General features: G+C 46.1%; 7 protein-coding genes and 1 pseudogene across 12 annotated transcripts; 2 read left to right on the top strand and 6 right to left on the bottom strand.

Moving 5' to 3' along the window:
* Positions 1-724: 724 nt before the first annotated feature.
* Positions 725-9,146, bottom strand: LOC100821939 (transcription factor bHLH95). Of its 4 annotated transcripts, none has more exons than XM_003572551.4 (5): positions 5,775-9,146; positions 5,463-5,683; positions 4,761-5,118; positions 4,232-4,657; positions 725-1,128 (listed from the first exon to the last, which is right to left on the bottom strand). In XM_003572551.4, the coding sequence occupies exons 3-5, from the start codon at positions 5,100-5,102 to the stop codon at positions 1,027-1,029; spliced, it is 870 nt and encodes a 289-aa protein (XP_003572599.1). In that variant the 5' UTR covers positions 5,103-5,118; positions 5,463-5,683; positions 5,775-9,146; the 3' UTR covers positions 725-1,026. The 4 variants fall into 4 exon arrangements, with proteins under 4 accessions (XP_003572599.1, XP_010235516.1, XP_010235517.1 ...); XM_010237214.3 differs by having other exon boundaries at positions 4,761-5,683; positions 5,775-8,675; positions 8,790-9,146; XM_010237215.3 differs by having other exon boundaries at positions 4,761-5,683; positions 5,775-8,668; positions 8,790-9,146.
* A 750-nt stretch (positions 9,147-9,896) lies between these two features.
* LOC100829217 (nicotianamine synthase-like 5 protein) lies at positions 9,897-11,247 on the bottom strand. Its single transcript, XM_003575056.4, has one exon. It carries the CDS (start codon positions 11,185-11,187, stop codon positions 10,132-10,134), a length of 1,056 nt encoding a protein of 351 aa, XP_003575104.1. The 5' UTR covers positions 11,188-11,247; the 3' UTR covers positions 9,897-10,131.
* Positions 11,248-14,930: 3,683 nt separating this feature from the next.
* Positions 14,931-18,689, bottom strand: LOC100828919 (WD repeat domain-containing protein 83). The gene is made up of 8 exons (XM_003575055.4): positions 18,391-18,689; positions 18,160-18,262; positions 17,322-17,429; positions 17,103-17,212; positions 16,813-16,920; positions 15,678-15,723; positions 15,446-15,577; positions 14,931-15,311 (listed from the first exon to the last, which is right to left on the bottom strand). Exons 1-8 carry the CDS (start codon positions 18,615-18,617, stop codon positions 15,231-15,233), a joined length of 915 nt encoding a protein of 304 aa, XP_003575103.1. The 5' UTR covers positions 18,618-18,689; the 3' UTR covers positions 14,931-15,230.
* Positions 18,690-20,832: 2,143 nt separating this feature from the next.
* On the bottom strand, positions 20,833-36,715 carry LOC100821319 (annotated as a pseudogene).
* Positions 36,716-39,732: 3,017 nt separating this feature from the next.
* On the top strand, positions 39,733-43,642 carry LOC100821018. 3 transcript variants are annotated; one of them, XM_024462274.1, is made up of 4 exons: positions 39,733-40,135; positions 40,847-41,436; positions 41,514-41,707; positions 42,942-43,642. In XM_024462274.1, the coding sequence occupies exons 1-4, from the start codon at positions 39,801-39,803 to the stop codon at positions 43,335-43,337; spliced, it is 1,515 nt and encodes a 504-aa protein (XP_024318042.1). In that variant the 5' UTR covers positions 39,733-39,800; the 3' UTR covers positions 43,338-43,642. The 3 variants fall into 3 exon arrangements, with proteins under 3 accessions (XP_024318042.1, XP_003572596.2, XP_024318043.1); XM_003572548.4 differs by having other exon boundaries at positions 39,735-40,135; positions 41,042-41,436; XM_024462275.1 differs by lacking the exon at positions 39,733-40,135 and adding an exon at positions 40,148-40,252.
* A 9,493-nt stretch (positions 43,643-53,135) lies between these two features.
* On the top strand, positions 53,136-54,833 carry LOC100846827. Its single transcript, XM_024460524.1, has 3 exons — positions 53,136-53,595; positions 53,714-54,121; positions 54,307-54,833. Exons 1-3 carry the CDS (start codon positions 53,293-53,295, stop codon positions 54,394-54,396), a joined length of 801 nt encoding a protein of 266 aa, XP_024316292.1. The 5' UTR covers positions 53,136-53,292; the 3' UTR covers positions 54,397-54,833.
* Positions 54,834-57,341: 2,508 nt separating this feature from the next.
* LOC106866573 lies at positions 57,342-59,339 on the bottom strand. The gene is made up of 2 exons (XM_014901675.2): positions 58,104-59,339; positions 57,342-57,824 (listed from the first exon to the last, which is right to left on the bottom strand). Exons 1-2 carry the CDS (start codon positions 58,266-58,268, stop codon positions 57,531-57,533), a joined length of 459 nt encoding a protein of 152 aa, XP_014757161.1. The 5' UTR covers positions 58,269-59,339; the 3' UTR covers positions 57,342-57,530.
* A 179-nt stretch (positions 59,340-59,518) lies between these two features.
* On the bottom strand, positions 59,519-61,741 carry LOC100828617. The gene is made up of 2 exons (XM_014901674.2): positions 61,299-61,741; positions 59,519-61,142 (listed from the first exon to the last, which is right to left on the bottom strand). Exon 2 carries the CDS (start codon positions 60,934-60,936, stop codon positions 59,734-59,736), a length of 1,203 nt encoding a protein of 400 aa, XP_014757160.1. The 5' UTR covers positions 60,937-61,142; positions 61,299-61,741; the 3' UTR covers positions 59,519-59,733.
* Positions 61,742-69,223: the final 7,482 nt, after the last annotated feature.

The following is a 69,223-nucleotide window of genomic DNA, read 5'->3' as shown; positions in this document are numbered from 1 at the left end:
CTGTCTTCATAAAAAATATAGTAGTATTGCAAACAAAATCGCTTTTATGCAAAGAAATCATATAGCCTTCCTTTGAAACCAACATGTAGTTATCAGTGTTTACAGAGCGAGCACGCTGAGTACGTAATGTAATTCGTACTCTGCTTCGCTAGGCTGCTAGTGTATCCTTCGAGTACATGAAGACTCAGCGACAACCGACAAAGTGATCTGCAGTTCACCATGCGCGCCTTCGGCTTTCATCCATCGCGTCAAGGTGGCAGCTCATCGGTGGCATTGTCGTCGTAGCACGGGAAGAGCCTCAGGTGGTTGTCGAGGGCGTCGGAGCAATGCGCCTCGAGCCGAGCCGACCTCAGCGTCGGAGCAGAGGCGGAACAGCTCGTCCCCCATCCTCCGGGCCTTCATGCCCAGCCAGCATGGCCTCGACGTCCACACCGATGGTGAAGAGCGCATCAACCACAGGAGACGGACATCAGCGACGGGCGACGGCAGCTTCGAGATGGCAGCGTGGAGTCTGTCCGGCGATCTTCTGCACCAGGCATTCTTTTTATGTGAAATGGGCTAAGGTCCATCTGTCAATTTGCCACACGATGGTTGCTCCCGTATCGTTTCTCTCAAAAAAAAAACTGGCTATTGGCATATGATAGTTCACCCGCGGCCCAAATTAAACAATCAAACGCTAGTTTGTACTGCAACCTTAATCAATAACACATTCTCGATAAAAATAAACGGAACCGGAATCAAGAACAACATTTTAAGATGGATCAGCAGATCCCAACAACAGCAGTCTCAACTTGGAAAGCCCAAGTTAAGATGTTTTAGCAACGTACGAAACAACAGTGTACACGACACATTATTGCACAGAATGATCCATAGTTACATTCTTTCCTTCTTTTTTGAGGCTGATCCATAGTTCCATTCTGACATGACACAAAATGCTAAATGCTCAAATGTAAATGACAAGATACCCTCAACTTCAAGAGAACAACGAAGAGGTTCCATTTTTTTAGGGAATGAAGAGGTTCCATCTTAATTCTCTCCGGAGAGCAGACTCGTTATCTTTGAAACTGCCTGCTTATAGATGTCCTCAGACGACACATTATCCCCCAACAGGTTGTTGGCTGCATGAACCTGTTTACAGAAAACAATTAAATTCAAGGGCTGCTCATGTATAAAATCTAGTACTTCCTCTGACTCATATTACTTTTCGAAATATTACATGGGTCGGAGGGAGTAGAACTTATCAAACTATCAAATGATGTTTGGTTTTGTCAACTCATTTATCGGGTCTTTTCCAAACAAAAAGAAGATAAAAACGTCATAGCAAAACAGAAGAAAAACTAACACTCACAAACGAACCGGCCTGTAATCTATTTAACTATTCCCTACTGTACATAAGCTTCAATAACCTCCCACAACTATGTTATTCTCTTTTTCTTCTGGATGTACATATCTTGTAAATATTAATCTTGTATAATAAAAGATCTAAAATGGGGAATTTCCCTACTGTTTTCCTTAATAAAAAGGTTAAAATTGTTCCCTGCAACCTGTTGATATGTTTATCCTAGATCCAACTTAAACTCTGGACATATTTCACTCCGCAGGTAAACAACGGATGGCATGGTTAGCAGATGTCATGTGTAATTCAAGAAACCAAGAAAACACAACCAAGGTATACACTTAATTTAAAATATAAAGTCATGGAGTTTCCAAAGCTATGGTGGGAAAATATATAATCAGCACCTGCATCCAGTCTTGACAAATTACCATTATAAGTTTGGGAGTTTAAATAGTTCAAAACCCTGTGTTGATCCAAAGCTAATTTGCAGATTTAGCAACCCGACCACACTGGATTTTTGTGATTAACACATAATAGCATAAATTGTGAGGGTCACCATTACTTTTCATAAGGCCATGATTCATTTTCCACATGTGAAACATAGCTTTCAAAATGTGAACCCCCTAAATTACCATCCACTCCCACCCACTATGAAATAGCCAATTTGTCTAGATAACCCAGCCCCCTTCCCCCCTGAGGAAATATAGCTTACTTAACTCTGTGATGTTTCAACACTTTTACTTAAACCCCTAATTCAGTTTTTGACCCTTGTTTTGTTGATGCTAATGGTGGGTTAGGCAACTTTTAGCCACACAGTACACAATGCATGCCAACTAAAAATAATAACAAGTCCACCTTCGATACTATGTTAGGATTTGGCCGAGTTCAGAGGGGGTGATGAGGGCAAAGGTGTGAAACAAAACCACATGGGAATATAATGAGTTGATCACTGGTGTTGGATGCAGGGAAAAGGCAAATTTTGCTACAACAGCAATGGCAATGAGTTTCTATGACTGCTGGTGACCTTATTGTTGGTGCTCATGGCACAATGAGGCCAGATTGAACGATATATATATATAACTGTGAGATGAGGTGGCCAAGAAGAATTACATCTATAGAATTCAACACGTATGAATATCCAATTATGATATGAGAAAGACTTGAATTGAGGAAGTATCAAGTATGTGGTGGATTTCGGTTTCTAGGCTACAAAAGTATTCCGATTGGCCGCATTCTGGGGGGGCGGGGTGCTTCTGATTGGCCATGTTACCTCATGTGTTGTTTTGTTGCTGTCTCTAAGTAGTGTAAAATCATCCAATTTGATTAGAGTTGTGTTTTACTTTCATTAAAAAAATTATCAGCATTTTTTTCTCGGTTTATATACCAGTAAGCAGAGCTGTCCTATGACATCCATTTGTGTACATGCCACGCTCGCTAGTAACATTTTTAAAAGGAAAGAATACATGACATACTAAAAGCTTGTCATCTTCCTCTCTACTCATTATAAGCTTGCACTCGACAGGTTGATTCAGAATCATCCATTTGCTTTGACATTTTTTTCCAATGAACCAACAAATGTGACCCAACATTACATATAGTCTAATAGCTAGCGCATCGATACAAGGAAGGATTTTAGCTAGGAAGAACTCCATTCTAGTACTAGTTGACATAAAAAAAACTGTACAAGCTGGGAGGTTATGCAACTCAGAAGGACTAACATATATGAGTATGCAAAAAGTAGTAGTCAAAAATAAATTGATAACATTCTCCCCATAGGCTTAACACCAAAACATTTGCTACAATCTGATTGGATCTTGTATGGTCGTGATCAAACACTAAGAGGCAGGAAGGGAGGAGGAAACAAGATGAGGATGAAAAATATGAGGTGAGACGGGACTCTAAACGCTGGTATATATTGATAAATTGGCAACAATAGCGCTAGGGTTCGACCCCATCAATGGATCGGTTCACTAATGCTGTCTATTCTTAGAGGGATCGTCGACGGGAGAGATGAGCTACCAGACCGGTGGTGGATTGCTACTATGTGAGGCTGATGAGGTGATCAAACAGCGTGAGTATAACACGAGATCTATAGTGATGCCGAAACAAAAGTGAATTAAGGAGAGAAGGAGGAATGAGATGGGGAGTAGGTGGATCTTTGCGACGTTGGTGGAGTCAGGACGTGTGCGACTACGCAGTGGGAACTGGTTAAGTTCAGAGGACGGCTTGGATGAGGATGTTGAAGAAGAAGACGGGTCTTTCCCCTAAGACTATGAGGGGTACAGTCAAGGGCCAGCTAATTCTACTTTCCATATTTTAATGTGATCATTGATATTGCCATTTTCTGTATGTTAACAGGATTGATGCTAGTACACAACAGTAAGAGGTGGCATATATGCGATATATGTAAGAAACGGAACACTTCCCGTGAAAAATGTGTGATTTTTACTCTTCCATTTATTCGACAATTTCGACAAATTTTTTAAGGAAAGTTCAGCGCTAGGAAACATACCTTATCACATCAGATGGATATGGACATATGGTATAGTTATATAAAGACAACATGTGATTACGTTTTCTCCCTAATGTTGAGGCAGGTGCTTTGTGGATTCTATTTTTAAGAAGGGCAAGTAAGCCCCAAGATGCCCAAATTCAACGGTTTTCACGACCTGATGTTTTAAAACCACGTGTTCCTTCAGTTACAAATAAAAGTTGAACTGCTTGTATTTTGCTGAAGTTACACATTTTCTAAGCCTGTAATTTTAGTTTTATTTATCTGCAATTTTAGGAGAGTGACGATTATAAAATATCTTGAGGCAACTGAAAACTATTAAAAGCACCTCTATAAGCCTAACCCCTAGAAGGCCAGAACCTAGAGGACAAGGGTTTACTTACGCGGTGGGTGTGGAAGGTGAACCTGTTCCTAGAGCTGTTGGAGGCGATCTCTGACGTGACCACCTCGATGCCGTACTTCTCGAGTATGGCCACCACCATCGTCAGCAAGCCCGTGCGCCGTGCCGAGCACACGTTGATGTGCGCGTCGTCTCCTGACAAGCTCAACACGACGTTCTGCCCCGACCATTTCTGGAGCTCCACTGGCACCGCAGGCACTGCTGCGCCCACCGGTGCCACAGCTGCTGCCCCCGCTGGAAAGATCCCACCAGCCGGCGGCTGATGTGCCATCATGGTAGCACGTGCTGCCGACGAGGACAAGCAGATGCCTCGTGCGAGATCCTGCTTGCGCTTCTCCAGCTCGCTCAGCGTCCCCTCCAGGGTCTTGATGTAGTGTATCGCCTCCATCACTATCGTCGACTTGTTCGTCTAAAACAAATACAAAATCAAACGCCGGTAAGAATTGAAGTGAAAGACCAGCACCTTGATGTGACTGCATCCGCAGAAGAAGAAACCCAAATAAGAGATATACCTTGTCGGGGAGGCTGGGGAGGAGGCCGTGCAGGTTGCTGAACAACTCGCTCATCTGCCTCCGCCTCTCGCGCTCTGTAGCGGCGTGCAGCGCTCTGCGGCAGCTGCCTCCTGCTGTGGCATCTGCGGGCTGCACTATGCTCATCATCTTACCCTTAGATCCACCACCCTCTTCTTGTTCTTCTGCCTTGACGATGCCCTTCCCCTTGTCAACAATACCCGCGTCGGTCAGATCGCTGTCCTTGGACCTGCTGCCACTGCCAGAACTCATGAATTTGGAGCTGTTCGCCGCCGCTAGCGCCTCGTTGTTCTTGCCGTCGGTGTTGGTGTTTTCTTGAGCCATGGTACACAGCTAGGCACTAAAAAGGGTTGTATGGAAGTTTGGTTCAGCAGAGAAGACTTGAAGTGCAATGTTTGGTTTGTGGAATAGCTGCTCTGTTCTCTTGCTTTAAAAAATGAGGCTCGGAGCTAGCTGGCTCACGCTAATATTTGGCAGATCCACTAAATTCACACCCTGCTCATTTATTTCAGTAACTAAAGACAAAATATAATAGCTGGAGTATTTTCCACATAATGACCCCATTCTAAATGCCGAGCCAACAGATATATATCACCTATACATATGCACAATTTACTACTACTCCATATAATCCATTTATACTTAGTAGCATTTTACTAACACAATGGTCTTCATAATGTGTACCTATTGATCACCATGCATGCCAACGGATACATTCTTTTTTATTTCAGCAATCTCTGAAGTTTCAATATGCCAGTCGAGTCAAAACAATTATATTGATTTATAACTGGTAAATGCATATCCTGTTATATTATTTGATTGCTTCACAGTAAACTCCATTCTTCAGCAAGCAGTGATGGAATCAAATACTTCTTCGGCACAGTAATGTCAGCAACAAACTGAAACTGCAAGAATACAAATTCAGTTCAGTCTTTATGTATAAAGAAGAGAGCAGCATTTCAAGCACACAGGCATGCATGGCATCCAGCTATTTACCTTCTATATATTCTTCCAAAACACCTGGCGTATTTGGCAGGGTAACGGCAAAAGCCTTTCTCATTTCCATTTGGCCTAATGTCACAACTTATAAAAAGTTTGATATAGCACACGCAAAGGTTATACATGAAGCGTGTTAATAGAAAACATTGAAGCTTGTCATCAAATGGTGTTAGAAAAATGTCTAGCCAGTCAACCAATTGTGTGCTTCTGGAGAAAAAGCATTTGGCATAGTGAGGTTGGCACTTGTGGGCTGTTGCTGGCGAATGCGAGAAATACAATGTGTGGATCTATGGTATGTAGCCCTTTGATTTAAGTGGTGAGGTGATCAATGACAGATATGTTCTTGTGAGCACACGGAAGCTCATTGCCTAAACGCCTATCAGCATTCCTGCCACAAATGCCTCTCGCAATCTGAATCTGACACATGGAACAAGAGTAACAAATCATGCTGCAGGTTTTGGCCGGGTTCTTCTTACTTTGGCTGAGTTCTTCGTTTTGCCAGGGTTGCTTTCAGTACATATGCATGTATGAAGATGCCTAGGAGGAACATGGTGCTACTGATTTTCAAGCAAAAAGATCTTGGTATTACTACAATTGGCCGGCTTTTAGGATTACTTTTGAACATTTGACATGCGACTCATCTGAATGTTGAGCAGAAACAGCAGGAGCGGTCACAAATGGAGTAGTCTGCAATGGAACTATGTATTTTTGCACCACTTATAGGAGTATGGTCTATAACTCAACTAGCTTTGTGCCTGTGCTTTGCTATACGGAATCGTCAAAAAAAGAAAAATTATAACTAAAAACAGCATGATAGTCAACCTATGAACCAATGCCATAAAGCTTGATGATAGGCTTTGCTGAATTTGAACTATGAACCCAAACTCATGAAGATTGAAGACGAAAGGCATCAGTACAGACTATGTAAGGGAGGTTATGACTTGATGTTTTAACTCACGGTTTTGTACAATCTACTTGTCAGAAATGACAAGAGAAGAGTTCGGAAGAAGTGAATTGACGACCAGCAACTCCAAACTTTATAAGTAGGAAAGATATTGGTTGTTAGCCTACCCACAGATAGCACAATTTGAACTATGATCAGTGTTTGAGAGAATATTTCGGTTACAAATATTAAATATTCATGTTTTGGCGTTGTCAGGGGACCAGTGCCAGAAAGCTATGTATCAAATTAAATACACACATGTGATCCAACACGCCATATATATTAGCAAAATAAATAACGTGATCAAAAAGTAAAAGTGTGTAAAAAAGAATAAACACATACAAAAAGGAAAGCGAGGGAGCAACTTGGAGGTTTCTTCTGAAAAACACAGAACATTTTATCTCGCTGCAAATACATGTAAAAGGCAGTGCAAATTCAAAAATAAATTTAAGAATGGTGTGATACAGCTTATAGACAGATAATTTTACAACAATTTTTACCTAAAAGTGGTAGAATTGCAACAGTACTAAAGAGTGTAATTTTATTTCAAAAAGGCACTCCATTTCGGACCAACAGCTAATGAATATCAAGCAATTAAATAGCAAAAATTGTGTATAAAGCTAGGATTGCAGCAGAGGAAGCATTGCAATTGAATAGATTACATAACTAAGAAAACAAAGAGAACATATATAGGAATCTAATATATGCATTTGCGGTTTGAAATAGCTGTTGTTGCAACAAGAGAAGAAGTGCAATTTGATTTGAAAGTGGGTGCATTTTAAATAGATTCCTGTAAAACAGAAAGAAGGGGCAAACATTGAGCCTATCTTGATTGTTGCGAGCATCTAGGTCAATTACTTGTAGTGGGTGCACACTCAACATATACGAAACTATATAGTTAAAAAGAGGGCATAATTGCAACAGTAGGAATGGATGCAAAATCCAATCTAAAAGAGCACAATTAAAAAAAAATTAAGGAATGGCACGGCACAGGATATAGACTGATCATTTTACAAAAATGACCAAAAAGGGGTAGAATTGCAACAGTCCAAAAGAAAAAATTATTTAAAAAGAAGCACTCCATTTTTAGATAACATAATGGCTAATGAAAATATCAAGCACTAAAATTTGTGTGTAAAGCTAGGATTGCAGTAGAGGAATCACTCCAATTATTTTTGAAAATCATTACAATTTAATAGATTCCATAATTAAAAAAACAAAGAGAAAATATATAGGAACATAACATATGCAGTTGCAGTCTGAAAATAGCTGCTGTTACAACAAGAGAAAAGGTACAATTTTATTTGATAGTGGGTGCGATTTAAATTGACATAGCTTTATTACAAAAGGGACCTATAGCAAATGTGATTTATAAGCTACAAACTGACACTTATAGTTACCAATTACACAACAAACTGACACTTATACTAGATAAACCCATAGAATCAGAAAATGGCCCTGAAATGAAAATTTGCTATATGGTTCGAAAATTACACAAGGTAATTACATTCAATGGGTAAAACCAAAGCACATCCAGGAAGTAGACCACAACACATCAAACGATAGTACATGAACTGGCCAAAAGTACGTTCAGCAGCTAAAACATAGTCTGAATCTGAATCCATACTACAATTAGCCGGCGTTCAGAAAGGGTTCAGTCTGCTCTGAATCACTACATAATAGACAGAACCACAAACCATCAAATCAACCCCCGAATCAAACACCCCACCAGCAGAAATCAAACACGACCCGGAGAATGACACCAAAAAATCTTCCCGAGTCAGACCAGGCCAGTCTCAGCCGTCTACGCGCAATGTTACCACGAAAATGAAAGCAAAACCTCTGGAGGTAACTACTGCCTTCGCATCGCCGACGATGGACTAACCAGACAGCCGCGAGCAGACCTCACCGCCGACGAGGACGAATCGAAACCACCTCCCTCTCGCCTCTGCCGTCTTCGCAGCGCCACATCCGCCAGAAAAAAAAAGGGGACAAAAAACAGCCGCAACAAATCACAAGTAATCAAATGAGTACATCCATTTGTAGAGGAACAGAACAGACAAACTCACCGGAAGGCCGACTAGACCTCGCCGTCGACGAGCACGGATCGAAACCCCCTCTTGCCACTGACATCTTCCCCTCACGACACCTGAGCCAAGGAAATAATGCAGGCAGAAAAAAATTGACCAAAACACACCTGAGGCCGGCGCCGACGATGTGGGTTCAGGATGTACGAGCTCCGGCGCGCGCGTGCGGCGGTGGAGGCGGCGCGGTTGGAGGTGGAGCGAGCCATGGCGGCGGCCGCCGGGCTCAAGTGCGGCGACCAGCTGAGCGGTGCCGTGAAGAGCTCAAGGTGCTTCGGCTGGGCACCGACGGCCTCGTGGTGTGCCAGCTCGGCTAACGACTTCCTCTAGCTGTTCCGTGGGAGGCGGCGCAGATTCTCTCACTTCGTTTGGCATAGTCAGAGGCGAACTTACCTCCCTCGGATGGCGTCCGTTACAGATCCAACGGTGACTGAATCTCTCAGCCTTCACAGCACAACAGAGCCAGGCAGCCAGCCCAGCTTAGCCCAAAAAGAGCCCAGCTCGGTCACGAGGAGGGAAAACGAGGGTCAGGCGGGGGAGTATACAGGAAGGAGCCGCGATTTGGCGGGCTTTTGGCAGTTGATGCAGGTGCGAGTCGTGGATTAATTGGCGCTCTTGGTGGCGATTGCGGCGATCATCGGGCGCTCGAGCACCGGCTGCCGGCCAGCAGCTGCTCAACTTTGCACTGCTTAGCAAAGGTATCTCCATCTTCCCCTACAATGCACATGGCCCATAGAAAAATTCCCTTTTTTCAGTTGTATTTGTTCAGAAAGCTGAAATATTCAGTGGTTTTTGTTTATCGTTTGTGCAGTATTCATTGAGTTCCTACCTTTGATTTAAGATTCAATGGAACAATCAAACAAGTAAGATAGGCTTCAATTCGAAGTTTAATTGATTTGTTTCCATCCATATGTCTAGCAACAAGGATATTATCCTTTCCTGTAGGGAGAGAACGTGAATCCTTTTTGCTTACCTCAAGTTGGTCAGAAACATGCTTGGTCATTTTGGTTGAACTATGAACGTGAATCCTTGTTGCCCTAACGACGACATCTTCAGGGTCAATGGAGAATTTCCTCAATTTTAGCACAGCGATTTTCTACCAAAACTCTTATAAGGATCTTACAAAGCAAGAGATCGCTACAGCGTACTGATGATACTACACACGAAGTTCTTTTATTTTCGACAGTTATAGTTACAAACGCCTGGAGCAGTAGCTTACTAGCTTTACTTCGTACAATACTCCCTCGGTAAGAAGACTGCCAGCGTCAATGGAAGATTCGAGTCCATCAGAGACACACCGACAGACAAAAACGACCAGGAAATTAAATCACCATGCGCGCCTCCGGATTTCGTCCATCGCGTCAAGGTGACAGCTCGTCGGCGGCGGCAGTCTCCTGCCTCTTTTCCCAGAGCACGACGCCTCCACCTCGCAGCAGCACGAGCACGTCGGGTTCGACACCACCGGCGCGAGCTCGAGGCATCCACCGTCCGCTACCTTACGTGCCACAATGACGGAGTTGACGATCATCTCGTCGTCGTCGCCCGGGTGGTGCACGGCCAGCACCTGGAACCCGCCCCGCCGGACGTCCGCGGGCTCCACCACTGGGCACAGGAACCCGCGCGCCCCGAGCGCGCTCCGCACGACGAGCGCCGCGCCGGGCGCCATGCGCGCGCCGAGGCGCGCGATCAAACGGGCCTTGTCCTCCGCGCGGCCCACGGGCGCCGCCGCCAGGAAGACCACGCCATACGCGGCGAGCTCCTGGGCCGTCAGGTCCTCGACTTGGGCCGTGCGGAACGACATGCGCGCGGCCACGCCAACGCCATCCTCATCCTTGGCGCGAGCCAGGAGCCTCCGGGCGCGGTCGTTGGCCGCGCCGCACCGGTCGTAGCTGTCGACGGCCATACCCATGTGGCGCGAGGCGAGCAGGAGCGAGCTGAGCGGCAGCGAGCCCGACCCGAGGAACGCGACCCGCGTCGCGGCGAGGCAGTGGTCCGGCGCGTGGCGGGACAGCAGCGCGTGCTCCAGCTCGCTCAGCCTGGCGTAGTTGTCGTAGTACGGGAAGAGCCTGAGGTGGTCGAGAGGGGCGTCGAGGGCGGCGAGCGCGTCGGAGCAGCGCGCCTCGAGGCAGGCCTCGGCGTCGGAGCAGAGGCGGGCCAGCTCGTCCCGCATCCTCCGGGCCTTGGGCTTCGCGCCCAGCACGGCCTGCAGGGCCGCGTCGGCGGCGGGGCCCCTCGGCGCCGCCACGCACGCGGCCACGAGGGCGGTGAAGAGCGCGTCGGCCGCGGGGGACGGGCTCAGCGACGGCAGCTTCGAGATGGCAGCGTGGATCCCCGCGATCTTCCGCACCAGAGCGGCCGCCTCCTTTTTGTTCTGGGCCTCCATCCGATCGTTTGTTCTTGCTACTGGTGTCTGGAGCTCGTCTGGAAAATGGCAAGTTATTGTGATGAGCTCTGGAATTGGCGGTAATGGAATGGTTATATATATAGCGTCAACACTTCAGTCTGCAGGTCGTGTCGCGTGCGGCCGGCGATGCATGGCTCGCTTCACGCATCCATGCCTAAGGCTCCTTTCATGCCTCTCCTGTTTCGATTGGTACGTGAAAGCTATCGTATTTTAAACCTGTGTGTACTCGTCCCGTGTGAAAACCATCTTTATGGTGCTATTTTTTTAAAAAAAAATCCACTTATCATGGAGAGTGGCTCAAGACATGAGGGATTTTTATGCAACAACTGGAACATAAAACACTACAGCATATAAAATCAACTCATCACAAGGTCTCGTCTCTGTACTCGAACATGTACTGCTTGTATGTTATTCCCATGACCGGCCTTTATCCTCTCAATCCTGCACGAGTATATACCGACTGTAGCTTCAAGTGATCAAGGCCGAAGTATCCCACGGCATTAACAAAAGCTACTGCAGCTACAAGGCCACTGATTGGACAGATTTCGACAGCGAGTTAGCGACAGCTCCCTCTGATGGCATGATAAAGAGGATAAACCGACCGTTTCAAGACTTCAAGTTGAGAAATTGCTTGGCGGTAGATGGATTCTCGAATTCTCTCAAGCCAACAAGTAAATTGTAAACTAGACAAACAGATTGATAACGGTTTCCACACACACGCACCTAGCATATAGAGCTTGCCATGACCAATCTACTACTCTGGCTTCGTAACTCGCCTTGAGACTCCCACTGTAGAACTTAAACCGTTCGCATAGGTTGCACATTCTGCATACTTCATTTAAGATGCGTTGGTATTTCTCTTTGTGTTACTTGTTATCTTACGAAAATTCCTATTAGAACATGGTACTCACGCATCATGGAATCTGGGCCATTGAATGTCCAATCCGACCGCTACCGTTGAATCAGTTTACTAGTACATGAGTACGTATATCTGGTATTCATGGGAAAGTTCTGACACCTTTCAGTGCTTTTTCAGGCTGGGCAGCGTCTTTCTGGCCCAGCATGGCAACGCGCGTTAACATATCCAGCGATGTTTTTTTTTCTAGTCGGAACAGGAAGTCGCTAGCAGGCTAAGGCCTTATTTGAATTTTGGGCCGGAACAAGATGTAGTCCGGGTAGCGCTGGGCCGGCACGGGTTGTGTATATGGTCTTGGACCATAACGAAGGAGACGGGCCAGTTCGAAATGGACCTGTACTTGGACGAAAATTCATGCAAATTTCAACCCAACAGTTTTATTTTTTAAGACTCATCATGCAAATCCCTGGCCTGTAAATTACTTCCAACAATTATTTGGTAGCTTTGTTTTATTTAATCCTACAAATAAAGATCACCCTATTTTGCCTGACATAGGTTAGCGATCCCTAATTTATTTTTTATGTCTCTCTTGCGATGTCCCCTGCCCCATGTTTTCCCTGTGTTCGTTTGAAAAAAAAAGGCTTACCCTCTCTCCCGGGAATTTAACATCTCTCGCCCGGCAAGTCCCATTGGATTAACGCTCGACCTGTCAGATACAATTCCCGGGCAGCTCTTTCCATAGGGGTCCTTTGTACTTAAATATTGCGGGCTTCTACTCATGCGACTACAGCCAACCGACTACGGGCATAGAGCTCACACCTAAAAACCATGGCTGGTAGTGGTAGGAAGCGCTTGCTGTACTGGTGGCTCGTCGGAGACGAGCCACCACTTCCCTCGTCGCGTCGCCCAAGGCATGACATTTCTAGTAGTGCTAGCCGAGGCACACGTGGCCCGTCTCCTTGCCCGTCTCCTTCATCTCGAAACAGAGCTCCGCCACCGCCACCGCGGTTGCCTGCCGCTACCCCCACGCACCCCGCCAGCTCCTGTGCCTCCTGTCGGGGGCAGCAGCTCCGTGCTCGGCAATCCGCACGCGGCGCCATATGACATGGAGGCTGCCCGTCTCGCCTCCATCGAGACCTACCTCGCCGAACTCTCAGCTCGTGAAGCAAGGGAGGAAGCCCGTCGAGCAAGCGACGAAGAACTCCACGCTTCCTTAGCGACCGCCATTGACGACTACGACGAGGAATCTTCGGACGACGACTACGAATCAGAAGACGAAGACTTCATCGTTGAAGAGAAGCAGGAGCCATGGGGGAAGGAGCCTGAAGGGATTTACATTTTTATCCGCCGCGGAGTTGGCCATACCAGGAGTTAGGGGCCCGGTACATTTCGAACTGGCCCGTCTATTTCGATATGGTCCAGGATCATATACACAACATGTGCCGGCCCAGCGCTACCCGGACTACATCTTGTTCCAGCCCAAAGTTCAAATAAGGCCTTAGCCTACTAGCGACGCTGTTAAATTCGAACGTACCCACCAGATGAGAACCTGGGCCAGCCCAGTACATGGCACTATTCAATACAAAGTAGTGGGCCGAAAAGCTGACAACACATCCTGCATGCACGGGAAAAAGGAGGCAAACTACTGGTCGGTACAACCGATACCACTGGAACCTGTGTTCCAAAAATCCCTGTCCGTTATCTTACAAGTTCTCCACTATCTACCAAGTAATTATAGCTTTTGTGAATGGCACATTTATGCTGATTGCTGACGCAGGTTACTGCTGCTGTGTAAGGTACTCTTTCTGATGTATTCTATCAAGGCCATTTCTCATGTATCCTACGTTTCTACCAAGTATACCTGGGCATGGGTGGCCCGGCCCGAAGCCCAACGTCCCGGGCCGGGCTCGGGTCTCAGTTTTCAGTCCCAAACCCGGCCTGAAAGGCCGAAATGACAAAAACGGATATTTTTTAGGAAAATAGGCATAAAAAATTATTTATTTATTCTGAAAATAATTATTTTAATGCTTAAATGGCATATTTTCGGGGTTTCGGGCCGGGCCGGGCTTAGGTTTCAGGTTTGAACGTCGGGTTTTTATGAAGCCCCGCCCGAGGTTTGCCCAGGTATACTACCAAGGCATCAAACCAGAGGCATCCCGCTGTACTCTCCTAGTACTATGTAGTATGTCCTCCTCCAACCTCAGCATCCTAGTTCTCTGGTAGCCCAAAGTATTAATGTCGATCATAGCCCATCACCGAGCAGATATTAGTTTTCTTGCATTCTCTACAAATGTTGTAATGTGCTATATCCCAATGTCTTCCATTTACAAGAACAAGATAAGAAAATGGAGAGGAAGTACGATGGCGCGCACATGTTCTTCCCATGTAGGCACACTGTCTGCTCATCTGTGCGAATACACAAAATGCTCACTACTCTGGCTAGCAATCCTAGACTCCTAGTTCTTGGTTATATATAATGCCTCTCCCACTGGCATTATATAATACCCCCATTCGCTGCGCAACCAACAAGTCTGGTTGATGCGACAAGCAACGGTGCAATAGAAACAATAAAAGTTCATGGCAGTCAATCCACTTTTCCATCAAAGAAACTGTGCCATACGAGTATAGGAATAGCAAATGACATAAATTGAAGCACATTATGAAGATACAAGTAAACACGCTTTCTCTATTCTATTTTCATTTCTGTCGATGTTTACTTTATTTTCATTTCTCCCTATAATCTCCATGATCCTCAAAACTCAAAGCTTGCACAAACAGTAGCCAGCAATCAAGGCACTGGATCCAAGTTCCTTGACCGAATATCTTGGTGCTAATCGAAAGAACGTATTGTTTCATTACCCATCCAAGATCAAAGACTAGTCATCATTGATGAATAGATAGGCATAGATAACGATTCCAGTTTTTATACTCCAACATGAACAAGTACACTGCCTTTTCCTGAGGCAACCTACTCCATATCCATGGAGTCAATGCGATATTGTAGCAATAACATTCTCAAAAAGGATGTATCTTGTACAAGCAACTGAAAGACTAGCATATATATCTTTTAAGATTTTGAATCGTTGCAACTTTCTAGATGGATGATTTGGAGAATATTGTCAGAGACATTTTGCAGAGATGATAAATACATCAGCTATTTCCATCTTCAGGTCCAAACACGAACAGTGCCATCAACAGATGATGTCAACATGCAGTTTTTTGTTGGGTGATAACTGATGCTGGTGACCTTCAAAAAGAAAAGAAAGAGTAGCATGAGAGAATTATGAAGAATACAAAATTCGAACTAGAAAGGAAATGACAGTTAACCAATAATAAGGAAACAAAGAAGCACAAGATGCAGTTCTGAAACAGGATTAATACCACAGAGCTATGTGCTCGGAAGCTCGCAACGATGGGTGCATCAACTAACTCCCAGAAGTAAACGAACCCGTCTTCGGATCCACCGACAACAAATGCATCGTCATTGGTCAGGCAACAATCCATCTTGAAGGACTGGAAATTGTGGAGATAAAAGTTTCAAAGAATGAACAAACAGTGTTCTGATTTAAAATATTGAAATCCCCAATGCAACTGAAACTTATTCAAGCGATACCTTGCATATATGCCCCTTGTACTCTTGTAACATTTCTCCAGAGGTCCTAATGAATACAATAAAGACAGTAGGTTCAATTACAAGAAAAAACTGCATCCTAAAGGCAACAGTGCAGCGAGGTCCCCCTGTTTAGAACTTTGCATCAATAAGACCCCTCCACTCCACAAAATGGTGCTGACCTTCCATTATTATTATTTATTTATTGCGAGTAGCTGACCTTCCATTATTGCATATGGTAGATGATGTGGATGAAATCTGTGCAAACATTTACTTCCTGTATATCAGAGATTTCTGATATCTCATCATTCTTAAGAGTTTTTAGGGGGAAAAAGAGTAGAAAACAAAATCTTCATATATGACCCTAAACTTGTCTGTTACCTTTTCTCTCAAAAAAAAAACATCAGCAAGTGTTGCTGATGAATAAAAGACAAAGCCAACATAATTCAAATACTAAAATCACAAGAAAATTATTCAGACCTAAAATTCAAGGTTGAAGCTACGGCTCATAAATTGTGACGTGCAAGAATTTTTATCCACAAATACGCTCTGATGCACGACAATACAGACTAGGTTCAATTAGCTTGACATCTGTTTCCAGGACCAAGGAAAAATGGCAATTTTCCAAGAAGGTAACGAGTTTCATAACCCAGGTTAATTGAAGCTTCGTCGTGAATGTTAAAGAAAAATTGAGTGTCCGAATTATGCACTGTAATTTCTTAAACTATTGCTTGAGAGATTTGAAGAGGAAACTGCAGGTTTACCGCAGCTGCCAAACTCTTTGGTTGAATAGATTTAGACAGCAAGAACTCATAGCAAGATGAAGAGGAAAACAATTAGAAAGGTTTCATGAGTTTTCTGACTCAATATGAGAAATGGTTTTACAGTTATGTCCACTGTCAAGTAAGGAGTCCACATGTGCCACAAATAACTCTGATGTGGAACTGAAAGTACATGTATAACAAAATTACCGGCCATGAAATATATCTAACGGAAACTAATAGAAGGGTCTAATTGCTTTAAATTTGAGGCTAGGGCTTAATTGCTCCAGAGCACTAAATAGAGGGGCCTCCCCTCCACTGCAACCATTGTCCATATTGAAATATAAACAGATTGGCAGCTTCTGAAGTGTACTTACTTGTCAAGAAGCCTCACAGTAGAATCTAAACAGTTAGCCAACAAGCAATTGCGGTCATTTGACAAAGATATACAGTTTACAGGATGGCCCAGGTTGTCAACAGTCTCCCTGTTAACAACAGGAGGACAAAATAAACCACTTAGAACCATTGAGGAATGGATTAGAATCTGATAAATGCATTCATTTCTTTGCTAGGAGCGTCGGGAACACCAAAACATTCATTTAGGGAAACTAAAGTGTGCTTATTGAAATTAGTTGAGATATGAGGGTGGAACAAGGCATGCACTTACCTACCCATACGGATGTCAAATGTTCGAACAGTACCATCAACACTGCCAGCAATTATTTCGGTGTTGGTTACATTGACTGACATTACACTATCTTGAAAAGTATCAATTGTCTGCACCCAGAAGATAAATTTCACATCATATCCAAACAAAACAGGAAAATAATCTTCTAATACTATAATTGATGAATCTATGTTTTTTTTCGTGACAATCGGAAATCACCTGAATTGGATCACTGTTGTGTGACCTGCAGTCAAATGCACGAGCCGTACGGTCATAACCAGCTGACACGACAACTGTGTTGTACTCATTAAACTTCACTGAATTGACCTATGGGAAGCAGAATGGTGATATTTCAGTAAAGTATCAAATGTCTGCCATAAAATATGTTCCTTGTCTGGTTTTTAGTATCTCCAACTCCAATGAGCCTAATAATAATCACACTGTCAATATACAAAACTAAATGTAGATTGAACAACAGCATTACGCCACAAGCTACCACTATGCAAGTATGGTTTCAGCACACTGATTTGGACACCAGTAGTATTAGAGTGATGTGCACTTCAACAGTAGTTGCCTTATGGCATTCACCATTACAGTTACAAACGAACAGAGGTCAAAACACCCTCCTTATAACGGCGTTGCATAAGTTGCATAAATGCGTTGGTGCTCTTATGTTCCCAGATTTTGTGCTGAATAACAACTATCTCAGTTGCATTAATCCAGTCAATTGTAATTAAAAAAAGTTTTGATACATGTATCTACCATATTGAATTGGTGCAATTACATACATTTCTTAGCAATATAGAGAATAGTTTCAACAAAGTGAACGACCGACCACCAACTTGGATCTCTATAATAAGTAAATAAATAGTGCCCGGTGTAATAGTTGTCCTGTCCAAATTGACGTAGTTCAGTTCAAGTGTTGTGAACTACTCTGTCCGATTAAATCACAAACTACTGGTTCTATATATAGCATTGGTACAGAAATAATGGTGGCCCTCAATGCAATGCTTCTGTGGCATTGTAGCTGCAAACTAGTTATCACTCTTATGCATACCTCGCTGTTGTGGCCGCGGAACTTGCGGATGACGCGGCCGGAGGCGACGTCCCAGTAGAAGATCTGCCTGTCCGCCCCGCACGACACCAGCTTCGCGTTGTCCCTGCGGACCAGCGGACCAGGAAACGGCAAGAATGACTCGTTAATCCCCACTCCTGCGCCTCCAAATCAGATGGGAAGAAAGGGGGCAAGGGGGCTAGGGGAAGGTGGCGCAGCAGCGAGGATGCGTACGAGGATGAGTTGACGTCGCGGACCTCACGGGCGTGGGACTTGTAGGTCTTGACGTGGGCGCCGGTGTGGGGGTTCCAGAGGCGGAGGGTGCGATCCTTGCCGCAGCTCAGGCAGTAGTTACCATCATTGTTAAAGCGTACGGCCAACACCGCGCCCTCGTGTCCCGATAGCGTCCGCGATTCCGACCTTGGCAGCTGATGCGCCGCCGCCGTCGCCGACGAAGACATCGCCTGTCTCCTCCCGGTGGGCTGGACGGTGATGGCGTCGGGATTTCCAGAGTGGGTTGAGGGATGAAACTGAATAGCGGCTCTATATGTCGAATGGGCTGGCCCATGGGCCATGGCAGCACATTTCGCCCGACAACTAATAATGCAAAGAGTAAACGAGAAGCAACCTGGCACTTGGGATTGGTACAACGACTTGAAAAGTGCTCGCTTGAGACTAAAAACGGAGCAAAATCTTTGCATCTGTTCTAAAAAAAAGTAGTAGTAGAAATAAAGAGAAAAAAGAATGAGTGCAGAAGGGGGTTTTGCTAAATAGAAATGCAAACGGGATTTCAATAAATGAAAATGAAAAAGGAATTTTATTTGCGAAACAGGAACACAGCAATGTTTTCTAGCAGATCACTGTCGGAAACAGTCGTATCCGAATGTGTGAAATGGTCGTATCTGAATGAGTGAAATGTTCGTTTATCTTACTCCGTACTCCTACACAAGACACTCTAATTTGGTCCAACGGAAGGTCATCATATGAAATCCACGGTGAAACTAAATAGTACTCCCTCCGTTTCATAATTCTTGTCGAAATATTACATATATCTAAATGCTTTTTAGAAATAGATACATCAATTTTTGAGCAAATTTGAGATAAGAATTATGGAACGGGAGGAGTACATCTTTTGAATCCTCTTCTACCGTATGATGCCCCTCCTCGACCCTTCCAACGCCCTATGCCCCCTTGACTTTTGTGTTTTAAGAAATATTCAACTTTCATATTCGCGTCCATATTGTATTTGCTATGTACTCATTTCTTACCTGCTTCCGTATTTGTTTCTAGGTTTCCGTATCCGTTTTAGCACTTAGTTCCATTCGTTTTCGCTCCTTCCGGCCGTACATTGGCACCTAAAATCTGGGTGTTGTGCATCTATATTCTACTCCCTCCGTTCCATAAAGATTGGCACGAATTTGAACTAGAGCTAATTCAAATCCGTGTCAATCTTTATGAAACGGAGGGAGTAGAACATACGACACACCTACTGTGGTCGTGGGGAGGGGAGAGGGGGCTGCATTGCATGATGGATAGCGCTCATCTCATCTCATATGATACATCTAATTCAATGTTTAGAAACAAACAAACCCTATTATATCTTTAAGTTATAAATAATACGTGAATTTATAGTTGACATATTCATATGTATATGTAGATTTGTTTTCAGATATTTTTGACACATTCAAATATTAAATATGGTTTTTCAGTTTTCCAAATTTCAGGTTTCATGGAGCTTTGCTCTAAAAGCACTTTTTGCCAAGATAGAAAGAATGATTTAGCTTTCATGGGCGCAAATATGCGAACCCGTAATTGTATATCAGTGTCTTCACATCCAGGATCGCACAAATGTGAGCTAAAAAGAGATTGGACCCTGCACGTATTTCTGAATTACCAATTTGGTCAACAAAATACGAGATATGTCAAACAAAGTATAACATCAAAATCGTATTGGAAAGAAGTTATTAACGATAAACTTTTGATGATACATGACTCATTATTTCGTTACCCAAATTAGTGATATAGGAATCCGCACATGTCTTATGTACCGGAACTTATAGTGGCACGAGTAAAACTGGCTGCCAGGACCGCAATTGCCCGTTGGAGAGAAACCACCTGATGCCACCTCTGGTACTCTAGTCCCCTTCTTCTTAAGTAACTAAATACTTCGTCCAATTTATAACAATTGTTTAGGATTTAGCACAAAGTCCCCGACACTTATTACGAAACGGAGGGAGTATTTTTTTCTTCAAATCGACCTGGTATTTTTCTGCCCAAAAGTTATCTTATGTGGACGAGAAACCGAAGTCAGAACAAGGAATCGCACATCATTGAAATGCGGATTGAGATCGAGGAGTCTGTTTTTGGCAAGAGCAAGCTTGAACAAGAAAAACAGAGCCACACTTTTTTCTGGCTGTACTCTCAGGCATTTCAACCTTTACGGACTAGACAGCAAACACACCACCGCCTTGCTTTGGATCAGATATGCTCCATGGTACAAAATTTTGTTGATTCCTAAATTTTCATCGACCGGTGGTCACATCATGTGGATTTCAAGCACAAAAACAAAAACAAATAAAAGGGTAGACAAAGTGGCCAAAAGTACAACAAAACTGGCCATCTACACCAAACACGTGATTTGAAGTAGTCATGATCATGCCTGCCAGAGTGCTGGATTCATACAAGTGTCCTCTGCATCCGGTTGGTGTATCCATCTTCATCAACCTACCCATGACAGATATTGAGGCAAGAGGTAAATGAAGCCGAATCAGGAATCAGGCTACATAACCTTGAAAACATTGGGATCGTTCTAAATAAGCATTGTTCATCATATGAAACCAATGTATGCATACATAATTTTTTTTAAAACTAAATTATAATACTTCCTCTGTCTCATATGAAGTGACTTTCTATTACACGTATATAAACGTTTTTAGGCATAGATACATTCATATTTGGACAAATTTGAGTCACTTAATATGAGATGGGGGAGTACCGTATAGAGTGCATGTAAGAAAACAATTAAGGGGTCATGAATTGATCAAATGAGAGAAGTAGGTGATTATTGAGGCAAAGCTATAATTTGAAATGGTGTGCTTTACCTCAGTGATAACTTTTGTTGACTTTCTTCCGATATTTAATCTGGAATGGGAACCTGGTCCCTTTTGTTTCATTGCAACTGGATGGCCCGTAAGATAATCTTCATCTATGTCACCTGCAATCATTTAGAGCATTTAAAGATGAGTTCATACAATTATCCTTTTTCAGTGAAATAAGAATAATGCATCTTAGCAGGACAAGACAAAGATTATAACAGAGAATGACGTACTGAACCCAGATAAGGAGAAGCATATTTGAAGGGCACAACATGTCCGAAACATATATTGATGTCAAAGTTAAATCAATAGAATGATGAGAAACAATTACCATCCTCACCATTAGAGAGGTTTTCAAAATCTTCCATGTCTTCCATCTCTTCGATCCCATCATCCTCAACAAATTCTATTTCAGTTTCCTGGATTAGCAAGCCAAATCACAATATGAGCCTATAAGAAAGCTTATGTACAGTCCTGCCAAATGTACTTGCCAATGCAGTACTTACATGCTCCTCGATATACTCAGGAACCATGTCAACATTGTCAAAGTCGACAAGCTTTTCGAATGGCTTGAAGGGGACATTTGGGATTTCATCATCATTATTTCTTTTTAGGCGTTCCAATAATTCACTAATAATACTCTGCATCATAACGGCTACATGTCAGAGTACGGCAACCGATAACCTACACTTGCAAACCGTTTCTGCTTTCTCCATTCTCCTGAGATCACACTGTGTCTTCTTCCTAGGCATTGTCATTATCTTCTCCCTAGAAGAACACAAATGAATATGCTCAGCATCTTCATGCACTAGTGAAGTTATTTTATAGCTTCAACTAGTCAACAAGATGATACCTTCTAATCAAATTCTTATAGAGCATAAATAGGGGAAAAATCATGACATGAGAAATTCAGGTGATCAATAAAACCAATTAAGGTCCATTCTTTATCTTGATTTGATATACTGCTGCCAAACTTCAGCAACCAGATAACTGGAGTATTTTGACACCAAGGTCCAGAGATTTTCAAAATGGAACATGGATAAATCTCAACTTTCAGCTTCAGCTATGGCAACTGGAAGTATATATATATTAATGACATGTACCTAATTAGTGGTTTTCAACATTTAGTTGCTTGTCATGGTTTACTACGGTCAAGCAATTTGACCATTCGAATAATATCCACAGCAGTGCCTTACATATGCACTCTAGCTGAGGCACTCTGTTACCACTGAACAGAACTACAGAAGCAAAAAAAAAAAACTGTACTCCCTCCGACCGGTATTACTTGTCTCAAATTTGCTCAAATACGGATGTATCTATGTGTAAAAAGCGTCTAGATACATGTAATATTTCGATAAATAATTCTGGCCGGAGGGAGTACATGGTCTCTCAGTACTTGAGAACCAAACTTATGAGCCAATCTACTCGTTGAGACTTGAAACATCATTTGTGTGGCATTGGCATTGCCAGTGGAAAATACTGCTAAAAACAGAATGACAACTTGAAACATCATTTCTCCTGCCATTGCCCGTACAAAATACTGCTGCCACTGAATAATATATTTTACGCTGGATCAACCTTGCTATAACTCTCTCCTTGAGGATTCTCCTCTGTAAGTTTGTGAGCTAAATAAATACTTTAGCCATGCTGAGCGGCATAGTTTATTGTTCTGCTGGTTGCACACTATGTCTTTCCAATAAAATATGTGTGTTAAGAAAATGTGAAAAATACTAGAGTTGATCTACTCACTTGTAGTTGGGTGTATATATCTGTTTGTTTGTTTGTTTCTAAAAATTGAACAACTCTGTCCTAAGTTCCCTTGCCTACCTCCCAGACAATTTGGAAATTTAATTAATCAACAAACTAGCTTTCACTGTATACTGCAGTGTTCAATCAGAAGATCCATGTTGTAACTCATGAACGTAAAATAATATAACCAAACAACACATGTCCCACCTCACTTTCAGTTGAAGTTTCCTCATCCGTATCCGATACAGTGTCATTTTTGTTAATCGTTGCTTGATCTTGTGCACAAGTAACTTGGGCCAGAATTCCTGCAGAACGAAACAAGCCTGTGAGCGAACTTGATTGATCTTGTGTCAACATGCATGGCATGGGAAAATATACCGAGTAGAGATTCAGACCAGATGCTTGTTAATTACTTCCATAGCCTTCTCGTAATTCTTGGGCAGTTTAACCCTCTGCCACGATTTGTTTGGCAAGTGAGCTCTCTCAGCAGTTTTCATATATAGGTAGAAAATACCTGCATGGCCATCGTACACAGTCAAGCGATGTCAATGGAGAGGAAGATCAACAGATTGAAAGGGTATAATACAAGGAGGTACTGTAGAACCATTAAGGGATATTACTAGGAAGTTACGACAGTGAAAATATTTGGTTTGGAGTGGTGAACATCCTGCCGGTGCTTTGTATTTATACAACAAGAGTTAGGGTTTACAAAGAGATTACAACGGAGTTAGGATCTCAACAGAACATGCTAACAACCCTGTTGCCGGATAAGCACTAGTAGTTAGTATCTACGGTATTTTACATTCCCCCTCAATCTCGACCAGAAGTTCCGAGGTTGAGATTGTACTTCATATTGTCAAGGATAAGCTTGGTCGCCGGTTTAGTGAATGCATCTGCAAGTTGATCGCCGGAGGAGACAAACCGGACCTCCAGAGCACCAAGTGCTACCTTCTCACGAACAAAATGGAAATCCACTTCAATGTGCTTGGTGCGGGCATAAAAAACTGGATTAGCAGTCAAGTATGAGATTATCACACCAAATGACAGGGGGTCGAGGCTGAGGAATCTGCAGTTCCTTTAGCAAAGCTTGCACCCAGGTTACTTCGGCAGCACCATTAGCAAGTGCCTTGTACTCCGCCTCTGTGCTGGAACGTGAGACAGTGGGTTGTTTGCGAGCACTCCACGATATTAAGTTCGCGCCGAAGAACACGGCGTAGCCGCTAGTAGACCGGGGGTCATCGGCGCAGCCTGCCCAATCTGCGTCGGTGAACACGCTGAGAAGATTGGAGTCTGAACGACGGATGTTGATGCCAATTTTGACAGTGCCTTTGACATAGCGCAAGATTCTCTTCACGGCGTCGCAATGTGAATCAGTCGGGGCAGCAAGGTACTGGCACACTTTGTTCACGGCGAAGGAAATATCTGGACGTGTCATGGTGAGGTACTAAAGGCCGCCAACCATGCTTCTATAGTGGAAGACATCGTCGCCCTGGAGAGGTGTGCCAATGTCACCAGCAAGAGGTTCTTGTACCGACATGGGAGTAGACACCGGCCTGCAGTTCTCCATGTGAGCTCGGTGAAGCAAGTCCATGAGCATCTTCATACTTCCATGGTGCCTTGCTGGCACGTAGCACGTTGCGGACGGGTCCGGCAACTGCTAGGCCTCGTTCCGGGACGTCCCGGCAACGAGCTTGGTTTTCGGGGTTCCGGCAGCCCCCTGCTCACAGCCAAGTATGAGGAGACAGTTCTGTGCACCTAGAGCAGGAGGCAGAAGCACTCATAAATAGCAAAGCACAGTATTCATTGAAGCAACACTTATCTCTATTCAACTTTGTGCTAGCGGATTACAATCGGGCCTTGCCCGGCTACACTAGCTTAAGGAGGCACGCTGCCGCAGCGTCACCCGTGGGTAAGCCGCCACCGTTTCACGGGTAGAACTTGCGCAGGTGCTCAATGTTCCAACTATTGGGCACCGGCAAGCCTTTTTCGGTTTCCAGCCGAACAGCCCCCGGTCTGGTCACCTACACTACCCCGAAGGGGCCTTTCAAGATTGGAGTCAACTTGTTCCCGGCCTTCGTTCCTGTATTCGGCGCAGGACGAGGTCTCCAACCTCGAGTCCCCGGGGACGGACTCTCCTGTCGTGATAACGACGGAGTCCCTGCAGGTAGCCTGCAACTCGCACAGCAGCCCGGCATCGAATCTCCTCGATGAAGGTAAGGTCATCAATCCTCTGCGCGTGTTGGCTTTTATCATCGTACGCGCATACCCGAGGTGACCCATACTTGAGCTCGAGGGGCAGCACAGCTTCTGCCCCGTAGACGAGGACAAATGGAGTTTGACCCGTCGCCCGACTTGGTGTGGTCCGCAGCGACCACAGCACGGGCTCGAGTTCTTCAACCCAGTGTTTCCCGTGGCCCTTGAGCTTGTCAAAGGTTCTCGTCTTAAGCCCCCGCAGCACCTCTGCGTTGGCCCGCTCCACTTGCCCATTGCTTCTTCGATGAGCAACAGAGGCAAAGTGAATCTTAGTGCCCATGTCCTCGCAGTAAGCTTGGAACACCACACTAGTGAATTGTGTGCCATTGTCGGTGATGATTCCGTTAGACACACCCAACCAGCACACAATACCTTTGAAAAACTTGAAGGCCGCCTGCGCCGTGACGGCTCGGAGAGGCTCCACCTCGATCCACTTCGAGAACTTGTCGATGGCCACGAGAAAGTACTCATAGCCGCCAACTACTCTTGGCAACTTGCCAACAATGTCCAGCCCCCAGACCGCAAACGGCCATGAGGACGGGATGACTTGCAGGGCTTGCACTGGCTGGTTGCTCTTCTTGGCGTGAAACTGGCACGCTTCACAGGTCTTGACTAATTGCTCAGCGTTGGCTAATGTTATTGGCCAGTAAAAGCCGTGCCGGAATGCTTTCGCAGCTAGCGCCCTGGAGGCCACATGGTGCGAGCATGTGCCTCGATGTATATCCTCCAGCAACGTGCGCCCATCTTCCTGGGGCACGCAGAGGAGCAGGACTCCGTTAGGACGCCTCCGGTAGAGTTCCCCGTCCACCAGGGCGTACATTTTGGCTTGCCGGGCTACTCGCTCTGCGGCAACGTCTTCCTCCGGGAGGGTCGCATCTCTGAGGTAATGAATAATATCCGTCCCACAGGCTGGTGGTTCCCGGCTAGTGTATGCCACAAGCTTGGTGGCATGGTCCCCCGCAGCTGCAGGGTCACCTTGAGTTGCTGGAGGGGCTTCCCCGACAACCGTCTTGGGATCGACAGAGGGCTTTCACTACCTCTGTACGAACACCCCAGGAGGCACCTTGCTGCATTCCGTTGCCCATTTGGACAGTTCATCCACAACAAAGTTGTCCTTGCGCTTCACGTGCTCAAACCGAAGTCCCTTGAACCTGGACTCCAATTTTCGCACTACGTACGCTGCCATCTGGGGACAGTCGTAGTACTTATTTACCTGGTTGATCACGAGTTGGGAGTCCCCGCGAACAACCAAGCACTTGATGTCGAGAGCGATCGCCGCACGTAGCCCGGCCAGCAGTCCCTCGTACTCTGCTGTGTTGTTGGTGGAGTTGGCGAAGTCGAGCTGTATTACGAATTTGAGATGATCTCCAGTGGGCGACTCGATCACAACTCCGGCACCGGCGCCCTGCAAGCAGAAGGCGCGGTCGAAGTACATGACCCAGTACCCTTCGTCCAATCTGCCGGGAAGGCTCGCTCCCGCTCTTCTTCCTCTATGCCCGTCGATGTCCACTCCGCGATGAAGTCGGTGAAAGCGGTGCTCTTGATGCTCTTGGTGTTTGCGAAACGTAGCCCGAACTCCGCCAGCTCCATCCTCCCCTCGGCCACCCTCCTGGTGGCTTCACGGTTGACAAGGGCCCGCTCTAAGTAGAACCCCGACACCACCGTGATGCTGTGCGCCTGAAAGTAATGGCGCAGCTTCCTTGAAGCGAGCAGGATCCCAACCAGAAGCTTCTAGACCTGGGGGTACCATACCAGGGCATCGCGTAGCACCGTGCTGACGAAGTACACGGGATGTTGCACTAGCCGCTTGCGAGGGGAAGCCTGCATGGGCTGTCCCTCGGGTCCAGGGGCAGAGGTGGGAGCCGAGGGTTCCTTCGGCTCGCCGGGAGCCCCCGGCCCTTCCGTCTCAGCCCTCGGGACTTGCTCTTCCCTCTCGGCAATGAGCACGGAGCTCACTACCTGGTCCATCGCTGCCAGGTATAGCAGCAACGGCTCGCCCCGCTTGGGGGCGACGAGGACCGGCGGCGATTTCAGGTACTGCTTCAAGTCCCGGAACGCCGCTTCCGCCTCGGGGATCCAATTGATCGGACCCTTCTTCTTCATTACATTGAAGAAAGGCAGGGCTCGCTTGCCCAGCCTTGAGATCAAACGCCCAAGCGTCGCAACGCACCCGTTGAGGCGCTGGACGTCTCTAACCTTGCAGGGTGCCTCCATCTTCTTGATCGCCTCGATCATCTGTGGGTTGGCTTCGATTCCCTTGTGTGACACCAGGAAGCCCAGCAAGTGCCCCGAGTCCACACCGAACGTGCACTTCTCGGGGTTAAGCTTTGAGCTTGATCCTGCGGAGGTTGTTAAATGTCTCCTGCAGGTCACCGACGAGCGAGTCCCTACGCCACAACTTGACGACGATATCGTCCATGTAGGCGTTGATATTCCGGCCTAGCTGGGGTCCCAGACACTCGCGCAGGGCGTGCTGGAATGTCGAGCCCGCGTTCTTCAGCCGGAAAGGCATGCACGTGTAACAGTAGCAGCCAACCGGGGTGATAAACGATGTTTTCTTCTCGTCTTCAACTGCCATCTTAATCTGATGTTAGCCGAAAAAGGCATCCAGAAAGCACAAAGACTCACAACCTGCTGTAGAATCTACTATTTGATCGATTCGGGGTACAGGGAAGGGGTCCTTAGGACATGCACGATTAAGATCAGTAAAATCTACGCAGGATTTGTTAACCAAGTAGGGTACAACACTTGCCTGATTGCCCCAGCGTTCTTGAGCTTCTCCACTTCTTGCTGGATGAAGTCCTTGCATTACTGTGCTTGCCGACGAACCTTCAGCTTGACGGGCCGCGCGTCTGGCCGCACTGCCAACCGATGCTCGATCACCTCCCTGGGGACTCCGGGAAGATCTGACGCCTCCCAAGCGAACACGTCAGAGTTCTCCCAGAGGAAGGTGACGAGGGTGCTTTCCTATTTGTCGCCGAGGCTCGCACCGATGGAGCCGGTGCGTGCCTCGTTGCCGGCATGCAGGGGTATCTTCTTGACCTTGGTGCCCTCCTCCTTCAGCTTCGTGCCCTTGCTAACGTGCAGGCTGGAGCTGGAGCTGCCCCCGGCGTCCTGTCCGGGAGCAGCTCGCGCCTTCTTTTGTGCGGGCTGTTCACGTCATAGTCGCCGGGATCCGCCACTGCGGAGGTCTTCACGACCTCACCCACGCACCAAGCAGCGTTCTTCAGGTCGCACTTGATGGAGAGTACGCCGTATGTTGACGGCATCGTCATCACGCCATAGGCGCAATGGGTTGCCGCCATGAACTTGATCAGCGCCGGCCGACCAATGATCCCGTTGTACGGCAACGGGGTGTGAGCTACATCAAAAATGATGTGCTCAGTCAGGAACGCTTCCCGGGAACAGAAGATCACCAGAAGCGTAATTCGCCCCATGGGCTGCACCACTCCGGGATTGATCCCCCGGAATGGGTCGGTGAGTTTCATCTGCTCCAGGTGCAGCTGAATCTTCTCCACTAGCTTGGCGGACAGGAGGTTGAGGCTCGCCCCGCTGTCCACCAGTAACTTGGTCACCGTCACGTTGTTTATGATCGGCGACACCACGAGGGGGAGTACCCCTGACCCCAAGGGACGGATCGGGTGATCGTCCGAGTTGAAGGTGATCGGCACATGCGACCACCTCAACGACTGTTGCGCCTCCACGCTGGGGAGGAGGGCGTAGACCTCACGCGTAAGCCGCTTCACGACAGCATGAGACATGAGAACGTATGCTCCCCCATGGATGCAGGCGACGTCGCGGGGCTCCTGGAAGCCGGGCTCGTCGGCGTCGTCGCTGCAGTCATCCTCGCGCTGTTCGGCATGAGGTTTGTCGCATCCCTAGGGAGGCTGGTGCTTGCCGCCGCAGGCTTGACCGCGACCCCCCGCGGGTTCTCCTTTGTCGCCGCTGGCTGCGCACCAGCCTGCTTCGCTGCGGGGGTTGTTCGGGCAGTCCCGGGAGAGGTGCCCGATGTCCCCTCAGTTGAAGCAAGCCCCGACAGCACGGCGCTCCTCGTGGCGCTGTTCGCGCTTCTCCTTGATGATCTGGAGAGTGCGGCAGTCCTGCGCGTCATGGGTGGCGTTGGTGTGGATGGGGCAGCGCGCGGCCACCACCGGCTTGCTACCCGATGCTTCCACCGACGCCGCCTTCTTGGTGGGCCTCTCGGGAGTCCCCGGCTCCGCGGCAAGCACTTGCTTCCCACCGCGTTTCCGGGAGCCCTTCTTCCCGAAGCCCTCGGGTGGGTTTGCCGCCGCTTTGGCGGCAAGCTCGGGCGCCAAGCGTCCTTCCTCGGCCATCGCGCACTTGTGTGCGAGAGCGTGTAGATCCCCTGTAGTCCGGATCCGGTGCGTGTTCAACTTCTCACGCATCTTCGGGTCGCAGAAGTTGATGGCGTGCGTGTTGATTATTGCGGCCGCTTCTGCCTCTAGGATGGAGTAGGAGAGGTTGGAGAACCTATTGGTGAAGTCCCGCAACATCTACCCCGGTTTCTACACTACAGTGTGCAGTTCCGCCATGGTTCCCATGCGCTTGTAGCTGCCCTGAAACGCGTTCACAAACTGCTCACGCAGGTCAGCCCAGGAGGCTATGGACCCGGCGGGCAGGTTGAGCAACCAAGTCCTCGCTGATCCTTTGAGGACCATCGGGAACCAGTTGGCCCTGACCTTGTCGTCGGCACCGATAGCGTGCATGCCCAACGTGTAGGTCAGGAGAAAGTCCTTGGGATTCATGGTCCCGTCGTACGTCCCGAGCGTCGGCGCTTGGAACTTGCGGGGCCATGTCACCCGGCGCAGCTCGCGAGTGAACGCGGCGCAGCCGTCATCGGCGCCCATGGGAGCATCTTCCTGCTCCTCTGGGCGCGAGCATTCTGCCTCGAGCCGGCGCCGGCACTGCAAGAGCTGGCGGAGGTCTTCCTACTGGCAGGCGTTCAGGATGCCTCGAGCGTCACTTGGCGTGACGGTCGGTGACGAGTCTGAGTATCCCTCGGGATCCTCGCCTCCTTGCCCTCCCGATGGGGGAGGGTGCTCACTGTGCCACGAGACGCGGGGCGCGTCTCCACGTCCCGGGTTCTGTCCCCGGCTCGAACCGACTGGGCCGCCCTCGCCTTACGGCTGTTGGGTAGCGAGCGCAAGGAGCATGTCCAGCTCCGCACTCCACACGTCATGCACCGGCGTACCTTGCGGTGGCTCGTAGCGCACCACGACACGCGCAGCCATGATAGCTTCCGTCAGGGTTTGGGAGGGAGGCTGCCGGTTCTCCGACCGACTGCCCTCCGCCCTGTCACCCGTTGCCCTCGGATGTGTGGGGCGAGACTCCGTTGGCGTCGCACGCGACGCACTGTCGTCATGGCGCAGCTGTCGCTGCGCGTCCTCAGCCCACGAGTGGACTCGCTGACTGGAGCGCGCGATGTTGAGGTCGCTCGCACGGCTGGCTCCGGCTCTAGGCGTCGCAGGCCCCCTCAGTCGGTTGTCTGCCGACGGCCAAGGAGGTGGAGGGGACCCTTGGTCCCCTTGTACTTGCGACAGGCGCGTGGCGTCGTGGGATCGAGTGCGCATGGCGAGGGTGTCGCGCAAGTCGAGGGGCTTGTCTGCCTTCTTGGGTGGCATGGCGAGCTAATCGTTGAGGATGTCGTGGATGAAGAAGCCGGTGGTGAAGACGATGACGCCGGTGGTCGCCCGAAGCTCTCTGCACGGGTCTCCGGCACCGGGGATGCCGAGCAGCCCCTTTTTGGTTCGGTGGAGGGCGAGGCGATTGCTCCGGCGATCGCCGGCGTGACGAAAGATACGAAGTGTCGACACATGAATTTACCCAAGTTCGGGCCATTCGGAGGTGTAACACCCTACGTTCTGCTTTTAGTTGTATTCAAGATTATGTATGAGGCTTACTAAAGCGACCGTCCCCGTATACGGGTTCGATCTTTGTGCTTTAGTTCTAGTCCCTGGATCGACTCACTAACACACAGAGTTTCAAGATGTAATATCATAGAACAAAGGTCTTAATATTATAACGAATCATCCAGAATTTAAAAAGGTACATACAACTCGCATAACCTCACGGGTTAGCTAGAAATAAAACAACTGTTTAGCTGCGGAAAGTGAAAGGTACAAGGGCACATCAACACCACGGTGAGAGCGTGTTGGAATGTAAGCCCGTAACCCAAACAAGTAGAACATACATCTTACTCGTCGTCGGAGCTTCCTGCATCATTAAACGATGCAGCCACTAGGGTCAATACATTGAATGTATTGGCAAGATTCACTAGGAGTTATATCAGAACCTACCAAGTATATGCAGTATTTGGCAAGGTGGAGTTCAGGCTGTTTGCGTGGAAGCAGAACATAAATTACCCTACTACAAAGGAATGTTATAATAATGTTGACTAATGGACACGGGGTAGACACACCCATGCTTCTATTAACCTAGAGTACATTGAAGTGGATTCTTCAAGTGCTCCTACCCTGTTCAAACCATTCATTTTATTTAAGAAATTGGAATGAGTGAGACTTTCCTTACAGCCCCAATATCTAGTTGCTCATGATTGTCCGTAACCGGGGACACGGCTAAGTACTTAGTTTGACACTCTCGAGAGGTTGTACACTTTACCCACAAGAAATCGACGTGTTAATCCCTTGCTGTCCTCAGGGTAGAGTAGCAACGGCATCGATTACAGGAATTTTCACACCATAATCACCCAGACCACCTGAGGGACCTACGTTCCCACCTACACGGCTACATCTGCACAATCCCTCGGATCCAGGATCATATGTCTTACATCCATCCTGGCAGAGCCCATATTACCATGTGGTTGTACTGGAAGCTACTAAACAGGAAACTAGTGCAGTCTCTGTTACCCCAGGTGGCATTCCACATTTGCAACGTAGGCGCTCCCCGAATCCACGGGAGAGACGTCCATGGACGATCCATTCCTGAATCCACAGGAACTCGACTCAGAGGGACCCATAGAAATGGACCTGACGCCGCTAATCCTCAAAATCCTCAAAGCAGCCCACCCAGGATGGTTCATTGAATTAGTTGTTTTGCCTTACATCTAACAAAACATTTCATATAGCCAAAGGCATAACCATATCATAATGTAGTTATTTCCCCCACGATACTACCATAGCCTAGCATTCAACTAAAATCGATGGCAATTTGGTGGCAAGGTAACGGCGAGTGTAAATTATACTGCCTGGGATTTATAGCTAGCATAGAGGTACGAGTAATAGTCCTATCAATGCATCTCTACCAACAACACTAATGCATAAGCATTTTAAAACAACAATAATAACGGGATATGATCAAAGTGAACTTGCCTTGTCCAAGGTTGTGGTAGTTCTCGCACTCTTCGCAACAACAATGATTACACTCCACACAATCTAAAATAAAAGGAACACACACAATAAACACAACACTCAATACAAAATCATGCCATGATGCATATGCTATGATGATGCACAACGAAGGTTACTTTTAAAGTAGAAAGTTTCGTTTCTGTTTTGAAAAGTTTTTCAAATGATTTGGACCGATTATACAACATCAAAGTGGTAATTAATATGCATAATACCTGGATAGGGTTTAAAACAAAAGATTGTGCGGTTTTTGCAACATATAGCAATATTTAAAACTTGTATGCCATGATTATACACAAAATAATTTCTTTTCTGCTCCTAATGGATAGAGAACAAGTTTAAAAAAATTTATAGCAAGCTAACATGCTCAAAATTATTTTGAAACAATTCATTTGGAATTTAAACCATATTCAATCATTCTGTAAATAGCTTCTATCTAAGTAGTTCAAAACTGGAATTAAACAGTGCCAAAATATTCTACACGTTGTGACGATTCCAGAAAGGTGTGGATCGTAAATTTTGGACAAACGGTTTAAAAGATATGAGGCTTTGAAGTTGCAGGGGCTTTTCTGCAAAAGTGCATTATCTAATTCAGCCGAATTAAAATAAAACAAATAATTAAAAAAAAAATCTCGCCACGTGGCAGCAAGCGATTGGCCGGCACCTAGGGTTTCGGCCGGCGGGCTAGCTCGCCGGCGACGGCGCGGGCAGGCGGCCGGAGGCGGAGCGGCGCGGACGGCGCGGGGCGGCGCAGCACGGCGCGCGTGGGGCAGCGGGTGGGCGCGGGCAGGCGGCGCGGGCGTGGCTTCGCGGAGGTGGCGCGCGGGCGGCGCAGGCGGGCGGCGCGGCCAGGCGGAGCGGGAGGCGGAGGCGGCGCGCGGACGGGCGGCGGCCGGCGCCGGGGAAGACGGCGGATGGAGGCGCGGAGCTCCAAATCGCGGCTGGCTCGCGTCACAGCGTGCGCAAGGAAGAGAGGAGGAAGATTAGGGGGTCGGCGCGGGCGGAGACTCATCGGAACGGCGGCGAGACGCGGAAAACGGCGGCGGCCGAGTGCAACTCCGGCGAGCAATTAAATTGCAACCGAGGCGAAATCGAGCGAGCGGTTGGGGGGAGGTGGTAGAGAAAAGCGAGGGCTTCGGGGTGACGCGCAAGGATTTCGAGGAAACGGCCCGAGCGCGGAGAAATCGGAGGTGGAGTCGTGGGCAGTTCGCGGGGCGCGCGTGGCCGGATTTCTCGGACGGAGGTTGAAGATGACGATGAGCGCGGGTCCCACCGGTCAGTGAGAGCGGGCCGGCCGGTTCGGGCCGGTTCGGTCCGGTTTAATCGGTTCGGTTTGGTTTAACCGGTTCGGTCCGGTTTTTCCTTTTCTTTTATCTAATTTCTGTTTTTGAACCTCGAAATTGATTCGAAGCTCCAAATCACTCCAAATAAAATGCAACAAAATTTGTAAAATCATATTTTCATATGATCTAACTTTTGGAACAAGAATTTTCTCAAAATGAAATATTTAAAAATACATTTGCCTATAAAATGGCCTTTAGGGCCGTTAGGCTATCGAAACAAATTATTTTTCAAAATACTTTCAAAAGCAAATTTATGGGATAGCTCTATATATGCATTAAATCCCTTTTTACCACAACACCCTCATGGGTTAAAATGCAAATACTCAAGAGCAAGATCAAAGCCCAAAATCAAATAAAGGCATCTTTGCAAAATCGTTTTCTGGGCAAATTTTAGGGTTTTGAAAGTGATCAAATGCAAGGGTGACATGATGCTTATGATATGCAATGCATATGAAGAGTTTTGAAAATTGGGATGTTACACTTACAAGGTGCCCCCGGGAGTTCCCGGGGAGCTACTTGGCTATGACTCTAAGTAGAGCTAGAACTAAGACTGATCGGAACCCTTTGACCGATTGCATTGGTACTCCTTTTATAGACAAGGGGATACCACAGGTGTCGTCTCATGCTGCGTGACACGTCTCCCGGTTCACTGTACACGGTAGAAAAAATGATTTGTAGAGTAGACGCCCTAGCCTTGCCGAGCAAGACTAGGCCTGCTGATAGGACTCCTGTCGATGCATTAAATGCACTGTGACCGTTGTCTTGTCCTGTCTTCACTGTTCTGCGGGCCTCGCCTTCATGCCCTAGCATGGGTTGCTGGGATGCCCCTTCCCGACTAGCGCACCCGGCTAGTTGCTGGGGAGGCGTTTCCTCCACTTCCTGGGACCAGGGTTCCCGGGTGCTTCTTCTATTCCAGCCCTTAGCTTTGCCTTCACCAAGGACCGTCTCCTTGAGGCAGGCTTTCCGGACCTTTCGCTTCCCGGGAGGCCTTCCTGACGGGGATTCATCACTGGCGACCCACGCGTCCCGTATCAGTGGGACCCCGTGGGCCACTGGTACGACATACACAATGACCGATATGCGAAATTTTCAAACCTGCGCCATCGGCGACCTGAACTTGATCCTTGCCGGTGTAGCGCTCGTGCATGGTCAGCCTGTCGAGATCACCCGTGAGGTGGTCGGTGGCGCCAGTGTCGGCATACCAGTTGGTATCAACATGGTAGCCGGTCGGTGAAGAGTTGGTGGCGTGGGAGCTTTCCACGGAGTAGGCGTGGTTGAAGCGATTGTGGCATCGCAGCGCGTCGTGGCCGTATTTGTGGCAGATTTGGCACGTGGACTTGGGACGTCCACGCCAGCGCCACCACCGGAGTTCTGATGGCCCCGGTTCTGCTGCTGGTAACCGGGGTTCGCCTGGCCGCGGTCACCCGATCACCGCGGTTGGAAGAGCGGGAGCGGTTATTGTTGCCGTGGCGCGTCGCGCTGTTACCGGACGACTGAAACTCCATGGTCGAGCTGAGTTGCTCAATGCGAGTTTCATGGCTCAACAAGTATGAGTAAAAATCATTGAGCGTGACAGGCTCTGCACGTGTGGTTATAGAAGATACAAGGGATTCATACTCAGGTCTGAGTCCAGCGAGCTTATATCCGATGACCTCTTCGTCGTCGAGCACCTTGCCGATCGATGCCATCGTGTCAGCGAGTGCCTTCATCTTGTGGAAGAAGTCGGCCCCTGACATGTTCTTCTTCTTCAGGTTGGACAGCTGGTAGCGGATCTGAGCCATCCGAGCTCTGTTCTGAGACGAGAACATGGCAAGGAGAGCGGCCCAGACCTCAGTGGAAGTCTTGAGCCTTGTGACTTGCACCAGGACTCCCTCCGACATTGAGGAGAGGAGGACGCTAACGACAGTTTTGTCATGCTGGAACCAGCGCATGTAGGCCGGATTGACGATGCGCCGAGCAGCATCGTTGCCCGTGCCCTTGGTGATCATGTCGGCTGGGGCGGCGATGGTGCCGTCGAGGTGGCCGAAGAGGTTCGGCCCACAAAGAGCTGCTTCAACCTGCGTGCGCCAGAGCAGGAAGTTGTCGCGGTTCAGCCGGACGCTGATGAGACCGCCGAGCGTCGACACTGACATGGTAGCACCGACAGGAAACGAGATCGTTCCGACTAGCTCAGAGCCGGAGAGCGCAGCAGACGACATGGTGTGATTGGATCAGGCTCTGATACCAAGTGAAAAGATTTGGTTTGGCGTGGGGAACATCCCTACCGATGCTTTGTATTTATACAACAAGAGTTAGGGTTTACAAAGAGATTATAAAGGAGTTAGGATCTCAACAGAACAGGCTAACAACCCTGTTGCCGGATAAGCACTGGTAGTTAGTATCTACGGTATTTTACAACGACTACAAATTAAGGTTGGCACTTGAGAATTGGTCACCGTAATACTTAGAGCGATGAGGTAGTGATTAGTCACCGTCGTGGTCTCGGATGGTGGCGTATGCCGCGTATCGGCTGTTGGCGAGTGGGCAAGAGCTCCGGTTGCATATACCCGTCACGTTGTAGGGATTCCGGCAGAAGATCCCCGTCGTGATCCTGCGCAAAAGACCACCATTGCCATCAGAAGAAGCAACAAACACGTAAACAAAAAATAAAAATATGAGGGCAAAAGCTACCGTACTTGGCCATGAAGCTGCAGTGACCGTGGCTGATGCAGTGCCATACCACGTCGTCGCTCATCTTCGACGCCGCCGATGCAACTGCCTAATCTCCTCCTGCTCGTGCTGCTTTCGAGCAACGGAGGAGAGGAGGTGTGATTGTTTTTCTAGGTTTTTGTACTACGGAGTAATATGATTTGCAACGGAGGGTTTCTTTTTTGGAGATCGCAACGCCCGCAGCGGCCTCGCTGCGTATGGATGGCCGGCGGCGCCCGCTCCCGAGCGCGTGTACCGTCGTGCGCTCTGCGGATTCCCACGAACCGGCCTGCATGCGGCCCAGTTTGTCCGTGCGGATGTGCATTCACTGGCCCACTTTCTTTTGGCCTGCGTAGCAAGCAACCAGCTTATTTCTTCTGTGCGCGTGCCGCAGCAGTTCCATAAAAAAAAAACTCAGCAACTCGGGCCTTAAGACAACAAGACTACAGAACTCGTCTATCCAACAAAAAATATCTCAAGTTTGTCAAAATTTGAATGTATCTAAACATGACTTAGTGTATAGATGCATTCAAATTTGGTCAAAATTGAAACATCCTTTATTGGACGGAGGAAGTGCTAAAACAAATGACTGCAAAACTGCTATATGAGCCAATTCGGGGAAATTGGAGCCCCACGAAGCTTTCATATCGCATCATTGCATGAAACAAACTTAGATCCCATCGGTAGAGATAGCTACGGATCCCATCATTATTTGACGATGTATACTTGTCAGGTTATTTAATATGATGTTGCTATTTTATTTGTGCACACTTATCAAGTATTTTATTTGCCTTAACCATACCATGTAACTAGTATTCGCTAGCAAAAATTTGTCTAGGGTACATTTGCCAGATTATTAACAAACTGTTGTCAGTTTATTTGTGCACATTTGCCAAGTTATTTAACTTAATCATATCACGTAACTCACAATTGCTTACAATAATGTTGGCGTGCATTTGCCAGATTATTAACTAGTGGTTGCCAGTTTATTTGTGCACACTTGTCAAGTTACTTACCTTAATTACCATATAATTAACATTCGCTCACAAAAACTTGTCACTTGTACTTGCCAGATTATGAACAAGCGGTTGCCAGGTTATTTGTATACACTTGCCAAGTTATTTACCTTTATCAACCATATAATTAACATTTGCTAGGCATACTTGTCAGATTGTTAACAAGCGGTTGCCAATTATGCATGCATATTTATCGGCTTATCCGTATCTATTTGCACGGTAAATTGTTGTTATTGCAATTGCAATTATTTGGGTGACAACTACAGGGCCTAATTGGTCAGAATAATCTTAGTGCATTTACTATAATCATAACAATGGCAAAGCTGCCATCAACCATGCGTGAGCACCTGGATTGTTCATCAACCCAACCCAACCCTCTCTCAAGTGAGAAGCTGCTACCTCTAATCCACAGCAGATACCATTTTTTGGAATTGCATGGTAACCAAGGTTTTAAATAGCACGATGTAAGATTTAGCAACGGCCCGCTGCAAATACTATACATGTTATTTCGTACTATAGCTTGCGCTATTTTATTTGTGCACACTTCTCGAGTCTTTTATTTGCCTTAACCATACCGTGTAATTAGTATTCGCTAGCAAATATTTGTCTAGGGTACATATGCCAGATTATTAACAAATTGATATCAGTTTATTGTGCACACTTGTCAAGTTTTTTTAGGAACACTTGTTAAGTTATTTACCTTAATCATATCATATAATTGACAATTTCTCAGAGTAATGTCTGGCGTACACTTACCTAATTATTAACAAGCGGTTGCCAGTTTATTTGTGCACACTTATCAAATTATTTACCTTAATCGTACCTTATAATTAATAATTAACATTCGCTCACAAAAATTGTCCCAAATAATGTCAGGCGTACACTTGCCAAATTATTGACAAGCGGTTGCCAGGTTATATGTATACACTTGCCAAGTTATTTACCTTTCTCGACCATATAATTAACATTTGCTATAAAAAAATGTCTGGGGCACACTACTTGCAGATTGTTAACAAGCGGTTGTCAATTAATGCATGCATATTTGACAGTTTATCCATATCTACTTGCCCCGGTAAATTGTTGTTATTGCAATTATTTGGATGACAACTACATGGCCTAATTAGTCACAATAATTCTTATTTGATAGAAATGAAATGAAATCCAATCTTTTATAGGATTTCATTTGGTTGAATTTGAATTCCGGGTTCAAAAATCATGTTTGTCTACCACATGGATTTGTAAAGTGGAGAGATAATTCCAGAGAAATGATGGCTTTAGAAAGTTATAGGGTGATTTCATGAAATTTGGGATTGAATTCATGTCGCCAGTTCCATGCCAACCAAACAAGTTAATTTTTGGAATTCAAATGAATTCCATAATTCTAGGCCCAAATGACGGATGCAAACAAGTTGCTAATGCATTTAGTATGATCATAACAGCAAAGCTACCATCAACTATGGGTAAGCACCTGGATTGTTCTATGCACCTCGACCAGCGATGAGCTGAGGCACCATAGGAAAAGCATTCCGTGACATCTTTTTTGGGATTGCATGATTACATCATGGTGACCCAACACGAAAAAACATTGTTCTTTTTTTCGTTGCCCAATCGTTCTGAAATTATAACCCCCTTGGGGCAAAATTTATTATCGCAGTTTTGTCTAAATACGCATGTAACGTCTTGCAAAACCAGTGTGTTAGGCCCGGTCAAAAACCAGCCTCTTACAATACGTTCGGAAACAACCGACACAAGATGCTTCGAATCGGCAAACAGAAAAAGTTTCCCCGGGTGCAATTTTCCATCTGAAGATAAAAAACGAAGAGTTTTTTTTTTTTTTGCAAATTTGAGCTCAGCAATACAGTATGTGACTAGATCAAAAGCAAAACGTACCTTCAAACCCAATGAAAAATACTTGCAACAAAAGTCCCGTGTGTTAGGCCCGGTCAAAAAAAGAAAACGAGTGTGTTAGGCAGTTCATTTTTGTGTGGCAACTGGCAACGGATGTTTTTCTCCCTACACTTGCGGTGACTAAATAGGGAGAAAATGGAATACTGATTTTCCAATCGGCTCAGCCATGTCCAGACCAGGAGGAGCTCTCCCCAGAATTCCCCGCCTATGCCGATGCCGAAGCGGCCCATCTCGCCACCGCGTCCAGCGGCTCGCCTGCGATCCCTCGCGCCGGGCGGTCTGGGTCTGGCTGCCGCGGCGTACGTTGGCACGGACTACCTCCGGCACCTCTCTCCCTCGTTGCACGGGCGGCTGCAGCCGGCACTCTGGCCGGCTCTGGCGCTGGCCACCGCCGCCCGCGCGCCCTTCTACCGCCGCTGGGAAGCCGAGCTCCGCACCGCCCCGCGGTTCCTCGCCGCCTTGACATTCATGCTCGCCGCGCTCCTCTGCGAGGCCATCTCCGTCCGATTCGTCTCCTCCGTGCTCGGCCGCCAATGGCACAGGTCTACTCCGGACGCTTTTAGTTGTCGAATTTGGGCACACCGTTCATCTTTGGTATTGTTATAGACCTGTAATATGAGGATTGCAACTTTTCTAAGAGGCAAGGCATCAGCATTTTGGTACGTGGACAGTTGTACCCCGTATCGTAAACTCCTACTAGTTGCTACTCCCTCCGATCCATAACAAGTGTCGGTGATTTAGTACAAAGTTATACTAAATTTAGTACAATTCCTTGACACTTGTTATGGATCGAAGGGAGTAAGAAATATATATCATATGTTCATCACACCTTTGGGCCACACATCAACTTATCCCAATACGAGTTAGGACAATTAGCTCAAGACATTGTGCTTTAAGTGAGGAATGTGAATAGATAGATGGTGCTTTGCATAGGAAATATAATGTTTTGTTTGATTGTGAAGCAAAAATTATAAGCTGCAATCATTGGCTGATGCGCCATCAAACATGTACATAAAAGCTCGTTCTGTTTATATACTCCCTCCATCCTGAAATAAGTGACGTGGATTTGCATAAGAATCTATACAAATCCACGTCACTTATTTTGGGACGGAGGGAGTATATATTATAACCTTTTTTATAGCTATGTTAGTCATGGTTTTGTTCCTCCTGTTCAACTTGGAATTCTTCAAGTGATTATAATTTATAAATTTGATGGAATTGAAACAACTTACCAGTTTTTCATACCGTTTTAGTTCCATTGTTTGGATATTGGGATGCCACCTCCCTGTCTTGGGAAACATCAACACCCTTGGTACACTCTTTAACAATATTAGTTTCCATTGCATTTATTTGAGTGCAAAATACTTTCATTTTGCACCTTTCGAGGCATACACGAACTCTGTAATCTTGAAAGAGCTAAACTTAGATAGCTCCGATGCTATTCACAGATCTACTGCTCCTCTTCCGGACACTGGTCAGTGGCTGCTTCTAGCACTGAATGAGAGGCTTCCTCAAACTGTGGTTGATCTACTGAGAGCTCAGATCATCACACTTCATCACTATTTGATGTTATTTATCATGTTGGGGTTCTCAGCACTTTTTGACTGCATCAAAGGTCCTGGACTTGGAATAGCCACAAGGTATATGTTCACTATGGCAGTAGGGCGTTTTCTCCGGACCATAACATTCCTTGCTACGATTCTTCCATCCCCGAGGCCTTGGTGTGCTGAAGCTCGGTATCAAATACCTTACCATTATCATCCTTGGGCACAGAAATATTATGCTCCATATGCCTCTGATCCAGCTGCAATCCGTCGGGTCATGCAGGAGGATATGCCATATGGTTAGAGCATTTTAACAAATGAAAATAGCTGCTTCTTTTATTTGAAGTAACTGTTTATTATCCTTTTCTTATTACAGCAATTGTTCAAGATTATGCTGTTGAGTATAGACCTGAGTGGGGACATATGAACTTCCTAATAGACATTTTGAGGCCAACTGCTGGAGAAGGCCCTTCATGGTATCATTTGCTGAAGAAAGCCAGTGGTGGTTGTAGTGATCTTATATATAGTGGGCATATGCTTGTTGCTGTCCTGACTGCTATGGCATGGACGGTATGTTCTCCCCCCTATTCGTCATGACATAAATTGAAATTGCTATGCATTTACCCTTCCTTATGTTCTGCTGCAAATGATATGAAATTAAACTCACCAGGGTGGCAGGGTCACCCTTTTTTCCTCTTTTTCTTTTTTGAGGAAAACTGGCAGGAGCTCTGTCATTCGTCATAGGAGAAAACGAGTAGTGCTAACCTTGGTTATTAGGGTCAAGGTTAGCAAAAAAACTTACAGCGATTTAAAACAACTACTCTCCGTCAGAGATTACAGCAACCACCCTTGGCACAGAAGCCCATTTAAACAAATGAGAGTCTTCGTGAATAAGAAGCCCAACATATCCACTCTCGTTTGCCTCATTGGAGAAAAGACGACGATTTCGCTCTTTCCACACATCCCAGATGGTATAGATGAGGGGCCCATCCATTTCGCATCACCTTTCTTTACCAAAAATCTTGCGATCTCCATTCCGCCACTCCTCGATTTTGTGTGCTTCATCTATCGTGAAAGTGAAGTTTCCTTTCCATCATCTAACATCTGCCCACACCTTATTAAGAAAAGGGCAGTCCATGCAAAACAAAGCTGTTTGACGGTCTCCTGAGCCATGGAGCAGAGGATGCAGGTCTCCTCATGATCCCACTCTCTGGTGCAAGGTTTTGTGGCTTTAAAGTTTTCACCCTATTTTCAAACATGTAATGTCACTGATACAGAAATGTGATACACTGACTCTATACAGTTTTTGTTTCTAATATGTGCTTCAGCCTTAGAGGATATCCCACAGCCTGTGTCCATACTTATATACAAGTCCTTATAAAATAAGACCATTGATCAGTTCTAGGCACTCTTCAGTAAGTTATTGCTGGTTTTATATCATTCATTGTATTTCCTGTGGTAAAAGTTCAGCAAGCCACTGTCTATCTTCTTCTCTTCAATATGAGCCTCTCTCAATTTTGGGGCAATTTGATTTTTCTTAAATCTGCGTTCATCAGTTCTAGGCTCTGTTCATTATGCTATTGCTGTTTTAGTAACATTCATTAGATTCGTCTCTGGTCGATTATTCTATTTTGGTGAAAGACTCAGCTTGCGATTGTCATCTGTTTTTCTTCAATATGAGTTTCCATCTTCATTTGGACAAACGTTGGTTTAATTTCTGTGCTCAGCTGTTAATCCCTAAATCTGTTCTCAAGAAAAATGATAGTAAAAGGAACAAATATCCATCTTAACACTTTCTATGCAGGAAGCCTATGGGGGCTGGATATCTGTTGTCATATGGTTTCTAGTCCTGCACAGTGCCCAGAGGGAGATACGGGGGCGTCATCATTACACTGTTGACTGCATTGTAGCAATCTACGTTGGAATCCTTTTGTGGAGGATGACTGGATTCATCTGGTCTGCAAGGGATTCAAATCGAGCCAGAAGGCTCACCAAGCTGGATGAGGTTCACAACAGATTATTCCGCGCTGCAAAGGATTCAGACATGAACGAAGTAAGGCGCCTGTTAAGCGAAGTTGAGCTGGTTGGAGAAGCAAGGAAGGGTTTTTCACAGGGCGTCATTTTGTCCTTCGCTGCGTTTATGATTATATTCACCCTCCTGTTTGTTCTCCTTGCATTCAAGCTAACCCGTGATGGTTGATTTCTTCACATCCTGCCATTTTCCATTCTTTTTGGCAGGATTGGATAATTTAGTCTGCTCTTGACGTTTATATTGGGGTTAAATTAACTACTCCCCCCGATTCATAACAAGTTTCGTTGATTTAGCACAATACTAAATGGAGGAGTTTAGTTTTTGGCAGGATTGGAGGCAGTAGTTTTTTAGTAGGGAACAGAAGTTGAAAGATTACCTTCAGTTGTATTTTTTTGGCATGTATGTGTGACAAGACCTGACATAATGAAAAGTACGAATATATAAGTTTCTTGCCTGACCGGGCCAGCCTGGAATAGAAGTGTTTTGTTGAAGTCCTGGCCTGGTTAAGACCCAGTTTGTTTGGGCTTTGCTTGTGCTTTAGGTGCTTCTAACCCTCAGCAGAATCTCAAACAAAAAGCAAAAAAGCCATGCAATGCTTATGGAAAGCACTTCTCCAATTTGCACTGAAAGCTCAAAAGCACGTCCTGAGGTGCTTCCCGAGCCTCTGGCTATCCCGCTTAGCGCTACCCCTCCTATTCCCCATAATTACGACCAAAATGTCACAACCTTACAAGTGAAAACCCCTTCAATTTTCCCCCCTCACCCCCCCCCCCCCCTCGCTTGCCCATGGGAAGCGGCGGCTAGGGTTGTCGTCGCTCTCCTCCCCGCCCTCCCTCGCCGGATCTGAGTCCCCTGCCCTCCACCGGCCCTCTCGCTGCAAGTCCCTTCGAACCCTGCCTCTATGGGCGCCCCCGACATAGAGCCCTTCGCCGCCGGTCACCACACTACTTCGTCGGCGTCCTCCCCGAGCTGCTCACCGTCGTACCCTGCCACCAACCTGCTACCTCTGAGGACAAGGTGAGCCCCCCCCCCCCCCCCCTCCTCCCCTCCTCTCTCTCTAATGTGGCTGCATATATGGATGCCCACTCTGCTGCATGTTTGGATGGACCTGGGATTTTGTGTACATGTATTATGTGTGGATGTATAGATGTATTTCATAGATGTATGCATGTGTGTTGTATTGATGGGGCATTCATGGATTGGGGTTCTTGTATGTATGCTATTAACAAATATGCTTGTCGTTGATGTATATAGATAGAACAAGAAAAGCAGAACCAACCAAAAGCAAATTGGGATGAAATGGTGTATCCTACTGCATGTCCCTCCTTATGCAATTGAGAAGCAAACCCGCATAAGTTGCACGCATGGCGCTTCATAACTGGATTAGAGAGAGTGCTTTATATAACGAAAAGTTCTATAAATGTGACCAAGATGAGAACTATATGCCGGGGGAGTGGGCCTTCCTGGTCTTCATCAAGGAGTCCATAATGCCAACATTGGATGTGGTTTGTGAAAGTATCGCCAATGGTTTGATAGGTGATAGGAAAGTTGTATGGTAGAGCCAGTATGTATTTTGGAGCTCATATTTTGGACTACTTGTTACTCCTCTATTCCACAATACAACGTGTATAGATTTTTTCATTTATTCCATAATACACCTCATTTTTCTCTTGTACCCGCACCCGGCCAATAACTATCATCCATTTATTCTTAACCCAATATGAGTGGTCATGCACTAGAAACGAGAGTTGTCTTGATCCAAGTGCACAAATATATATGAGGTGTATTTTGGAATGGAGGGAATATTATATTTCCTACTAGTGGCTGGTGGTAATGTATGGGCACTTCATATTTTGGACTACCGAGTTCAATCAAAACTAGATGATACCCCGCGCGTTGCTGCGGAAATTCTTGTTAAGAATGGTGTTTTACTCTATTAATCCGTTTGTATTTTTATTTTGCTAAGCCTACTGATGATCTTTGCTAAATTATTTGTTTTGCTTTTATATATATTAGATTCTGAATGGAACAACATCTTTAAAGAACAAAAAATATATTTTTTAACGCAAGTGTAAGAAATTATCAGACATCGGGTACTTGAGTGCCTGATTGGATAAGTACCTGTTTCTATTTTCATGGTTCCTACTATGTAGCTTGACTCACCAGAACACACTAATATAATAAACCTGCGCATTTGTGAAAAACTCAGAGGACTTATCAGGCTAAGAAAATCTAGGATTAGTGAAGGTGATACAAAGTGGTCACCACACTGTTCTGTTCGCCTCCCCTGTACCATCTTTTTCATAATTTGTTCTTGTAGCTAATTATGGATCTTCAAGTTTAACAATTAGCAATCAGTTTTGTATGGTGTGAGCCTCTCCTACAATTTTTATCTAATGAGCAATTAGCAATTCATTAGCTGTTGATCGAACAAACTACCAAAAGGAATTCTAGGCCTATTAAAATGTACAATTTTAGGGATCTACTCCCTCCGTTCGTAAATTCTTGCCATTGTTTTAGTTCAAATTTGTACTAAAACAGCGACAAGAATTTAGGAACGGAGGTAGTAATGAAGAAGCATATTACATACCTGAAAATAAAATACCGCCATGAAAATTGACGTGGTTCCATCATGAACCATCCCACAATCTGCATTAGAATTCCAATAACTTGAGAGAGTGAAATTCCAATTGCCAATATCCATGAGAAATTCCAATTATGAGAGAGAGAGAGAGTCCCTATGTCCAATCTTCATGAGAATTTTCAAATACTTGAGAGTCCCAATTCCCAATCTCTCTCAAACGAACTCCATAACACCGAAGTGGAATAGGAGTGGATGGATGAGGGGCTCGGCCATGATCGAGCTCGAGGCAGAGGAGAAGGGGCAAATAGACTGGCAGAGAAGTGGATCCAACATAGAGGAATTGTGGAGCAATAAAGAGAAAAACTGAAGAAGCAATCAAGCAGGAAGCTAATTGATCCAATTAAATTCCCTCTTGGTCTGTCTTCAATTGTCCCGCAGGAACCTTCTCGGCTTCACCCCTCCGAGGTGGACAGGCCCCACCACCTGGCCATCGGTGACCTCGTTGTAACATCCCAAATTTCCAAAACCTTTCATAATGCATTGCATTCCATGAGCATCATGTCACCTTTGCATTTCATCACATTTTAAACCATGAAAATTAACTCAGGAAAATCTAATAACCAAGTTTCTTTTTATTGAATCTTGCTTTTACTTCTCTTTTGCCAATTGGATTTTTGACCCATTAGGGTGATGTTAATAAAGGTGGTTTAAAGCATGATTATGCTACCCCATATTTGGTATTTGATTTTGGATTTGAAACACTACAAATTTTATTAGATATAAAGCCCTAAAGGCAATTTTATAGGCAAAAGTATTTTTATATATTTTATTTTGAGGGAATTCTTGTCCCAAAAGTTGAATCATATGAAGATATGATTTTAAAAAATTTGTTGCATTTTATTTGACTCAATTTGGAGCTTTAAATCAAAAGTTTAGTTCAAAACCAGAAAAAGAAAAAGGAAAAAAAGAAAAGAAAAAAAAGGGGAACCGGACCGACCCTTACTGGGCCGGCCCACTTACCGAACCGCACGCACAGCCCACCTCCGCGTGCGCCCGAGCCACAGCCGCTGCCAGGCGGGCCCCACCTGCCAGCTTCGCCTTCTTCCTCCAATTGGCAGCCGAATTCCACGCGCAGGCCGCGTCCTCCTCGCCCACGACCCCCATCTTCTCAACCGACCGCGTCGGTATAAAGCCTCTCACCCCCGCAGTCTTTCTCCTCTCTCACTCGACCGTTTCCACGCCGCCAAGCTGCCCAATGGCTCGCCGGAAAGTTTCGGACACCGCGACGTTTTGAAGTCGCCGCCGACTAACCGGTGATTTCTAGCCACCATCTTTTGGTGCTTCCTTCTTCTCTCTTCTTTGCGCACGCCATGACGCGCTCGCTTTTGTTTCTTGTGTACTGTAGCGCCCGGCCCGTTCCGACCGAAGCTCCATGCCGCCGCCGCCGGAACCCGAGCTTCACCGCCATCTCCGGCCACCCCGAGGAGTAACACGACCGTCAGGAGAACCGCCTCGGCACGCCGCTTCTTTCCCGCCGATTCCTGAGCCCCAAGGATCGCCAGAACACCCACGCCACCGCCGCCGCCAGAGGTAAGACAGATGCTCCCCGACCGCCCGATCTACTTTCCACGGTTGAGATTAGAACACTTAAGTGAAGGGTATTCGTAGATCTGGGCCGTCCATTTTATGTTGATCCGACAGCTGCCTTTCATTCCAATCCCGAACCGGTATCAACCAATCAGGAGTTGCCACGTGTCACCCCTTAATTAAAAGATTTTCTCCCGGCCGAATTAAAATAGAAGTGTTGCAGAAACACCCCTGGATATTCAAATGATCATAACTTTTAAACCGCTTGGCCAAAATTCATGTTCTGCACCTTTCTGGAATCAGCATGGCATGTAGATTCTTTTCACACTGTTCAATTTTGAATTTGAATAACTTTAACAGAACCAAATTATAGAATGTTTAACTATGGTTTATAATTCATATGAAATGTTTTAAAACTATTTTGAACCTGTTGTCATTTCAAAAAATGTTTAAAGTGTATTCCCGGTGCAGTAGGATCAGAGGGAGAATTATTTTTGTAAAATAATCTTGCAGTACCAAACTATTTTGTTCCATGCCTTCTAAAAACCCATTAAACTATTATTAAATCTTATTTTGATTCTTGCACAATGAGTACCTTCCTAATATGTTAAATCTGTCCAATCCTTTGAAAAAATCTTCAAAACAGAAACTAAAATTGTGAATACTAAAACCAAGCTAGGAGTGCATCATGGCATATTCTTTGTATTGAATTGCATGTTTATGTGCATTTGTGCTTGTTTATTTTAGATTGTTTGGAGTGTGAACCATGTTGTTGCAAAGAGTGCGAGAACTACCACAGCTTTGAACAAGGCAAGTCACTTTGATCATTTCCCTAATATTTTACTATGCGCTAGATGTTTTATTAGTTGCATTAGGAATATTATTTGTATCTCTATGCTAACTATGAATCCCAGGTAGTGTAGTTTTATCCGTGCCATTACCTTGCTACCAAATTGTCATCGTATGTAGTTGAGTGCTAGGCTATGGTAGTATCGTGGGAGAAATTACTACATCATGATAATATTGTGGTTATGGAGAAAAGCAGGGTTTTACTTAGAGTTTGACAAAACAACTTAATTGTTAATGAACCATCCTGGGTGGGGGGCTTTGAGATTTTGGATGTTATGCGGCGTCAGGTCCATGTCTATGGGTCCATTTGCGTCGCAAAATGTGGAATGCCACCCGGGGTAACTAGAGACTGGACTAGTTTCCTGTGTAGTAGCTTCCAGTACAACCACATGGTAATATGGGCTCTGCCAAGATTGAGTAAGCTGTTTGAACCTGGGCCCGAGGTGATCGTGATGATGTAGCCGTGTAGGTGGGAGCGGGTCCCTCGGTATGGGTCTGGGGGATTACTTATGAAAGTCTTGTAATCGATGCCGTTGCTACTCTACCCTGAGGACAGCAAGGGATTAAAACGTCGGTTTCTTGTGGGTAAAGTGTACAACCTCTCGAGAGTGTCAAACTAAGTACTTAGCCGAGTCCCCGGCCATGGACATTTATGAGCAGCTAGATTAGGGAGCTGTAAGGAAAGTCTCGCTCACTCTAATTTCTTAAATTAAATTGAATGGTTTGAACTTGGATTTAGGAGCATTGATGTGTCTACTCAATGTCCATAGTTTAATAGGAGCATTGGTGTGTCTACCCAATGCCCAATAGTGATAAAACTATTCGGTTAAAATGATAGGACTAAACAATTAAGCTTTTACGCAAATAGCCTGAACTCCACCTTTCCATAAATATGCATGTACTTGTTAGGTGCTGTTATATCAAGTTGTGATCTTGCCAATACATTGAATGTATTGACCCTAGTGGCTGCATCGTTTAATGATGCAGGAAGTTCTGATGAAGAGTGAGGGTACGTTTTGGTCTTTGGGTTACGAGCCTACATTCCAACATGCTACCACTGTGGTGTTGATGTGGCTCTTGTATCTTCGTTTTCCGCTATATGTCGTCGCACGGGGCTCCGACACCGGGGGTGCGCACCCCCTTTTAGGTTCAGCAGTGGGCTACGGGGATCGCTCCGGCGGGGCCAATGCAAAGCATAAGGATGCAATGAACACGAAGACACTTTTTACCCAGGTTCGGGCCACCCGGAGGTGTAAAACTCTACGTCCTACTTGTCTGAGCTTGTATTATCGTAAAACAAAGGGTTTACAAGTTGCCGAGGAAGGGTCCCCGGGTGCTCTCTTTTTGGCTAAGTGTTCCTTTCTATCGGGGCTACTACCAGTGGAGAACTGCTTGTTGATTGAACGAACGAACCAAACCTAGACCGAACTAACTGAAAAACGAGCCAGCTGAAAACCCGAACCCTTTGACCGCAGGCGGGGGTCCTCCTTTTATAGCCAAGGGGATATCACAGGTGCTACGATGCATGGATTACAAATGGCAAGCAAGAAGCTTGGGCAGCTCCTCCTCGGTGCGCTGGCATGCATGCATGAGCGCCAAACCCGCGGCTAGGGGTCTTAAGGCCTAAAAACTAGCCCTAGGCAGCCACTGTTTGCCTGACTAGACGGATAACCTCCCTCCTGTCGGGTCATTAAATGCGCCGTGCTCTTCACTCCTTGTCCTGACGAAACTGCACACTGGGCGCCTGCCGCGCGCCCACGTGGCGCTGCTGCTCTGTTCGCTCGGCCCCGCCCTCGCGGCGGAAAGCTGTGCCCAGGAATGCCTCCTCCCGGCAAGTGCCTTCCCGGGAGGTGCCCAAGCAGGATTATTCCCCGAAGCCCCGCTAGCCCTTTCGGACTGGTAGCTTGCTGGGCAGCCTGCACGTTGCCGCCCGGGGTGAGATCCTTCCGGGAACCCAGCGGTGCGACCCACGCGTTGTGCAGCGGGGGCGCCCCGGGTGCCACTGGTGCGACACTATAGAACTTTTCGTTTTAATTCCAGCTAACCCATGTGGTTATGCGAGTTTGTAAGTACTATTAAATTCTGGATATTGCGTTGTAATATTTGAGACCTTTGTTCTATGATATTACATCTTGAAACTGTGTGTGCTAGTGAGTCAATCCAGGAACTAGCACTTAAGCACAGAGATCGAACCCTTTTATGGGCGCAGTCGCTTAACTCGTCACGTCCTCCTCCGGCTCCCTGGCCTAACGCACACGCAAGGGGGTCCGCCTCGTAAGCGGCGCAGGCGAAGCAGCGAGCGCCGCGCCAGGGATTTCCCCCATCCCGCACAGGCCACAACACTGAGGCCGTGTTTTCCCCTTCTGGTGCTGGGCTGCGAAGGCCTAGGCGAAGCCGAGATGAAGGCGCTGCTGCGGGAAACACCGGCGTCGCGGGGACGAAACGGGACACGGAAATTAAATTTGGAAATTAGAACAGGAATTAAATGAAAATTAGAATTAGATAAAATGCGGACGTGGGTAGGCTGCATGTGCAGCTTGCTACATTTATTGTATTTAGTGGACTTCAACTTTATAGAGTTTATAGATTAGTATTCATCACATTCAGCATACAAGGGCATTTCAGACTTTCAATACCAACTACAGACCCACCAACTGTTCTGAGAAGCAGGTTGCCAAACAGTCGTCCAGCACCAGCTCCAACTGATTCTCAGGTCCTACCAGGCCTAGCTGCTTCTCCAGAATCTGCAGCCCAAACAAATAGGGCCTAAGTATGCTTTAATAAAATACTTGGACCTAAGCTTCAATATTGCGCCCAAGAAATAGAAAAGCCCAACAAAACGCCGTATGAGAACCCCATTTGTCCAAAACTTATCCATGTCCCTTATTTCCTCTTCAAATTTGGGAGAGAGTAAAGAGTGACCACTTGTTCATCTGGCTCACACCTCAAAGACCCATGAAGAGAAAAAATAGATGCTCCTAGACAACATGGTATTTTGCCCACTCTCATTTATCCAAACACCCTTCAAATGGACAAATGCTAGAACAAATGAGGACCATAAATGAGGGTTCACCTTGGAGATCTCCTCAGCCTCCTATCCGACGACACCTTGAAACATTTTGGCCCTCCCTTCACTCATCGATGGGGAGCTCTCCGCTGGTGGAGTTCGGGCGAGGCAGTTAGTTATCTAGGTCCTTGTTCTACGCGGCAGCAAAGCTCGGTGAGGCCAGAAAGAAGAGCTCCCGTGGGACGTGAGCGTGCGACGGTGGGGATTCGTCCGTGAGTAGAGGCGCAAACGGCTATCTTGAGAGTACCTTCTGACCCTACTTAGTTCAACTACATGAACTAAAATCTCAAAATCACACTAGTTCCTCCGTCCCATATTAAGTGCCGAAATATTACATGTATCTAGACATGTTTTAGTGTGTAGATACATCCATATTTAACAAATCCATGTCACTTAATATGGGACGGAGGGAGTAGTTTATTTGTTTAACTGAATCACATACATATGTTCATCACATATCATTCATACGCAATACACACATCCATATATATTCAAACTCGATCGTTTTCCATATCATCATTTTAGGTATCATAGACATTGACAATATCATTATTCCACATGTATTCACTAATCTCTTGGCCGCTAAACTAGCCAAGGCATACCGCTCTGTGAGTTCTTTGTTGACCGAAACACCCTTCGTCTTTTATTACTCCAATGGACCGAGGCAAATGGATGTCTTTTTCCAAGACCCTGAAATATCCAATGTCTTAAGACTATAGGAGTGTACTGCAATTCTATGTCCTGTTCAAAATATACATGCATCGTTTCACCAAATATAAAATAAGTTCTAGCTTGTTTGTCACCCATCATTTGGGACTAGAATTTTAAAATTCATTTTGAATTCTAGAAACTAACTTGTTTGGTTGGCATGAAATTGACTACATGAATTTAATTTGCAATTCAATGCAATCACACTACAACTAACCTCAATTCCTCTCTACAAGCAATCATTTCTCTGAAATTGTCTCTAACTCTACAAATTCATGTGGTAGACAAACATGATTTTTGAATCCGAAATTCAAATTCAACCAAATGAAATCTTACCAAAAAATAGATTTCATTTCATTTGGACCAAATGAAATGAAAGGAGAGGTGCCGAACTAGCTCTAAATTGAATCCTCCCAAAACACACTGCTAATCCGAACGGACAGTGCAGCGCCATGATTCTTTATAATTATAAGCTGATTAGTAGCAACACACACTCCCACGCATCATGGCACCATGATTGATCCCTTTCCAGCCCCAGAGCACCTTGTGCGTGTTCGCGTCTTGTTTGGACGTGTGCGATGCACGCTTCCTATACGGATCACGCTGTCACTTCAAAAAGATGATACGCGAAGAGGACGGAAGGACATATACAAGCAGTAGCATCCGCCGTGCTCTCGGGCCGGCTAATTTTGCTGCAGGGACACCGAGATGCGGTTAAAATTGGAAAGCTAGCCCCAACGTACGTGTTGGAGACCGGGATAATGGAGAGAGAGAGGGCAGTCCGGCCAAGCGGGCTGGGCTGGCCGGGTGAGTTGACGCCGGTGGGGGTGCGCGTGCCAGCCATTGATGTCACAATTATCGGGCCCGGAAAGCGCCCCCCTCGGACTCCACGCGCGCGGGCATCGGAATCATCCCGCTCGGATCCGAAACACCAAGCAAAAGGCGCGACCGAAAAGTAAACCCACCCCACCCCCACGCTGAACGGCCGAAGGCAGCAGCTGTCTGCACTGCACCCTCCAGTCCTCATCCCGCCTCCTTCTCTTTGTCACAGCTCGCGATTAGCTACAGATTAAACACCACGCCAAGGCCGACCCCGAATCCACATGTCTGTGCGCAGGGTTATCTCAAATCCACCGATTAACATAACCGTTCTTCCCATCATCACCCCTAGAAAGTCCTCAAAAAGCTAGACCTGCTTTGTTAGTTTGCAACAGGCTTTGCTTCCTTACCAGTTAGCCCTCGTGGCCGTTGGGCTTTGGGCTTTTTGCCTTTTAACCCTTGCCTGCACTGCACTGCAGGCCAGTGCTGCACCAGCCACCACCGCCACCATGTGCGGTGCGGTGCGGTGCCTCCTATTTACTCCCACCACTTGCTGTCGCGCGGCGCCACGGCTACTTGTTGCATCAAAGCTTCCAGCTCCAGCCTCCACGAACCCAAAGAATAGCAACTCGTCAGCTCGTACGAAGTTCAAGAGCAGCAGAAGCCAGAAGCCAAGAGTAGGAGAAGAACAGGGGAAGAAAGGAGAGAGAGAGATGGGAGATGCCACATTGTCCAATGTGCAATGCTACTTCTCGTTGCTCACGTCGTTGCTGCTCTGCTCCTGGTTCCTGCATCCGTCGCAAGCATTCAAGGTACGCACGTCCATCCACCTTGATTAATTAATCGATTAGCTGCTGAAGCTGAAGCTGAAGTGAATTATCGATGTGATTACCTGAATGTGACATCGTGTCGTTGTCTTGCGTTGGCCAGCTGCATGGCGCTGGCTACGGCGCCGAGGAGAAGGTGCCACTGACTTTTATAGTGCCCGAGCCCTCGCCGGGGTTGTCGCCGCTCGCCGCGCCGCCCCCGGTGACCGGCGCCGACGACGACGGCATGAGGCCGAGGCTGCCAACGGAGCGGTGGAGGCGCGGCCGGGGCGAGGAGAGGCGGGGAAAGGGTGAGGAAAGGCACGGCGCGCACGCTCCGGCTCCGGCGCTCGCGCCGTCATCGTCGCCCGGCCCCTCGCGCGCCCCCGCCCCCGCCTCGGCCGAAGCGCCGGCGCCGGACTCCGGGAGCGGCACTCCTTTCATCGAGAGCAGCCCGGCCGTGCCCGTCCCGCGCGGCGTCACGGACACGGCCACCATCCTGCCAATGTCCGCGCCCGGCGTCAAGCGCCAGGTACTCAGTCATTCTTTTCTCCTTTCTTTTCTTTTTCCTTTTCCTGCTTTCAAATACTCCACTTCAAAAGCGCTTCAAGCAGTGAAGTCTAAATCTTTCCACTTCCTTTGCTTTCATATCTCCAATCACCATACGTTTGATAGTTTTGTTCTTTATCTGACTTTTCATTTTTGTATATTTTGCAGGACGTGGGGGGAGCTGCTTTGGTTCGACCCGGTATGGTGCCAGTGGTGGTAGGGTTCATCATGATGGCGTCTTTAGGAACTTTATGCTAGATGTTCTTCTCCTTTCATCTCTAGTACGTACCGATTAGTGGCCATTTTAGCAGAGTCGATTAAGCTTTCTTTCTTCCTTTTAGTGCTCATGTTCGATCTAATCCACTGTAAACAAAGCTCGTCTGCCCTTTTATTTTGGCTACCTTCTTTTGTCTTCCTTTCTGCTGCTAGGCTTAAAGTTGCTGCTTTCGTAGACGACATACCATGCGCACGGTAAAGGACTAACCCTGGCAGAAAAAGGACGAAAGGTGGAAAAGAATAGCTGCGCGATACTACGGTGGAGTCGTATACACTGATGATCGACCCTCTGCCTCTAGACTTCGCAGTTGATCTACTCCAAATTAGCTCGAATTTTCTGGTGAACTGGTTGGTCTAAAAAATTCTACTGTACTATATACACCGTGTTACTACTTAAAGCTAAGATTTGTTGAGATCCACTGCTTCCGTTCCTAATTATATATCTTTGTATTAAGTCAAAAACATTAAAGTTTGACCAAGTTTAAAAAGAAAAGGTATGAACACGTAGAATATCAGATAAGTATACTACTCTCTCCGACTCATATTACTTGTCTCAAATTTGCTTAGATATGAATGTATCTATGTTTAAAAAGCGTCCAGATACATGTAATATTTCGACAAATAAAATGGATCGGATGGAGTATAAAAATATATGTCACGATGAATTTAATGAAACTAATTTATAGTCGTAGATGTTGATAAATTTTTCTATAAACTTGGTCGAAGTTCAATAAATTTGATTTGCAACAAAGTCATGACTTCTTATATTTAGAAACAAGAAAACTACACCCCCGATCCATATTACTTGAGCAACCATGTATTTCATTAATGGAAAAAAAGTTACATGAACAAAAAAAGTGGAAACGAAAAGACAAACCAAGAGAAAAACACTTGTCCCATTTTTTTTAGAAATAACCTAACTGATAGAAAAATACAAAACGATCCCTCAGGGTTCTTGCGCTCGCCGAAGCCAAAGGCGGCCAACCTCCATAGCCGCCTGGACGCACACCGGAAGAGACAGCGAGTCTCCACCAATGCCAAATCCAAAGAAAGCATCACCAACGAGACTTTGAGTCAATGAACAAGCTAAGTTAAGGCACATGAGTAATGTGTTTAATCTTATTTATTTTTATTTTACAATTTTGTTGTTTCTAAGTTTACTTTCATTTTTCTAAATCATAGTTGTTTTATGCGTGACTCTGTGTCGAAGACTGATGTCTGTACCGGATGACAGGATGTATTTAGAAAGTCTGACAAAATACTGTGACTTGCTGTTGTGCAAAGCTTGCTTGCACACAGGTTGAGCCGTGTTGGTGCCTCCAAGTGAGCAGATTTGCTTGCGTGCATGCATCTTCGAGAGGTCGATTTTAGCCCGACCCTGAATGGATAAAGAGAGTTCCGGTCTTTCCGGTCACTCAGTGCTAGCCGAATTTAGTCGAGAGTTGCTTGAGCCATCAGATGTTGATCGAATCTCATCCGAAGCAGAATCAATTCGCTCACGAGCGGGTTCGCAGGCGACTCGCTCGAATCGAATGCACGCGTGAATGGAGTCCCTTGCTGTTAAGTGCTGCTGGGTACACGTGAGGAGAGTTGGCACGCACACACGCACGCACGCACTTGATCAGCCAAATCGCATATTGCCCACCGCTGCCAGTTAAATTCGGGGGACGGGGACACGTGAAAACTTTCAGCCGGTCTCCACTGGATTTCGCTGATTCACCGCTCGGTTAATGGCCAGATGGCTCAGACGGGCAGGGGCAGGGGCACGGTCATCGTACCCGGACCGGACCATGTAGTAGATTAGAAGCTTTAACAATGGCAGAGAGAAACCACCTGATACTCGGACGTTAATTAATTCACTTGCCCATCCTGCTATAGAAAATAGACGTTGGCAGCAGCCGCGTGCGTCGGTCGATCGATGCAGACGCGCCAAGGACTCTTGCCTCCTTGTTTTCGGGGAAAACAAAAGCATTTGTTTGAAGGAGCGCGGTGTACATGTTTGATCTAAGGTGAACGGGTTGCTTTTCTAGCGTAAAAGACCTCTTCCGTAGTGAACGATTTTTTTTTAAATAACCATATATTTCATTAGACAATCCGTTACATAGATTACACATATGCTCACAATATGAGACAAACATACTTGTTAAGCAACTTTGCACAAAGTATCTCGTAAGAATTAAAATTACAATTTCACATTTGGAGAAACTTGTACCTCGCCGAACCGTTGTCCACCCTCATCCTCCGCCGCCACAATGGCAACGCCGAAAAAAGAGGCGGGCAGCCGCCAAACCCAAACCTGGGAGAGCTTTCTGAACCGATGAACCGGACCGCCACAAGCGACGAGACCGAGACTTTGTGGCACGTTGGCCGGGAAACTTCCCCGTGGTCACCAGAACCCGACGTCATCAACTTCATCCAACGTCGTCGAAGAAGAGGAACACCGCCGCCTGCCAGTATCCACACACCCAATTGCAGGACAACAAACACAACAACGGCAGCCGATACGACCTTCACCCGTGAGAGTGCCAATCGCCAACCAGCAGACACGAATCTCGCCGGATCCAGAGACCGGCGAGACGACCAGGCCACTTGCCCCTCGACGCCACCGGTTGAAGCGACGCCAAGATGGAGGAAGAGTAGAGACAAATTATTCTGACACGGCACATTTTTCTCCATAGAAGCAACGCCTCAAGAAACACCAAGCCAACCTAACTGACCAGAGCAGAAAAGCCAGGGTCCCCACACCCTCCCGTTGCCTGGGCGGCGGACGGAGGAGGCAGGAACCATCGGCTGGCCGGTGTAGTTGCGGCAGATGGGAGATCGCCACCGGATCCTCTCTCTCTCGCCAGGAGCGGTTCCTGGGTCTAGCGAACGATTTGAGCGTACATGATGGTTCCGAGTGTTCCCCACACTCCAGCCAATAGACATCATCAAGTAAGATGGAACTAGGAAAAGTTTGTGATACACCACCTAGTCATGCATACACATCTCAAACAAAAACACAGTCGTATCGGCATTTCAGCACGCAAATAAAACATGAATGCGATTGTGAATCTCAAAAGAACTGAACATCATTCTGCTTTCAGGGGGAACAAACATCATGTCCCATCTTTTTTTCAGGTAGATTCGTCGACGACGACCTTGCTTTCTTCAGAACTTTGAGCGTCAGCAACGACAGCAACCTGGACTGAATCAGGATCCACGCGCTTCTCTTCTTCCACCACCTGTACATGTGCATCAGGATCCTGTACGGCTTTGGGTTCCAGTTCTTCAGCCGTGTGGTCTGGGCCTTCTGGCTCGGTCATCGCAATGGATGCCTCAACCTCTGTGGCGCCAGCTTCATCAGTAGCAGCAGTTACTGCTTCGGTCTTCTTCTCTGCCGATGGAGCTTCAGCTTCACTCTCCGCATCCTGTCAAAAGGAGCAGATACAGTCAAAAGGAGTATAATGGAGATTCTTGGCACTCCACCTAACTAGATTTTCTTTTTCATTGCTAGAGCCTAGAGATTGGAACTTGAGAGACTACACATGACTGTGGTTGCATTGCACATGGGGCAAATTTAGTACTAGCAGATTTTACAATAAGATTTGGCAAGTGAGGACCTACTTTAAGCGTGCTTGCTGCCTGTACAGTAGAGGCAAAGTCAAGGTTCTGAAGTTAATAGCTGTCACACGGTCAAAGCTGTTTACCTCTTTGAGCAAGTCGCTGAGGGACCTCCGTCGACTCACATCGTCTGCGGCGGCGGCCGTGTCAGCGTCAACTCCGGCGAGCTTCTTCTCCGCAGCGTCTTCCACGACAAGTGGCGCGTCACCTTTCACCTTGAGATCACCAGGCTTGGTCGCACACGCTCCCATCGCCGGCGCTGACCAACAGCCGCTGCCGGAGGCTGAGAACGAGAAAGAGAGAGAGAGAGAGACAGGGACAGAGTAGCACAAGCTAGAGCAGCGGACACAAAGCCAGGGAGAAGCAATCTGCGCATATGTAGCCGGCGGGCTTCTTATGTGCTTTTAGTCGGTACGACGCTGCCATCGAGGCCAGCGGGTGCGGTGCAGCAGGTTGAGCATTTCCATTTGCACATATCATATGCCATGGATGATAGGGAGTGGAGTGCGTTTGGACTTTGCGACGGCCGGGTCGTTGCGCCGCTGGAGTGCCGGGCATCAGCGGGGCAAGACTCCGGAGTTTCCTGACGAACCAAAAGCCATTCGTGCATAATGATCCGTATGCCGTCCTGCCTGCCCTGGCATATAAATCATTGTGCTTGTACAACAAGCGGGCGGTTTTCTGTTGTTAATTTGGTCTCGCAATCATGCATCTGGTGGTGGTCTGGGTCAGAGAAGCCGCCCCCTGTCTGTCTGCCTGTCTTCGATGATTGCTTGTCAGGATAGATGATTCTTCTGTGGAAATGGATATTCAGAGACAGCACTGGCAATCAAAGGCATCCTCAATATATAACAGTTTGCAGCAACTCAGCTTTGCTTGCTCCTTAAGAGTTGAGACATTCAGCCACGCTATCAACAGTGAAAAGAATATACCCGTTAAGCCTACCTTCAGAAATATGTCAGGTTCCCTGGAACTATGCAAACATCATCCTTGTTTGCGGGGGCAAAAGGCAGTAGCCGGACCTGAAACACAGCAGCGCTTCAGCCAATGAGCCCTTGTCAACGCCGAACCAGGTAGGAGACTTCTATCCACCACGTCAGAGTCCACGATCATCTTATTACTCGTGCATATACTCATCAACAGAGGAAACTTTCGATACTCATCAACAACGTTCCACAATCTAAACTCAAGAGAACTCGTCAACTTTGGATACTCGTTAACTTGACAGAGCTGCACTCCGAAAGAAATGCAGAAAAACTGGGCTAATGCAAGAAAGGCAACCCACCTAAGATCATATCAACCTGGGAAACATGGTAAAGACAGCAAACTCTTCGGTAATACTGGTGTTCCATAAGCACATTGAGTCAATTCCTCAACATGTTATCGCATACTGGCAGTCCTGGGACAGACATCCGTGTAATTGCACAGAGATGTCATAAGAATGGCAACAGTAAAAACAACAAAACACAAAGAATATTGCAGAGAAATAACAGCGGACAAGTAGAATGACAACATGAGCATACAATTTGCATGTCGATAGGTCAAAAGGTACCAATTGTAAACACTAAAACAACTGGAATAGTCATTCCTTAACTAATATCAACTAGCTAAGATATAATCTAAAATTTAATCAAGGGCCACAGATAAATTTACATATAAATCTGTAAGCACCTGAAGCAAGCAAAAGGATTACCAGCAATTCTAGGCTTTCTACTCTTACCATTTCCAGTCTCCAATAACTATCTTTGGTTTGATACCCATCTCTAATCCTTTAAGCGTCAGCTCCAGCTCCAACCGCTCATTCTCCAGTCTCATCTTCTCGTTTTCCCGCCTCATCTTCTCCAGTTCCCTGTCCTTCTCCTTGCTGAACCTCAGCCACTTGAATTGTCGCTGCTTAAATTTCAGCATTTGAGCTTTTAACTTCAGATGCTGTTTCAAAATTTGAATCTCATGTGTACCAGGGGAATCCTTCTCAGCAGATAGACCGCCAGATCTTTCGCAGAGCATTTTGTTCATGTCAATAGCAGCAACTTCTGACAGATGTGATCCAGACCATGTCTCGCCATAATCAAGCTGCAGCCTCTCTGTGCCGTGACTTCTGTGATGATGATCTTCAGCACTTGCCTCTGTGTCATCATTGAATTCGTCGTCTTCTTCATCGTCATCAGAAAGCATCATCTCATCATCCTCATCATCATCACCAATAGAGCTCTTCTTTTCATGATCATCTTTACTCCTGAGCGCTAAACGCAGTGACTTCTGAAGGACCGGATCTTCAAGCAGACACAGCCTGTTCTGGTTGTGGTAGGAGCACATCTCCTCATAGTGCAGATGCTTTGAGCTCAGAAGCTTCCTTGCTTCCTCCTTGAGCTTTCCTGAGAGGCTGACCCCTTCAAGAAGCTGAGGGTTCTCGACGATCTGGCAAGTTGTTCCCCGGCCAAGAATTTCAGTCAGCCTCTTGTACCTCTTGTTCAGGTCATTGAACTTATCCTCACACTGCTGTGGCGACACCGCGAACCCCATTTCGTTCATTGACATGGAGACCAGCTTCCACTTGCCCTTCCTCTTCAACATGGCGTGCTTCTTCTTCCTGCTCGAACCATAGTCCATCTCGACATCCTCATCGATGTACGCCACGGCCGAAACTAGCAGCTTGACCATGTCGCTGGTCCACTTCACCCGGTGCCACTGGGAGGCCGCCTTGCCACCGCGGTCATGGTGGAGGGCATCGTCCTCGTCGCTCTGCGAGGTCTTCACCCCATTGCTTAATTCCTGCACCGGATTCGCAGGGGTTGCAAACATACCCTGATGAAGCTGGGGCTGGGCGAACTGAAATTGCTGCTGGTGCGGTTCGAACGACGCCTCCACATCAGAAAGGGCTCCAGGCATCAATGTTCTTGGTGGCAAATTCCCCTCCATCTCTCAACAGATTGAGCTGGCAACACTGACAAGAAGTGCCCTTGAGGTATCTGGTGAGGCTTTTCTTCCACCGTGTGTGGAGTTTGCAGCCGCGATTTCTGGCACGGAAAGGGAGAAACAGCCAATCGCTAAGACTCCACAACACGGCAACTATAGCAGCAAGGCCATGTAGGCATGGAAACGGAAGAAACCTGAAAAGGGGATCCCTGGCAGAAAAATCAGCCCCAAATCAGATCAGCCTAGGAGAAATCCCCCATTGTTGACCGCGAAATTTCTGACTCCTCTAGCACAGACGATTTCAAGGGGAGAGCGGAAATCAAGAACGGAGATGAGCCAGGATGGATCAGAGGCGAAAACCATACCGAGAAATCCCTTCTTCGTTCACTCCGTACCAGTGAAAACTGAAGAGAGCAGGACCGAAAATACGAACTCCTCAGGAAAAGCAGCGGCGCCAATCTTTGTGGAAACCAGAGGGGATCTAGCGAGGGTTTTTCACCTTCCCGATATTTCTCTCCTCTTTTCGCTTTTCGGCTGGTTGGTGGCAAACTGGCAACCGGGCTGGCGGTGAACACTGAACACGCGGAGGGAGAGATATACGGAGTACTCCACTGGTAATAATAAATGAGCAGCAGAAAAGGGGGGCGATTAATAAGGCGCTAATAACTAAAGGATAAATAAAATAAAACTTGTCTAAAGCCTGGATGCTTCCAAGATCATCCCCAAAAAGAAGAAAAAAGATCGGGAGGAAAGAGCCGGCTCGTGCGCAAGGTAGAGAAATGGCGTGTGCGATCGACGGGGAACGTTTGGCACTACAGCGAGGGCGAGCGTGTCCGCCACACTGCTTTTACTGGTGGCTGGCCCAGGTACGAGGCCTAGAGGAGCAACTTGTGACGCTGACGCGTCCGTGAGGATTCACCGAACCTCACGAGAAGAAAGGGCTTTCTTATTCGCACGATTTCAAAATACAGGGGGGAAAAGTACTGAATGTCATGTCAAGTTAGATTCTATAGGAATTTTTCTCGCACAAAAAATCTGTAGGAATTCAAAACACATGAGGAAATTGTTTGATTGCAGCATAGGAAAATCCAAGAACTTTGCTTGAAAGATCAAGTGGTACTCATAGTTGTTAAAGACAAAGAAAAAATTCCATTAGGTTGGAGCTCATGAAACTTTTTCTTCGGAATTGCATGCAACATACTTCTATCTATAAGATGTTCTACATTTGTCATAAGTCAACATTTATAGAAAATTCTACCAACATTATAACTCTCAATTAGTTCTATTATATCCCTTATGATATATATTACGACGGTATACTTATTTGTTTTTTTAGTTAATAGTACTCCACATTTTTCTATAAAAAAATTTAGTTAATAGTACTCCACATTTCGTAGGTGGTCAACTATTTGTAGCGTTGTCACACACACACGCGCGACTCAAGGAGCATGTGCACCACACGACACATGTGCACCACTTCTCACCTATTACTGGGTTCCGCTTGCAGTTGCAAGAGCGAAGATAGGCGCAAATGGTGACACTGACATACTAGAGATGATTCATTGAACCGCGCTAGGAGAAGGGAGTTGTCGGGGCTGTGTGGACAGGTCGACGATGACGTGTATAATGGCCAAGGCAGGGGTGCAGGGACCACCGCTGGCGCGAGAAATGTGGCCCGACGTTATTGCCATGTTGTTCGCATTGTGCTTGCTAGAGGGATGAGTGGAGACCAGGAGGATGACACATGGGTACTGGCCGACGCACCGGGAATTAGGAAAGATATAAAGTTCTTCCATAAATTTTGGAAGTTGCTAGAAAATATTGAAGTTCTTTTTAGAAATTTTGTAAGTTATTTTAAATAATTCTAAAAGTTCATGGGACAAATTTGAATGTCTTTTCAGAAATTATGAAAGTTTCTCTTAAAACTTCAAAAGTTCTTCAAAAAATAGAAAGTTATGCTCGCTAACGGAGCTGTTCTCCTCCATCTTGCAGTTAAAGAACTTTTCGGAGGCTTCATACCTCTCCGCACGGGCTTGGGTCTGAAACAATGTTTTCAGTTCCCAATCATATCAAAGGTCGTGTGGTGCTCAAAATGCTTTTGGAGCTCAGGTTCTATACCAAGCAAGAGGCCGCACCTAACTGTATTATGGTCCTCAGATTGAGTCAGCCAGACATTCAGACTCAGTTGTTGCGGGTTCTGCATCAAGCGCTGCATCAAAAACATAGACCTTTTTGGCAGCTTCGAGGATAATCCTCACATTACAGAACCAGTACGTAAAGTTGCTTCTATTGGACTTCATTTTATCTTTCTCTAGGAGAGTATTCATATTGAACGTAGCACGATCCATTGATCTAGAGCATATTTGCAAAGACAATTAGACTATGTTCATGATAATTAGTTCAAACTAATCAAATTACTAATGAACTCTCACTAAAATCAACATCCCTCGGGTTGTTTAGTGGCACATGATCCAAATCCACTACGCCAAGTCCGATCATCATGTGAGATGGAGTAGCTTCAATGGTGAACATCAGCATGTTGATCATATCATTCATATGACTCATGTTTAACCTTTTGTTCCTTGTGTTCCGAGCCATGTCTGTACATGCTAGGCTCGTCAAGTTAACCAAAGTATTTCTGCATGTGTAAAACTGGCTTACACTCGTTGTATGCGAACGTAGAGTTTATAACACTCGATCATCATGTGGTGCTTCAAAACGACGAACTTTCGCAACGATGCATACTAAGGGAGAACATATTATTATCTTGATATTAATAATAAGGGATCATCTAATAATGCTACCGTCGTCAACTAAGCAAAATAAGATGCATAAAAAGGATAAACATCACATGCATAAATAATGTGACATAATATGGCATTTCCTTCATTTGCCTTTGATCTCCATCTCCAAAGCACGGGCATGATCTCCATCATCACCAGCCTGTCGCCTAGGTCCTCGGGCGTCAAGTATGGTTGCTTGCACCAACTATTGCTACTACAACTATTGCTACAAGTAGCGATAAAGTAAAGCAATTACATGGCGATTAAAATGTTGACACAGAGGTCATACAATAATTAATGAGACAACCATACGGCTTCTGCCGGTTGCCAAACTCATCGACATGCAAGTCGTGAAATATTACAAAACATCGTCATCTCATACATCAAATATATCATATCATATCTTGGCCATACCACATCACATGACTCTACAAAAACAAGTCAGACGCTTCTACTTTGTTGATGCATGTTTTGCGTGGTTTTAGGGGCTGCACTAAAAGAACCGTTCTTACTTACGCAAAAAGCCACAACGGTGATATACGTGTTGCTTATTAACCGTATAGGCCTCCCGTTGTAAATCAGATTTCAACTATAGTGGGAGAGATAGACACCCGCCAGCCGCATATGCAATACAAGTTGCATGTCAATTGCGGAACCGGTCTCTTGTATGATGACAAGTAAGGTTGGTCCGAGCCGCTTCATCCCACTATCCCGCAAAATCCGAAGTACACAAAAGAGGTAGCAACATGAAGATCAACGCCCACAACCAAATTGTGTTCTACTCGTACAATACATCTACACATAGATCTACCTATGATACCACTTATGGGTTCGTTGCATGGAAAACAAAAAGAATTCCTACGAGAAGTGCGGAAGAAACCCAAAATCATATCTACTAGATGTAAGTAACGAGAGGGATTATGAACATCATACTCTCGTAGACCACAAAGCGTTACGATCACGGGATCATTGTTGGCGTAGTGAAACTTTCAATGAGATCAATCTCAATGCCGAACGGACGGCACCTCTTTGGTATCCACACGTACGGCTTGATGTCGTCTCCTCCTTCTTGATCCAGCAAGACGAGGGACAGGTTGACGAGATCCCGGCAGCACGACGGCGTGGTGTAGGATATGGTAGAGAACTCTGCGGGCAGGGCTTCGCTGCGCACGAGAGAGGAGGAGAATGGCTCAGTGGAGAGAGATCCAGCTGAGGGCTTGGTGTGTCCTCTCACCCTGCCCCTCCCCTCTATTTATATAGGGGGTGGCGGTCAGGGTTTGCCCCTTCTCCAAGAAGAGGCTAGGGGAGGGAAAGGAGTCCCAGGACTCCTTCCCACGTATGGTCTCCCCACGTACGGTGGTTTCCACCTCGTGGTGGAGTCCCCCAAGGTTCCCTCTCCCATTAGGGGATAATTAATTAGACTTCTCCAATTAATTCATATGGAGACCCAATTAAATTCTCATGTATATTCTGAAACATTCCAAAACTTTCTGAGAACTTCTGGAACCTTTTAGAATATTCCCGGTCAATACCGAAAACACTCCGAACTTTTTCGGAACCCTAAAACAGCTTTTCCATATATAAATCTATATCTCCGGACCATTCTGAAACTCCTTGTGATGTCCTGGATCCCATCCGAGACTCCGAATCAACATTCGATATCATCATCTATTTATCTCATCGAACCCTAGCGACATAAATCGTTAAGTGTGTGACCCTACGGGTTCGAGAACATGTGGACATGATCAATACAATAACCAATAGCGGGACCTGGATATCCATAATGGTTCCCACATATTCCACAAAGATCTCATCGGTTCAACCACGATGTCGAGGATTTAATTGATTCGGTATTCAATTCTCTTTGTCTCATGATATATTACTTGCCTGAGATTTGATCGTCAGTATCACCATACCTAGTTCGATCTCGTTACCGGCAAGTTCTCTTTACTCGTACCTCAATAATATCCCCATGACTAAACACATTAGTCCCATGTTTGCAAGCTCATTAGGATGTTATATTACCGAGAGGGCCCAGAGATATCTCTCCGTCAAATGGAGTGACAAATCCCAATCTTGATCCATACAACCCAACAAGCACCTTCCGAGATACCTGAAGAACGCATTTATGATCACCCAATTACGAGATGACGGTTGATGTCCAAAAAGTATTCTTTCGGTACTAAAGAGTGTCATCATCTCATGGTCTAAGGAAATGATACTTGACATAATAAAAACATTAGCAATTTAAACTTAAGCCACGATCAAAAGCTATGCTTAGGTTGGGGTCTTTCCATCACATCATTCTCCTAATGATATTACCTCGTTAATAAATGACAATACATGTCTATTGTTAGGAAACCTTAACCATATTTTAATCAACGAGCTAATCTAGTAGAATCGTATTAGGGACACGGTATTTGTTTATTTGTCCACACATGTATTTAATTTCCTGTCAATACAATTATAGCATGAATAATAAACATTTATCAAGAACAAGAAAATATGATACTCACTCCGTTCAACAAAGGATGTCTCAACTTTGACCAAATTTGAATGCATCTATATACTAATTCATGCCTAGATACATCTAAATTTTAACAAACTTGAGACATTTTTTGTTAGACAGAAGAAGTAATAACAAATTTATTATTAACTCTACGCAATATTTCCAACAAGCGGCAGGGCAGCGGCCCATAGTGACACCTCGATGTGCTTGCCGTTACTCCTGACCATTCTGGCGGTTGCGGTGCTGCCGTTGCGGTTGGAGCCATCGCCGGTGTAAGCCTGGGAGTCGAAGAGGATCCAGGCCGGAGGAGAGGAGATCGGATTGTCCGTGGTACCCATGGAAACGTTTCCGGTGGCGTTCCTGCCCTTCTCGTGGAGAGGAATAAGACGGGGCAGGGGGATTAGGCGACGGCCCCCCGGGACGGGATCACGGGAGAAGCGCTGCCTGTGGGTTTATGATGGAACAGAACAGGCCGTATTATCACCACGTTTCCAGCGGTGAGCTTTGGTCAGTGCGGACGTGGGTGGGCCGGCCCATCCATGGCAGGATTTTAGATTAACACCATGACAATTACCTTGATTCAGAAAATGGAACACAAGCAAGCTTTCGAAGAAAAACATGTTGAACGAGAACACGATGATTCGTCATTAGCTCAACATGTCATAAATATTCACAAAACAATGTACTTTCTCTGTCCCTTATTTGTGGGCGCAAATCAATCTTGTATGCCAAATTTGCCCAATCAAAACATGCACAATAAAGTTTCTTGGTATGCGAAAATAAATCATGCCCACAAAAGAAGAACAAAGGGAGTAGTTCTATTTCTATTTGCTTACAAAGATTTTATTTTGTGGACAATCCGAGTGGGACACGTGCCCAACTTTGTCTTATTGGACGACCGTGTTTTAAGATTTGAAAAGGCAAGCAAAGACCCGATCACCGTCCCCTAATCTCCTCTCTGCCTCGTCTCAACCAATATCGTCTCTTCTTCACTGTCCCTCTCTGGGGTGGCGTCGGCTGGTTATAAAACCTGTTTCAACTTTCCAGTTAATAAAAAAAATGACACCTCACCCTCTGATAGTTATATTCCCGTATCTACAAAATCTAATACTCCATCCGTCCAACAAAGGATGTCTCAACTTTGACTAAATTTGAATGCATCTGTACACTAAGTCATGTTTTTGACAAACTTTGACAAACTTGAGACATCCTTTGTTGGACGGAGTGAGTATTAATGTTAATTTCCTTTTATTCACGTGAACGGTGAACTTACAGTGTATACAAGGCTTCTACTACAACCTTTATGTATTTCATCGGGTTACTTCTAAGAGCATGTACAATGCAAGGTGCTAAGACAGGCGCTTACGAAAATAAACTAAGCACTTTTCTAAGCACCAGTGCTTATTTGTACAGAGGAGGTGCCAAGTTAGGCATCTGCTTAGTCTAAATAAGCATCAGTGCTTAACAAAAACCGGTTAATTTTTCTAAGCACCCACCTAGACATCTTGCATTGTACATGCTCTAAGAAAGTAAATACTAGTGGTAACTTGAACTGGATTATCTTATTTTCACAATAGCTTCTTCCCCACAGCATGTAGTCCAATGCAGTAATACTTCATGATGCTATCATTACATTGTTTTGATTTTATTTTATATCAGGCTTGGGTGCACCTTGTAAGTTATAACTTGTCACTTATGGACAGAAAAAACTCAAGCATACTCAGAATATCTACAGTATAAGCTTATGTCATAATATTCATGTGCTTCTGCAGACTTATGTGTACTTGGTCATTTCCTTACCAAATATATTATGTTACTTCAGTTTTTTTTTCCTGTATTCAGAGGATTGACCTTTCGTGTCCATTTCGAATGGGGCAAATGAAATTGTGAAAGGATGCGGTCAGGCTTACCTTAGCTTCGCCACTATATCAAGAGGTACAACCAATTTGTCTTCAACTCTCTTTTTGACAAAGAAAATGTACCCTCACCATTCTATGGTCTTACCGGCGTAGTGGAAAATTTACTCGGCCGTCTCTCGGCTCCCCAGGCATCAAGTAACAGCCACCCTAATCAGCATGTACGATACGAGAAAGGTGTGCAGTTGCTTCTTTTCTTTATAGTTAAAATGAATGCATACTTTCATTAGTCTTTTATTCTTGAACATGCCGAGCAGCGTGTCATCTTCATTGATGGACGAAGAAGCGCAAGTACAGCCACAAAACACTTTCTTACTCTTGGGCTCTGTCATTTCCTTCTTGGCCGAGGTTTTAGCAATTTGCTTTCCATCTTCTCAGGGTTTGTAGAAATCAATGGCCTTATCACAAGTGATAAAGGTATATCTGTTTTGGATTATAACTGATAGAATGGAAACTTCAGGAGGCCTGGAAGATTGAGCTGACTTATCAAAGTCAGATCGTGTCTGATTATCAATCGGAAATTGGAGATTAGCATAGACAGGGAAGACATTTGCCTGAACACATCCAATATCATTATGTGCAAGCCAAGCAGCATTCACAAATCACAATGCAACAAATCGTGTATGGCTCCACTGCAACTGCAAGTCTCGGACAGAACTGGTTTCTAAAATCCAGATGTTTTCGGTTATGTTAATCAGAGGCTTAATCTCACTCCAACTGAAGGATACAGATCACGACACATTCATGTGCAAACATCCATCCCCTGTACGTGCAACTGTGCAGGGCCAGCACATTGCAACGAACCATGGTCAGATGGGTAGACTCTTGTTGTAGCAAATGCCATTCTTGGTGACTAAATAGCAATGGCCTGTAAATAACCATGTAGTGCATGTTTGTATCTCAGCTTGTCCTACGGATCGCATAAACAAATCTGCAGATATTATCACTTTGTTGAAATATGATCCGAATCCGGTACAACTCTTTTAGACGTAGCAGGATAGGTTTAGATTTTGTTTTAGTTTCATGTTTATTGTCCGTTATATATACCTCATGTAGTCTCGCCTAAAGACGGCATGTCGTCT

Source organism: Brachypodium distachyon, chromosome 3 (genome assembly GCF_000005505.3).
Source record: "Brachypodium distachyon strain Bd21 chromosome 3, Brachypodium_distachyon_v3.0, whole genome shotgun sequence".
Lineage (NCBI taxonomy): Eukaryota > Viridiplantae > Streptophyta > Magnoliopsida > Poales > Poaceae > Brachypodium > Brachypodium distachyon.
The sequence above is the reverse complement of the archived record's forward strand: the minus strand, read 5'-3'. Positions and strand labels throughout refer to the sequence as shown.

What these genes read in the sequence shown, in the direction of transcription:
- LOC100821939 (XM_010237213.3), bottom strand. Translation starts at nt 5,102, where the DNA reads ATGGCTCAAGAAAACACCAACACCGACGGCAAGAACAACGAGGCGCTA. An exon ending in TCCCCAGCCTCCCCGACAAG is followed by an intron (nt 4,658 to 4,760) that starts GTATATCTCTTA and finishes TATTTGTTTTAG; the next exon opens with ACGAACAAGTCGACGATAGT. An exon ending in TCACCTTCCACACCCACCGC is followed by an intron (nt 1,129 to 4,231) that starts GTAAGTAAACCC and finishes TTCTGTAAACAG; the next exon opens with GTTCATGCAGCCAACAACCT.
- LOC100829217 (XM_003575056.4), bottom strand. Translation starts at nt 11,187, where the DNA reads ATGGAGGCCCAGAACAAAAAGGAGGCGGCCGCTCTGGTGCGGAAGATC.
- LOC100828919 (XM_003575055.4), bottom strand. Translation starts at nt 18,617, where the DNA reads ATGTCTTCGTCGGCGACGGCGGCGGCGCATCAGCTGCCAAGGTCGGAA. An exon ending in CGCGACGTCAACTCATCCTC is followed by an intron (nt 18,263 to 18,390) that starts GTACGCATCCTC and finishes GCTGGTCCGCAG; the next exon opens with GGACAACGCGAAGCTGGTGT. An exon ending in ACTGTGAGGCTTCTTGACAA is followed by an intron (nt 15,724 to 16,812) that starts GTAAGTACACTT and finishes TGTATTCATTAG; the next exon opens with GACCTCTGGAGAAATGTTAC.
- LOC100821018 (XM_024462274.1), top strand. Translation starts at nt 39,801, where the DNA reads ATGCCGATGCCGAAGCGGCCCATCTCGCCACCGCGTCCAGCGGCTCGC. An exon ending in GCAGGAGGATATGCCATATG is followed by an intron (nt 41,437 to 41,513) that starts GTTAGAGCATTT and finishes TTCTTATTACAG; the next exon opens with CAATTGTTCAAGATTATGCT. An exon ending in TGACTGCTATGGCATGGACG is followed by an intron (nt 41,708 to 42,941) that starts GTATGTTCTCCC and finishes CTTTCTATGCAG; the next exon opens with GAAGCCTATGGGGGCTGGAT.
- LOC100846827 (XM_024460524.1), top strand. Translation starts at nt 53,293, where the DNA reads ATGTGCGGTGCGGTGCGGTGCCTCCTATTTACTCCCACCACTTGCTGT. An exon ending in ATCCGTCGCAAGCATTCAAG is followed by an intron (nt 53,596 to 53,713) that starts GTACGCACGTCC and finishes TGCGTTGGCCAG; the next exon opens with CTGCATGGCGCTGGCTACGG. An exon ending in CGCCCGGCGTCAAGCGCCAG is followed by an intron (nt 54,122 to 54,306) that starts GTACTCAGTCAT and finishes TATATTTTGCAG; the next exon opens with GACGTGGGGGGAGCTGCTTT.
- LOC106866573 (XM_014901675.2), bottom strand. Translation starts at nt 58,268, where the DNA reads ATGGGAGCGTGTGCGACCAAGCCTGGTGATCTCAAGGTGAAAGGTGAC. An exon ending in TCAGCGACTTGCTCAAAGAG is followed by an intron (nt 57,825 to 58,103) that starts GTAAACAGCTTT and finishes TCCTTTTGACAG; the next exon opens with GATGCGGAGAGTGAAGCTGA.
- LOC100828617 (XM_014901674.2), bottom strand. Translation starts at nt 60,936, where the DNA reads ATGGAGGGGAATTTGCCACCAAGAACATTGATGCCTGGAGCCCTTTCT.